Raw genomic sequence first — 72089 nt, forward strand, 5'->3', positions numbered from 1 at the left:
ATATTTAAATGAATGAATAAATAAATTGAATAAATAAGTTTTATTCCTGGAAAGCTACCAAGCCTGGCAAGCTATCCAGAGTATCTTGCCCTCACAGCAGAGCCTGGCAAGCTACCCGAGGCACATTCAATATGCCAAAAACAGTAATAGCAAGTCTCACAATGGAGACGTTACTGGTGCCCGCTTGAGCAAATTGATGAGCCGTGGGATGGCAGTGATACAGTGATACACTGAAATAAGTGAATGGATACATTAAATTAACAAACAACATTTAATATTTTTAAATTGACAATAATAAGAGGAATATCTCTGAATCAGGAACTTCTGAAGAGGAGAAAATAGAAAGTAACCTGGTAGAGATAGCTGAGAATTTTCTGAGCCTGAGGAGGGAGACTTGTGCACTGATCCATAAAGTAAAAAATTGCTAAGCAAAATAAACCTAAGCAGAAAAACACCAAAAATCATAATAACCAAAATGGCAAGAACCAGAGAGAAATAGATTCCTATAAGCAGCAAGAGTGAAACAATAACAAATACAAGTAAAACAACACAAATATTACATTAAATTTATAGAATAAACTCTATGACAATGAATGATATATTCAAAACACATGATGAAAAGGGCTAGTAAAAATAAGTACAAGGTATATATAAGGATAGCCAATTCTGTCTAATCCATGGTATTGCTCTGGTCCCTTGAGCAAATCAAAGAGTGATCCCTAAGTACAGAGCAAGTAGTAAGCCTTGAGCACTTCAAGGAATGGCAAAAATAACAAATATTTTTTTAAGGTAGCACTGTAGCACTGTCATCCCTATAATCATTAATTTACTCGAGCGGGCACCAGTAGCGTCTCCATTTCTCCCAGCCCTGAGATTTTAGCATCATAAACTTTATGCCCTCTCTCTGAGGATGCGGTATGCCAGCTGGATGTCCTTAGGCATAATGGTGACACCCTTGGCGTGGATGGTGCAAAAGTGGCATTCTTGAAGAGCCCCACTAGGTAAACCTTGCACGCCTCCTACAGCGCCATGACGGCCAAGCTCTGGAAGCACAGGTCAGTGGTCAAGTCCTGAGCCATCTCGGGCACCAGCTGCTGGAATGGTAACTTGCTGATAGGCAGCTCGGTGGACTTCAGATAGTTCCGGATCCTGCACAGCGCCATGGTGTCGGGGTGGTAGTGGTGTGGCTTCTTTCTGCTGCCCGTGACTGGCGCGCTCTTGCGGACTGCCTTGGTAGAACTGGAGACTACGCCAGAGTTAGGGAAATAAGAACCAATTTTTGCTACCGTTGTTGGCATATTTAGTTCGTCACGGGTAGCTTGCCACGCTTAAAACTTTTTTTAAGGTATAGGGTGGGAAAATATATCTAAAAGAAAAAGGGCAAAGCATTTTTATATCAATAATTTCTCTAAATGTCAGTTGACAAAACTCTCCTCCAAAGTTGGCACAAAGTGTAACAGAACATAAAATCCAATGCTTTTCTTCCTACGTTTTGCACACTTGGCATCCCACAATAAATTCCAGCTTGTGGTGAAAGTCTGGAAAACAATTATGTATGCGATTAACAAACAACAACAAAAAAGTGTGAATTATTATATTTGTATCAGACCAAATAACTTTCAATCTAGAAAAAAATAACAATAAATTAGAAGGGACAGTGTATTTGTCAAATAAGGAAGCAGAAAATATTGTAAATTAACTGCTAATAGGCCTGAGGAGTAAAATGTACAGAAGAAAAAAGTAGTGTGCAACTTGAACACCCAGCACTCATTACTGAGTAGAAAAACAAATAGAACATTAAAAAATTAGATGCATAATTGAGGATTTAGAGGAAGTTGAAGGCATTAACAAATACAGGACCATCCATTCCTGCAAAGCAGAATATACGTTCTATTTGAGAGAACCTGACAGTTTGTTTTTCAGGATAGATCACATGCTGGGAGATAAATCAAATATCCATGATGTCATGATTGTAGAAGCAATATCAAGTACTCTTTCTAAGCAACAATGACATGAATGAAGATAACCACTATAAAAATAAAATTGGAGAAAAAAATCAATATTTGGAAACTGAACAACATGCAATTAAATAGTTACTATATCAAAGGACAAATAAAATAATAAATGAAAATTTTCATTCAGACACTCAAGAATAAGGATAAAAATTATAAGAATATTTGGGAAGCATTAACACAACAAAATCAGTATTAAGGGGAAGAGCAATTCAGGATTTCATTAGAAAAAAAGGAAATGGCAAAAATCAATTACTGACTCTTGGAGCTTGAGAAACTATTAAAAAGCATAGCAAATGAATACCAAATTAAATCAAAGAAAAGAAATAATAAAACTACGACAGAAGTCAATGATGTAGACCAGTAGCTATTAAAAAAACTTGAACAAGATTTATAAACTCCTAAATTTATGGAAAAACAGAAGAGGAATTCCACAAAAATCAGACAGGGATAAAAGGGAACAGATTATGACAGATACCTCACAAATTTAAAATGTGCCCGCATACACACACACACACACACACACACACACACACACACACACAAAGAAAATATAAATTGGCAGCCTCGTGGTGTCTTCAGGCTTCCCGATACCCCAAAATGGCACTGTGTCTTTGGCTTGACATCAACAACTTGGGGCCAAATTTACCAAGAAATTAAACTGCTATAAGGTATAATATGGGAGTCATGCCCACATATCACCTCCAGCTCAGCTATACAAGCTCATTTATTGACCGTATTTCAGAGACCCATACATAAATATCGAAAATGATCAAAAGTTGGAGTTAATCTCAAACCCATGCATGGCTGAACAGACCAAAATGGGACATGTTAGTCTGGGACCCCTCCCAAACAGAACCCTCAGCAGCCACTTGCTTCCACAAGCCAAAATCGCCACCATGCCCCCAGCCTGTCTCTACCATCTCAGGATAGACCTCACCAAGTTATAATCTGCTGAAAATTCGGGTGTGCAGGTTTTGTGACTGAAAACTCCATACTTTCATAGAGTTGGGCTAGGCTAGCCCCCATCCCCACCACCTCTGTGTACTTCTGGAAACCTTGGCAGTTACATCCATACACAAAAGCGACAAACCAATCAAAAAGCTACTCCACCCTTACCATTCCTATAAAAATGTTTCAGATGAACTACTACTTGGCATCTACTTCCAAAACATAGCTTCATTTAGAAACATATACACACACCTATGTTACTGCAGTTTTTAATAGCTAGTGTTTTTAGTGTGTACTTCAGTATTTGATGGTGTTTAATAGACAGAATATGCAAGAAACCTAAATGATTGATGGTAGAAGAATGATTTTGAGAGTATGGTGTGCATATATAGTATAATATTATGCAGGTGGGGAAAAAAGAGATTACAGTATGTCAGAAAGAGAGCACAAGGTTACAGTGTTGGCCTTGCCAACAGTGAACACTAGTTCAATTCTCAGCACCATGTATGGTCTCCTGAGCAGTACCACCACAGGTCCCTAGCACAGAGCCAAGAGTAAGTAATGAGCACAGCCTCGTGTGGCCTCAATGCAAAAACACAAACAAGGAACAGAGAAAACCATAAAGTTCACCTCATTGCAGTTCAAATTATGAGTTTCATGGTAACTGAAATAAGTTGGGATAGGACAAATTATTTCACCAATTTATTTCACTAAATTTTTTGTCTGTAAAATATTGTGAGACAGATAGAAAAGAACCTAACATTATCCAACAGTGATTTTTTTTTTCTTTTTGGGTCACACCCGACAATGCACAGGGATTACTCCTGGCTCTGTACTCAGGAATTACTCCTGGCGGTGCTCAGGGGATCATATGCGGTGCTGGGAATCAAACCCGGGTCAGCTGGATGCAAGGCAAATGCCCTACCAGCTGTGCTATCACTCCAGCCCCAACAAGATCAACAAGTCTTGATTTTGGACTCTAAAACTTGTAAGAAAGGTTAGGGATTGGTGGTACAGGATTAGGGGGATTGGAAATCCAACCAGAGGTGATATAAAAATCTGCTCAAGAATTTTGAGCACTTTGCTGATGGTTGTATGAAATAGCTTTTTATATAATTATTGTAAACTTAAACATTAATGTAAGAGTATTACATTTCTAAGAAAATTCCAATGATTTTCTGGGTATGCACGTGTTGCTTTTGCAGACATATTGTTTACTAAGGTACTATAAATTGGGAAACAGTCCATTTTGTCTTAACACCCACATGCATTCCAGTCTCTATAGAAGTGTCACTGTTAATGTCCCTCACAGCTCAGGCTTATTTCTTGACCTCTATCTTTTCCTGTTAAGCATGTAACCAAATTACAGTAATACTAAACTCAAGAAATTGACTATATCTTTTTCAGACTTCCAACAGGAGAGTGGCACTTAAAAAAATCAAATATGCCTCTAGAGAGATGTTTAAATTATATATTCATTTTTTCACCTTATGCAATAGTGTTTTTTCAACCTTTTTATGTGTTTTCTCATCCAACTCTTTCCATTCCTCGCTGAGATAAAGATCCTGTACTCAGAAGTAACGAAAGATGCCAGATGGGAACCCCTTCAGCTTCCTACCAAGAGATCTGCCTCCACACTTCCCTTGTTTAGTCATCCATAAACTATTTATTACTTGACACGGGAAGCTCTTTGATGAGCTGAACAGACTCAATTCTCATTCTTAAATAACTTTACTGAGATAAAAAGGTAAGTTAACCAAATGAAAATATAATTTGATTATAAGTAAATTAGATGAGAAATGCAGGCCCTGTGGTAGAGTAGCATAGACAAACTTTTTTCAGATTAATTAATTTGACTCTGTAATGTTCTACAGGAGTGACATTTGAGTTTAGTCCTAAAGGCAGAATGAAAATAATCATGTGGCCAGTGGGAGGAAAAGCATATCCAGGATATAAAACAGCATGTGGGAAGGCCTAGAAAGGAAAAGATTATGGTTCACTGTAGAAACAGTAAAAGTACTAGCCTGGCAGAGCATTGTGAGTAAAAAGCAGAACTATGCTAGGTACCAAAAGAGAACTAAGCTAAATAACAATATGGGTAAACCATGCAGATTAACATCATCACTTTTGAAATTAGGCAGTCTGTGTTTAAATTCTTCCAATAGAAACTATTGATTCTATGAAACGTTAAATTACCTTCATGTGTTTATATTGTTCATTTATTAGAAATAATTTAGTACATGCAATTGTTAATGTCTTTAAGAAATATACATTATTTGGTATGTGCAGAGTCATAGAAAAAATTCTGGCTAACATCACTGTATCACTGTCATCTCGTTGTTCATCAATTTACTCGAGCAGGCGCCAGTAATGTATTCATTCATCCCAGCCCTGAGATTTTAGCAGCCTCTCCTTACTCGTTTTTCCAAACGTATTTCCCAGCTCTTTTCAGGGTCAGGGGAATGAGACCTTTTATTCTTACTGTATTTGGCATATCGAATACGCCACGGGGAGCTTGCTAGGCTCTTCCCTGCAGGCAGGATACTCTGAGAGCTTGCTGGGCTCTCTGAGATAATCTCTGGCTAAAATAAAAGTAATAAAATTCAGTTTTGCTTTTATTGTTGTTGTAGACTTAGATCACCTTAAAGAATTTTGTCTTCATTTTCAAAAACAGGAGAAGTTTGTCATTGATTTTAAAGTTGTAAGTGGCAGGATTCCTATTGTATTTTCAAACATCACTTTGACTGAATATAAAAATGGGCAGGACCAAGAAGAGAGAACAGAGAGTTGAGTAAGATACTTGCCTTCCATGCCAGCACTCCCCTGAACAAAAGAAAAGATTGGGGTGGAAAAGGAAGTAGGAAAGTTATTAAAACATGAATGTGATATTCTGGGATGCAAGTAAGAGTAGATATAATAAGTCAAAAGAAGGTTGGCTGAATGTATATAAAATGGAAGACAAATTAATTTGAAATATGTTTTGTGTCAATGGGTACAAAACCTAGTAAATAGGATATGCTGCATAGACACAGAATTTCAAAAAGTTACTGGTGACATTTAATTTAGATGAAAAGGATTAAGACAACGTCTAAGTTAATTTTACTGCAAAATTATCTTTTTGAGATTAAAACGGTTTACTTTGTATTCCCCATGTTCATTACCATTGTTAGCTCTTCTGTATTGGTTCTAATTATGATCTGTTCTGATATTGTCTCATTTTTTATTATTCAACTTATCTAACATTATTGGAATACAGTATGCTGTACAATTTCACAAATTATCCCTGTTAATTATATCACTGTTGTTCCAAAATATTAATTAAATATCAAAAAATAATATAAGTCAAAATACCTATCTAATTTTTTTTTTGCTTTTTGGGTCACACCCAGTGATGCACAGGGGTTACTCCTGGCTCTGCACTCAGGAATTACTCCTGGGGTGCTCAGGGGACCATATGGGATGCTGGGAATCAAACCCGGGTCGGCCGTGTCCAAGTCAAACGCCCTACCCGCTGTGATATTGCTCCAGCCCCCTCTAAATATATTTTTTAAAAAATATCTGTACCTTTTTTGTTTTGTATAATCATTTTAATTTTCATTGCCTCAACCCAGCTACCTCATTTTGTACAAGATAGAGAATAGAGGAAACTGAATAAGGGTGGAAAAGGAATAAACAAATGACATAATTTCGGATGTCTCTTGGAATCCCACTCTACCAGTGAATTGTCTTTCACCAACCTGTGTGTTATCAGTATATTTCAAAGGCTTAAGTATTTGAGTTTGATCAACTAATTATTTTTTTTAAAAAAAGGAACTTCTTGTTATCTTTTTTGTGTGTCATACCCAGCAATGCTCAGAGCTTCCTTCTAGCGCTGCATTAAGGATCATTTCTAATAGGGCTCGAGACCATAGGTGGAGCAAGGGATCAATCCTGATTAGATGCCTTACCTACTCTATCTCTCAGGCCCTGATCACCTCTATTCCTGAGCTGATGACTGGTCATTAAAATCTGTAGCAGTGGTTTGGAAGAGCATGCCTTAACTTCTGTTTTGAATCTTGTCTATAATCATTTCTTGCTGACTGTGGTATTGTGTGGAGAAATAGAATCTCCTGCATCTAAAACCCTGGTTATTACAGTGTTCTAACCTTGATAATGCTAAATAAATATCCCATTTTGAAACCTTTTAAGACTGTATGTCAAGATTCAGTAAAAACATTGACTTATCAAAACAAAACTTAGTAAAAGTTCAATGTACACACACCAAAAAAAAGACAGCTGCTGAAGCACTTTAATCAGAAAAGGCATGAGAATGAGCACTATATTGCTATAAAGAATGTTTTATAATATGAAGGAGTCATTTCCTATATTATGAGAAAAACAGTTTGAAATAACAGAAGAATTATTAGTGGTCATCTCATATCAGTGCTGAGAACACTGCAAACTTTGCTGATCATTTCCAGAAGTATTAGCAAGAATTTATCTAAGTAAATTTAATTAAAAAATAAGCCGAACTGGTTGATCTCCTTAATAATTTCTTCCTCCTTCTCTTTTATTCAAGTTTCTCTCCCTTCCTTCCTTCCTCCCTCCCTCCCTCCCTCCCTCCCTCCCTCCCTCCCTCCCTCCCTTCCTTCCTTCCTTCCTTCCTTCCTTCCTTCCTTCCTTCCTTCCTTCCTTCCTTCCTTCCTTCCTTCCTTCCTTCCTTCCTCCCTTCCTCCCGTCCTTCCTTCCTTCCTTCCTCCCTTCCTTCCTCCCGTCCTTCCTTCCTTTCATCCGTCCTTTGTTCTCATCCTGTCTCTCACAACCTCCCTTCTAGCCTCCCTCTCTCTCTTTCTCCCTACCTCTTTTCCTCTTTCTACCTCCTATTCTCCCTTTCTCTTTTTCTCTCTCCACTCTTTCTCTCTTTTATTCTCTTCCTCTCCCCCTTTCTCCCTCCCTCCCTATTTTCTTACTTTCTTTATCTTTTTCCTCTCTCTTTCTTCCCTATTACCTTTCTTTCTCTTTCCTTTATTCATTCCTTTCTTTCCACACCAAGTATTACTCAGGATCTATTCCTTACTGAGTTCAGGATTGTCACAGAGCTGGGGACCAAATGTGACATGACATAAATTTAAGGCATCAGCTTTATAATTCAACATTTTATAATCATGATCACAAACAAAAGTCTAGTTTCCATATGCCATGATGTATTTGACTACTTTAATTTTTATTCCAACTAACTTTCACCTAACCCATTTGATAATCACCATTCTATTGCCAAAATCTATTAAGTTATTTATATATTTATTGTTCACTTGGTTTGGTTTATTATTGAAAATATGTGGTTAATTAGGTTCTATCCCATGATAAATAAATTATCTGTTCCAGATTGGTCAAATCAAAAATTGTTTTCAGTTTTTCTAGGTATTCATAAATTGTAAACTTGCAATCCCTATATATATAATTCTATAGATGATCAGCGTTTCTCAAAATTTCAATGCAGATTTAAAGTTTCCAAAATTCTAACATGGAGGTGCTAGATAGCACTTGTAAGGTGCTTATTAGAAATGCAAAAAATTAAAGCAAGAAAATCTGACTCTGTGTTTTTAGAAGTTCCATAGCAGAACTGACATTTCTTTCATAGCATAATTGTAAAAACATTAACATTGGAAAAACATTTTGATTTATGTAAGTTTTAAGTGCTAGTTTTAATAGGAAACATCTAAGAATGCCTTTTTAGCTTAACAAGAATAATTAATTTTAAAGATACTTTATTTTTTTACCAGTGTATTTACTGTTCTAACACTTTACAATTGTCTTTAAGGACTACTAAAAGTACGATTATCTAATATCTGCTTTTAAAAGGAACATAAATATTTCCTACATCATTTACAGTATTACAAAACCATTTTGGTGTTAATAATCTAGAAAATTGGTAGATACACTGACCACAAATATATTTAACAATAGTATTGTATTTCCACAAATACAGGAAAAGGAAGAGAACCTCATGAGTTTAAGATATTTGTATTGTCTTTTTTAGGAACCGCCTCTGACTTCAGGTATCCCAGAGAATGAAATGATCATAACTATTGTAGGAGTGCTTATAGTCATATAATTTATTAAGCTCTCCTTTCTTTCCATAATGACATGTATTTAATTCTGTTAAAGGGAAACAATCTTCAGATGGAAATCTGCAATAATGCAATCAGAGATATCTAAAGAGTGCTATACAGTTTCTAGACTTTCTCCTGAATAAATGATTGCAGATTGCTTTGTGAGCAGAATATCTCAAAACTTGGTAGTGGCCACTAGAGCAACCACCATATAAGCCAAACCAATAAAGCAATTGCTAGGATGTCCTTTAAAAAAAAAAATCCAGTGTTTTCTTATTTTTATTTTGGGGGGAAAGGGCGAGGGAAGAAATATGGGGAAAGGGAGGGCTGGAGAAGGTAACCCTTTTGTAGTACTATCTTCGGGTCTCTAAAATGGTACACTGAAGGGAGACTGGGACTAGGGAACACAGGATGTGTTCTAAGACATTATCTTTTTCAGTAGGGAGGAACTATAGGGTTTAATTCCCCCCTTACATATCTTTAGGGGTTATTACTCAGTATTTAACTCACTGAACCAAGCCTTTATTATATAATATCACAATGATATCACTGATATAAAACTACAACTATATTTGTAGTTGTTTTATTTTAGTTTTGGTTAGATGGATATATGAGTACTGAAGTATATGGTATTTTGCACAATTATTGCAACCTATCATCACTAAAATGCCCACGACTCTTTACTTTTATCATTATGTCACCTGTGGACCAGTCATAATCCCACCCCAAACCCTACACTCCTCCTGCTCATGGTTTGGTAATCAGAATTATAAACCAAAATCAAGGGATTTCATTAACCAATATTGTATTTTCCTTTGTTTTGTCTCACTATATTTTGTAGATAATGATATATGTGTCTATGTAAGTATGTGCTCTTCTCCCCTTCACTTACTTCTCTGAACATGGTTTCTTCCAGTCCCATCCACATTATGGTAAGTTGCATAATACTTTTATCAATGTATATATATGACAACTTATTTATCCATTTTCCACTGTGGGGCTTTTAGCTTGCTTCCATGACTGGCGATTGTAATAAACACTACATTGAACATGGCTCCGCACATCTTTGAGAATGCAAATTTTGTGCTTTGGACATAGCTATCAAGAATAGTTTTAGGTAACTCTTAGTACACAGTATAGTAGTAATTGCTTGACTTTTTAATTCTAATAGCAACACAATCAATTGTATTTATAAGTAAGATAGATTATGATAGGTATTGTTCAAAGAGTAGAAAAATATGAACAAATCAACTTCTATCTATGTAATAAACTTGATTTTATACCTTGTTATGTTGACATATAAGCAATAGGTTTATAATGAGAATTTTACATAAGTTTAATCTACCTCCATTATTGGTGATTCAGAGATAAAACTCAAGGCTCACACATGCAAGGCAAACACTCTACACCTGAGCTCATACACAAACTTGGGGGAATTTTGTTATGTATTTCACTCTTAAATCATTTAACTTTGGTCTAGCAATAGTTTAAATACTTGGTAGCAATAATGGCTAATAGTTTCATACTCTGCAGTGCAGTTTTATAGGATGCTTCCAATTATTTTTCATAATTAGTTGTTTTCAGCAGGCTTTGAATGGACGTTGAGTATCAAGCTGGAATAACATTTTTTAAATCATTAATAAAAATATCTAAGTCAGAAATATAAAGAAAACTTATATATATATATATATATATATATATATATACTGGCTTATCAGACAAAACTATGGCATCAAAAAGTCTGCTTTCTTCTTTCAGGGGATGTTCAGTCAGTCATCTTTATCTCTGCTGTTTGTTAGTAAGTTCAAGATCTGTTCTGTAGACCCATCAACCCAAGTAGAAACAAAGATAGTCTATGAAGGAATCTGAAAACACATTTGAGAAAAGTTCTATTTATAAGGATGTACAATGGACAAAGGTCAATTTTATAAGTGTCATTTCACTTTACTCAATATGTCATGTCTGTATAGTCACATGGTATCAGGAGATGATAGGAGTATTGAGGCTAAATTCACATTTTGAAATTACTAAATAGGACTAAGGGAACATTTTCTCATTATATAAAATGTGACCTAATATTTGAAACATGTAAAAATTGTCATTGCCATAAATAAGAAATAATTACTATGTGTAAAGCAATGTACTAGATTATTCAAACAAATTATATGCATTTAAATTAGAGACTCACGACTGATATCAAATCACAAGGAAAGATTTTAAAGTACATTTAAATTTGGTTTTAGTGAACTTGAAAATAATTGGCTTATACTAAAATCTGTATTTAAGATACCTATCAATTCAAATCCACTTACAAAAACTCTCTAATCTTTCAAATTGTGAAAGTTCTTCAGTGTCTCATACTGAATAAAATTAGCTACATTTTTTGGAATATAAAACTGAAATTACTTTATAGAGCTTTATTTATCATTATAGACACGTTTCATATAGATAACTGCCATTGAAGTAGCTTGAAAAATTCACCACAATGTCCAGTTTATATCTAAAGCACTTCTGAAGAGCTAGATTATATTTTGACTCTTACAGAACCTCCAAGCTATAAAGTCCCTCATCAGCAACTTTCAAGTACAAGAATTTTGTAATAAACAGAAAGTTAACATGATTTTATTTGTTCTGTTACCTACAAATTTTCTGAAGATTTTCAAACTCATAATAATTATTATTGTTAGGCAGTAAAATAAGCTTTTATTATAACAGAAATAAAAAAAAACACCTTCAATAAATAGCACAGGGGGTAGGATTGCATGCCTTGCAAGAGGTTGACCGGGATTAGATCTGTAGTAAAACATAGGTCCCCTGAGGTCCATCAGGAGTGATCCCTGAACACTGCTGGATGTGGCCCCTAAACCAAGAATAAAATAAAATGAAATAAAATAAAACTTTTGGGTCCATATAATCAAGTCATTATTCACACATATTTTATTCATAAATCTGCTAGGAAATTAAAAATTTTCTAGACCAAATATTCTCATTAACTTATGGTTTTTGTATTAAGTTCCTCTAGCATATATAATTTCAGTAAAAATATTTTCACTGAAAATTAACAGCTTAGTATTCATAACATTTTGGTACACATAACTTATGAACTGCTAAATAATAAAATTATCCTTGATTCTACAGTTTTATATCTCTCATATTTTAAATCTTGCAGGTTCATTTCACAATATTTAAACCTATTTTCACACTCATGACCTTTAATTTCATGGGTCTTTATGTCTCTCATGTAAACTATCACCATTCTATTCTCAAATAATTAATTTTATTCTGTCCTTGTTGAATTATTCTAATTGAGCACTGTGATTGTTAGCGCTTAAGCATTAATATGTCACTATGATAGATAAAATCATCAATACTCAAAGGAATAATACAAATATTAAACATCCTTTAAAATTATCATTTACATATTGACAGTTTTGAAACCAAATTTTATTTGAAAATATATAATATTTTTGAAGATTTGAGGGTTCCAGTGGGAGAAATAATATTCAATAAGCAACCCAAAATATGAATTTGGGTTCACAAATTAAAGCAACTTGGGAGAGGGTAGGGCTTCAATCATAAAAATTCTGGATTAGGGCCCCAGACTGCAGCACTGGCTGGCAGCACGCTGTTCCCCAGCACCACAGGTGTTTTCTCTTCTGGTCCAGGTATGTGAAGTCCCCCAACCTGCCCTTCCCTTGTCACAGCCAGCATCTTGGACCCAGACCATCCCAGAACCCTCTCATCCCCTCGAATGCCACCAGACACTTCCCAGCACCAAAACTGTTTTCTCTTCTGACCCAGGTGTGTGACTTCTCCCAACCTGCCCTTCCTGCATCCCAGCCAGCGACTTGGACCCAGACCGTCCACAACACCCACCCCCACCCCCACTGCCACACTGGCAGGTGGCACACTGTTCCCCAGCACCGCAGCTGTTTTCTCTTCTGGCCCAGGAGTGTGAAGCTCCTGACCTGCACTTCTCAAGTCCCAGGCAGCCTCTCAGACTGAGCTACGGCAGGGGCTGTGGTCTAATCTTCAGGGGACGTGGCATCCGTCGAAGTGTTCGTGGCCTCTTTGGGGGCCAGCCGCAGTTATTTTCTTCAGACCCAGCAATCTGTTGTTACATCTCAGTTTTCATTACCTATGTCTGTGAGTAACATCCTAGCTATCACACCCTTCCTTTGTCCCAGCAAGCGTCTGGGACCCAGACCGTCCCAGGCTCCCCCCGCCCCCAGTAGGCCAATAGGCCACAATAGTCTATCCCAATTTCTTCAAAACACTAATGAATACAAGTACCTGTGCAAACCCAATGTAAAAGAGCACATTCTCCGAAAGCATCACTTGAGGCCTCAAGTAAGGATTAGAGGAGCATCTGAGAGGAAGGACATGTTCTAGAAGGGGAAAATAAAAAGGCAACCACCATTCACTGAGCCCATTCAGAATCCTGTTTTGTAACAAGAGGGAACAGGGATAGTGAACTTGAAGGTCCCTCTTCCATACCACAACAACAAGAAAAAACAGTGAAAATCCCCACCACAAGGAGAGGTCGATGAAAGGAGTCCAGAAGTCTCAGTAGGCGTTTCCTAAATACTTGAGCTCTCTGATAAAAAATTCAGAGATGAAATGCTGAAGATGTTCAATGAACTCAACGTAAAGATTGAATAGGTATCCATTAGGAACTGAAAGAAACAATAGAAGGAACAGCCAAGAAAATATGGGAAGAAATGAGAGCAGAAATAAAAAAGTTATAAAAAGAAGTGTCATGAATGAAGCGTTCAGTAGATGAAATTAAAAATTCAGTGGGTGTGTCCTCAACAATAGAATGGCTATATCAGAAGACAGAATCAGTAAGCTTGGAGATGAGCTGCAGGAAGCATACAGGCAACAACAAACAATGAGAAGAGAACTCAAAATAGCTCTAGGGCCAATAAGAGGCCTAGGGGATGATTTCAGAGGAACAGCATTAGAATCATTGGCGTACCAAAAGGACAGGGAAGCAACCCCAATGACAAAGTCACAGTCAAAGAAATCATTGCTGAAAAGTTCCCAGAGCTGGAGAATGCAGGCATCCAGATTCAAGGAGCCTGAAAGGTGCCAGCTAAAAGAGACCCTAACAAAAATCTCCAAGACATATCATAGTTAGAATGATGGACATCATGTAGAGAGACACAATACTGCAAGCAGCAAGGTCAAAGAAGAAAATCACATATAAAGGAGCACCCCTTAGATTCACAGCAGACCTATCAGAGGAAACCCTCCAAGCCCGAACTCAGTGGTGGGATATAATGAAAGACTTCAATGAAATGAACGCTTCACCAAGAATACTTTATCCAGCTAAACTCTCATTCAAACTCGAAGGAACAATGCACTATTTGTGGATAAACAACAAACTTCATAGTCTCAAAACCAAACCTAAAAGAAGAACTAAAGGGGTTATTGTAAGACAAGAGAAACCCTTACAAGCACAATAAGATTACAGAAAGATGGCACAAAATCTCTTAAGAATAATCTCTTTCAATGTCAATAATCTAAATTCACCAATTAAGAAACACAGAGTGGCAAAATGGATTCAGAGACTGAACCCAACATCCTGCTGCCTGCAAGAAATACAACTGAATAGCCAGAACAAACACAGACTCAAAGTCAAAGGATGAAAAACAATCCTGCAAGCAAACAACTCCCTCAAAAAAGCTGGAGTGGCCTTATTAGTATCGGAAAACATAGATTTCAGGTTGAAAAACTTTAGAAGGGGTAGGGAAGGCCATATTTTATTAATCAATGGATATGGACAACAGGAAGAAGTCACACTCCTAAACGTGTATGTACCCAATGAGAGATGAGATAAATACCTACAACAACTGCTAACAGACCTTAGGAAGGACATTGTGAGCACACAATAGTAGTTGGAGACTTCAACACTGCCCTATAACCTCTGGATAGATCAAGAAGATTAAAACTCACCAAAGAAATACTGACTTTGATGGAAGAAATAGAAGAGAGAGTGCTAATATATCTATATAGGGTTTTATATCCCCCCCCCCAAAAAAAGAATACACATTATTTTCCATTGCACATGGAAGATTCTCCAGAATAGACCATGTGCTGGGCCACACAACATACCTCAATAGAATCAGGGACATAGACATTGCATGACCTATCTTTTCAGACCATGATGCACTGAAGATAGAAGTTAATCATGTACAGATGCAGAAAATCAAATCAAACACCTGGAAATTAAACAACTTGATTTTGAATGAGTGGGGAAGGAAGGAAGTCAAGGAAGAAATCAAAAGGTACCTGGAAATATGAGAATGAAGACATGAGCTACCAGAACCTGTGGCATGCAGCTAAAACCATTTTCAGGGAAAAATTTATAGCTCTGCAAGCATTTCTCAGGAAGGAAGAAAGGGCCCACATAAATAACTTGACCTCACTGCCTAAAAATTTTAGAAAAGGACCAAAAAAAAAAAAAGCCCAACCAGACAGAAGGAAAGAGATAATAAAACTTAGAATGGAATTCAACCACATGGAAACCCAAAAGACAATCTAAATGATCAATGAAATCAAGAGCTGGTTCTTCGAGAAAATAAACAAGATGGATAAACCACTAGCAAAACTCACAGAGAAAGAGAGAGATAACCCTAATAAACCAAACCAGAAATGAACAGGGGGATATCACAACAGAAATCGAAGAAATTCAAAAGATCATCAGAGACTCTTTTGAAAATCTGTATGCCACGAAACAAGAGAACCTAGAAGAAATGGATAAATTCCTGGATTACTATAATTTTTCAAGGCTGAATCAAGAAGACCTGGGATACGTACATAGTCCTATTAATATCAAGAAAATTGAAACTGTAATCAAAATTCTTCCCAAAAACAAAAATTCGGATCCAGATGGATTCACTAGCGAATTCTTCCAAACATTTAAAGAGGCCTATTGCCAGTTTTTCTCAAGCTCTTCCAGGAAATTGAAGAAACAGAAACCCTCCAAAACAGTTTCTATAAGGCTCATATCTCTCTAAAACCAAAAGCAAATAAAGACACCACAAAAAAAGAAAATTACAGGCTGATGTACCTGATGAACATGGATGCAAATATTCTCAATAAAATATTAGCAAACAGAATTCAATAACTCCTCAAAAAGATCATACACCATAACTAAGTGGGATTAATCTGGGGGATGCAAGTATGGTTTAATATTTGGAAATCAATCAACATAATCCATCATATCATCAAAAGAAAAGATAAGAACCATATGATCATATCAATAGATGCAAAGAAAGCATTTGACAAGATCCAGCATCCATTTATGATGAAAATTCTGACCAAAATGGGTTGTAGATGGGGCTGGAGTGATAGCACAGCGGGTAGGGCGTTTGCCTTGCACCCGGCCGACCCGGGTTCGAATCCCAGCATCCCATATGGTCCCCTGAGCACCGCCAGGAGTAATTCCTGAGTGTAGAACCAGGAGTAACCCCTGTGCATCGCCGGTGTGACCCAAAAAGCAAAAAAAAAAAAAAAAAACACAAAATGGGTTGTAGATGGGACTTTCCTCAACATAATCAAAGCCGTCTACTACAAGCCTACAGCAAGCATCATCCTCAATGGGGAAAAAAATAAGAGCCTTCCCTCTACGATCAGGGATGAGATAAGGATGCCCACTCTCTTCACTTCTGTTTAGTATAGTACTGGAAGTACTTGCAATAGTGATTAGGCAACTAAAAGATATTAAGAGCATTCAGGTAGGAAAGGAAGAAATCAAGCTCTCACTATTTGCAAGTGATATGATACTATACCTATAGAAAGCTCTGTCAAGGAACTCCTAGAAACAATAGACTTGTATAGTAAAGTTGCAGGCTATAAAATCAATACCCAAAGCCCATTGCATTCCTATATGCAAATAACGAGAGAGAAGAAAATGACATGAAAAAAATCAACCCCATACACAATCATGTCTCAGAAAATCAAGTAAACTCAGAATCAGCTTGACTAAGGAGGTAAAGGACTTCTACAAAGAAAACTACAAAACAACACTTCAAGAAATAATAGAGGACACGAGGAAATGGAAAGATATCCCATGCTCATGGATTGGGAGAATTAACATTGTCAAAATGGCAATTGTCCCCAAAGCATTGTACACATTCATTGAGATCCCTATAATGATACCCAGAACATTTTTCAAATAAATGAATCAAACACTCCTGCAATTCATATGGAAAAAAAAAGCCCCCATGAATAGCTAAAGCAACTCTTGGTAGAAAGAATATGGGAGGAATCACCCTCCCCAACATCAATCTCTACTACAAAGCGGTAATAATTAAAACAGCATGGTACTGAAAAAAAGGCATAGCTGCAGACCAATGGAAAAGGGTTGAATATCCTGATACACACCCTCAAATAAATGATCATTTAATCTTTGATAATGGAGTAAAATTGTGAATTGGAGCAAGGAAAGACTCTTCAACAATGGTGCTGGCAAAACTGGACAGCTATATGCAAAAGAAAAAAGAGCTCAGATCTCTACCTAACACCAGGTACAAAAGTCAGGTCAAAGTGGATCAAAGATCTCAACATAAGACCAGAGTCTATAAGGTACATGGAAGACAAAGTTGGCAAAACCCTCCACTACTGGGAATATGTCCTGGAGAGGCAAAAAGGTATAGTAGAAATGACATCTACATTTGTATATCCATTGCAGCACTGGTTTCAATAGCCAAAATCTGGAAAAAATCAGAGTGCCCAAAACCAGATGACTGGTTAAAGAAACTTTGGTACATCTACACAATGGAATAATATGCAGCTGTTAGAAAAGATGAATTCATGAAATTTGCATATAATTGGATCAACATGGAAAGTATTAAGTTAAGTGAAATAAGTCAGAAAGTGAGAGACAGACATAGAAAGATAGCACTCATCTGTGGAATACCAAATAACAGAGTGGTAGACTAACACCCAAGAGCAGTAGAGATAGGAGATCTGCCCCACAGCTTGGAAACTAGCTTCACATTCTGGGGGAAAAAGCAGTTGAAATAAAGAAGGGAATATCAAGTAGAGGATGTTGGGAGGACCCATTATGGTTGGAAGATGTAAACTAAAAGTGGACTATAGACCGAACATGAAGTCCACTCAATACCTCTATTGCAAACTACAACACCCAAAAGGAGAGAGCACAAAAGGGAATGCCCTGCCACAGAGGCAGGGTGGGGTGGTGGGGTATGGGGTGGGGGTGGTGAGAGGGATACTGGGATCATTGGTGGAGGAGAATGGGCACTGGTGGAGGGATGGGTAAACGATCACTGTATGAATAAAATGCAAACGCAAAAATTCTTAAGTTTATAACTGTACATCACAGTGATTCTCTAATAAAAATTTAAAAATTCTGGATTAAATTTCTGAGATCTAGAAATGTCAGTTCAAGAAAAGCTTTCTGACATGTCTGAGTAGAAACGGTTGGTATGAGATAGGGAATGAGATACATATAATGAAATTACTTATGGTCACATTTATATCATGATATTCTACATGAAGAATATCATTTCTGGGCTTTGAGAGAAATTAATGATATGCTGCCCTTCATTGAAAACAAAAATTGGGGGCCAAAGCAATAATATAACGGATAAGTCACTTGTCTCACATGTGGCCAACTTAGTTTAATCCTCAAACTCCATTTGATCCCCCAGTCTTCATCAGGAGCTTTCCCTGAGATCTGAGCTTGGATGGTGCCCTAAGAACCACTAGGTGTGGCCCTCCAAACAAAAATAAATTAGTAAATTAATTTTAAAAAGCCACTTAAAAAGCCACTTACCTCTATATCTTAATAAATTAAAAATAAATATTTGATATGGAAAACAATGCCAATAATGTAATGAGCCAGTGTGGTAATCTACAGGTGTGGTAATCTATAGGAAATGTTTTATTAATTTTAGTGGATGAAAAGTAATTCAGTAATTACTTTTTACTGAATGTAATTAATCATTAATTAAATGTGATTATTCATACTGCAGCTTATATTAAACAGCAGGAATGACTTCTCTAATCTTACCATGATAGGGACCAAAGTGCCCAGACTAATTGAATGTAAGTAAAGAGACAATATGATTTGATTTATATTTTAAAAATACCCATGAACCTTGCCAGTAGTTGTTTCAACACATAAATATCTAAAAGAAAGGTTATAGATAAAATTGAGAAAGAGAAGATAGTAAAATGAGAATTGTGATATTAAAGGGCATCATTTAAATTATAGAAATTATTTCAATATAGAGGCATTAGTAAACTATTGAGTAATACTGGTTGTTGAGTAATGTCCATTTAATACATTTATATTTAGTTTGCTGATTTTTAGGAGCAACATAATTTCTTGAGATGTATTGAGTATATACAATATAATTTTTGTGTGTGTGTGTCTCTGTGTGTCTGTGTGTATGTATGTATTAAAACATTCTGTAAGTTAAGAATTGAGGAATGTTAAAAAAACTGAATAAAAGGTAGGAAATTATTTTAAAACATTGGATAGTAAGAAGAGAAAGTAACACTAGATTGATGAGGATGACTTTGTGTATGTTTGTTTCTGTTGCTGTTATTCATTAGCTTTTTCTGTTTGCTTGTTTTAAGATGAAAAAAAGTTTAAGAGTTTCCTCAAACAATTAGAAGAAACAAACCAGTAGAAAAGAAAAGATGCGAATGAGACAGGACATAATAACCAGAGAAAGTTTATTGTATTTGTGATAATTAAGCAATGTGATAATATTAGAAATTTTAAAAAGACAGTAAATCATAAAAGATAGATGGTAAAAACATTGAATGTTAACACGATGATTGTGTAAAGAGAGTTTATGATTAATTAATATAATAACTGAGCATTAAATATTATTTTATTCATATTTCAAAAAACAATAAATTAATTATTTTAGAAAAGCTAATATACACTGCACATTTAGGTTATTTATCATTCTGAATATATTTATGAATAAATATATTAAAATATAAAGAAAATTTAACAGTGTTTATGTGTTTATTTGTAGGTAACACTACTAAAGTGTTTAGAAAGCATCCTGTTAGTAAATTTTCTTTCAAAATATTTTTATTCCTCTATAATGCTAAAATGTTCTGGTTTTGGTTTTTGTGTAATATGTTTTACAATACACAAATAATCCTATATACTGCTTTAGAAAGAAATTTAATTGCTCTAAATACAAATGGTAAATCCATAATAGAACAAGAAAATAGCAAAGAGGCTGCTCTGTTAAGTAGAGAAAAAGAAAATTTACTTTAAAATCTCATAAAGACTGAATTGGAAAATTCATGCTAATTTAACAAATGTTTTAATTTATTATTTTATTTGGAGTATGGGTCAAATCTAGTGGTACTCAAAGTTCATTGCTAACTCTGGGTTGTGGAGTGATCCTGTATAGTGTTCAGTGATTATAAGTGGTCTGAAAGAATCTAACCCCCATTGACTGGATATAAAGCAAGCATCTCAACTAATGTACTAACTCTCCTTGAAGAGTCCTTGTAGATATTAGTCCTTAAAGTTAACTAGTACTTAAATAGTTACATTTTAAAAAATCTGCAAGATCCCAAATATTAAAATGAAGTTAAAAATAAAGAGAAATTTCAACATTCTATCAATTCCATCACATGAAAATGAAAGCAGTTCACTATCTATTTCCAAGTCTATAAATATGCAATTACAAATATTAAATATTAAAAATAAACTATATATAAAAGTATATACACAATTATTTAAATGACATAGAACTTTGGCATACAAAATTAATTCAAAATTATTATTAAAGACTTTGTAATACCAAGGTTTTTGATATTACATGTGAAACAAAATTCCTAGAGGATAAATGTATTTGATATCCTCATATAGGTTTATCAATTATATATATCAATTGCAGAGCTATCTTTACAGACACAACTCTAATGCGAAGAAAAACAAAAGCAAAAATAAACAAATGGAAGTACATCAAACTTAAAACATATGTTGGGGGGCCAGAGAGTTAGTATAGCAGATAGGGTACTTGCCTTATTCATGGCAACCCTGGGTTCGATCCTTGGCACCCTAGATGAATCCAAGTCACCAGGAGTGATCCATGAGTGCAGAGCCAGGATTGATCCCTGAGTTCTACTGGGTATGAGCCAAAAGCAAAACAAACAATTTAACAACAACATTTGTACAGTGAAAGAAATCACAATAACAATTAGGCAACTTACTAACTAGAAGATTATGCAAGATATATGGTATGTATGTGTGTATGTGTTGTATTCATATATGTGTGTGTGCAAAATACTCATATAATTTAGCAAATATTGTTACAAAATTCTAAATTCTATGAAAAATAAACATAGTTAAATAGACATTTTTCAAATGACACATACAGATAACCAATCAGCCTATTAGAAAAAAACATCCCGTCTACTTGTTAAGATAATGCAACGTAAAATACAATGAGCTATCACTCCTTACCAGGGAGAAAAATCTACATTAAAAAGACTAAAGATTATGACTTGGAGAGTATCGAGCTTGTGCAGCAGAGCCTGGCAAGCTACCCATGCGTATTTGATATGCCAAAAACAGTAACAATAAGTCTCTCAATGAGAGACGTTACTGGTGCACTCTCGAACAAAAAAATACATTAGTAGCAAATTTTTAAAAGTTTGTATGTTATTCTATGAATCACTTTTCATGTGTCACTTGTCTTCCCATTGATCTTCAATTTGCTAGCGCAGGCGCCAGTAACATCACCATTTGTCCCTGTCACATGCTAGTGTAGCCCAATGATATCTACTCGCTCCAGGAATAGGAAGAACCTCAAACCTTTCATTCAGAGTCTTAACAAAGAAGTTTGACCATCTCTTGGTGGGCTGCCACACGGTCATTTGACATCCTGTGGAATCCAGTCAGCAGCAGCTCTAGTCCAGGGGTCATCTCTGAATCGCATTACATGCCATGCCGGCTCATCTGATTTTTGACGTCTTGGAAAACAAGACAGCGTCCCTGATTCTTGATCATCAACGGAGGTCAGAATTCCAGATTCCTTTTCTCACTTGAGTGAGACGTGATACTCTGAGCAGAGCTCTTTTGATTCCTCTTTGGGATACCCAAATAGCATTCTCATCCTGTTTGCGTAGGGCCCAGATCTCTGAGGCATACCTTAGTGCAGAAAGAACAGTGAAATTGAAAAGATGTGCCCGGAGTCAGAGGTCCTTCGTGCTTTTAACCACTTCTTTGATGCTCGTGAAGGCTTTCCACGCTGCTCTCTTCCTCCTGCACAGTTCTGGCACCAAGTTATTCCTCATGTTGAGTTCTCAACCCAGGTACACATAGCTGCTGCATTTGGAGATGTTCTTTCCATTGAGAGTAAATGGAGCTTCAGGGACTGTTTGTTTTTCATGAGCATTGTCTTGTTGAGGCTCAGCTTCAATCCGACTTTTCCACACTTGTGGTCGAAGTAGGCCAGCATTTGTGCCACTTAGCTAATGTTTGGCATTATGAGAACGATGTCTACAGTGAAGTGGAGGTGGTGTAATTGCTGACCGTCTATCTTCACTCCCATTCCTTCCCATTCCAGTCGTCAAATGACATACTCGAGGGTGGCACTGAAGAGTTTCAGTGAAGTCGTATCGCCCTGCTGAACTTCTATCTTTACATAAATGATTACTTCCTTGTAGAATGGTTTGATCCTGGTGGTGAATTCGTAATACAGCTTGTGGAGGATCTTAATGTACTGAGTTTGAACACTCTGTTTGGCTAGGGCTTCGATGACCGCTTCAGTTTCAATAGAATCAAAGGTCTTCTTTAAGTCGATGAACATTAGACAGAGCAGCATCTTGAACTCTCGCGAAACTTCAATGAGTTTGGTGACGGTGTGGATATGGTTGATCATGTTGAATCCTTTTTGGAACCCGGCTTGCTCGCATGGTTGTCCTTCATCTAGTGTTCTGCCTATTCTATTCAGGATGACACGAGTGAACAACTTGTAGACGACGGATAACAGGCAGATTGGGTGGTAGTTGCCGATGTCATGGATGTCTCCCTTCTTGTACAACAGAACAGTCCTGCTGGTTTTCCACTGGGATGGAACCTTGCATTCAGCCAGGTAGCGTGTGAAGAGTTGAGCCAGTGTATTGATGAGTGCTGGTGGCAGATTCTTCAGATGTTCGGGTCTGACCTTGTCTGGACCGTGTGCTGTTCGAGTCTTTACCAGCGAAATGGCATGTCGGATTTCAGAAGGGAGAAAGTGGGGAACGACCTGTGGAATTTGGTATGTGGGCAGGTGGACATGGCTGTCAAAGAGATTAGAGTAGAAGTCATGAATAATCCTCTCAATTGCCTTTCTGGAAAATGTGATAGATCCATCAGAACATCAAAGGGCAGTCATCTTGGTCTTGTAGTTGGCGAAGGACAGGCGAGCATTGTGAATACTTTTCCCAGCTTCTGCTGCATCAGCCAACACTGCTGCTCTTCTCTATTTGAGGTCTTCCTTTATGGCTTCTCTGCACAGCTTTGCAAGCTCAGGCATTAGCTTGTGGTTGTCTAAGCCTCGTGCCAAACCACGTTGATGAATGAGCTCTAGAGTTTCCAAAGACAGGTGCTGTTTGTGAGTTTCTCACTCTCGGCATTCTTCGTGCAGTCATGGAGGTGCTGAACCAGTTGATCGTATTCCTTGTCGATGTTGTCAACGACAGCATCTTCCCATGTTGCCGTAATAGTGCCAAAGAGCTCCCAGTTTGTGGCCATTCTGGAAGCTCTTTTCTTAAAATTAAACTTTGAAGACCTTTCTCCTCGCTCTGTGAAGTAGAATTTTGCATGAAGGATATGGTGATCCTATCCTATTTGGAATTTTGGGACAACAGCAATATTGGTCAGGCAAAACCTTCGACTGAATATGATGTGGTCAATTTTGTTGTGGAACTGTCCACCGGGAGATTCTCATGTCCAGCATTTAGATTCAGCCTTCTGGAACTGTGAGTTATTATGGATGGTCTTGGTAGACATGATGAACTCAGACAATCTCTCACCCTGATCGTTTCATTCTAGGCCACGGGTCCCAATATCGAGTTCTTTGGGTGACTTCTCGGTCCTATCTTGGCATTAAAATCACCAACAATGATCTTGTAGAAAGTGTGGTCTTCTTTATAGAACCTCTCCAATTCCATATAGAACCTCTCAATCTCTTCTTCATCATAGTTGGATGTAGTTGCTTAGACAACGAAGATAGAAACTGATGGCAGTGAGACACATCTATTCAAGCATAATCGTCTGATTCGGGTTGTTAGGCATTGGAATGAATCAATGCTCATGGCCAAGTGTGTGTTGACAAGGACACCAACTCCACCAAACAGAACAGTTCACCTGACACTGTTCTATGAATATTCAATAAAATCATTACTATCAAGATGTAGTAGCACTGTAGCACTATTGTCCTATTGTTCATTGATTTGCTCCAGTGGGCACCAGTAACATCTCCATTGTGAGCCTTGTTTCTGTTTTTGGCATATTGAATATGCCACGGGTAGATTGCCAGGCTGACATGCGGGCATAATACTCTAGGTAGCTTGCTGGGCTCTCTGAGAGTGATGGAGGAATCGAACCAGAGTCAGCTGTATGCAAGGCAAACGTCCTATCCACTGAGCTATAGCTTCAGTCTTTTACTATCAAGATAAGTTACAAAATCTCAAGTATAAAGATGTATGTGGGCATCTAGGCAAAATGCCTTAAAATCACTAATTTTAGATGTGTAGAGTTGGTACAGTGGTAATATGCTTGCCTTGCTTGTGGGCAACCCAGACTCAATCTCTGGCATGCTACAGGATTCCTAGTGTACTGCCAGGAATTAGTCCTGAGTGCTCAGTCAGGATTAACCTGAGAGCATTGCTGGGTGTGGCACAAAGCTCTCCTTCCTGACAAAAAGGAATAACAAGAAATTTTATATTGACCTCAAACTTCTCATCAGTAAAATTAATATTAAAATTTTACAATTAATTTCAAAATGTTGATATTCAGTCTAGTTTAACAGTATTCAATTAACATTCTTTTAAATATATTCTAATGAAAACAAAATAATGTAATAAAATGGCTTCAATCTACTACTCCAAAACAAAACAATTGAACATATGAATTATGCCAATATTAAAATTAGTATGCCTTTTAATTAGTATCACATATGGGTTAGTGAATATATAAACCATAGATTTGAGACATTAACAAGTTCTAAAAGGTGTACACTGTTTTATTTTGACTACTGATTTTACTTTATGTAAATATTGCGCTAAATTTGATTACATGCTTTTAAAGGGAAGTGTAAACCAATTGCAAAAGACTAAAGTCATTAAAGAAAGAGAAGGTTTGTATAGAAAGTGCAATGCTAAATCCACGATTTTGAAACACCAGGGGGACTGTGGGTGAGAAAAAGAGAAATTTCTGTCGAAACCTGTAGTATGAAAGAAGCTGCAAGAGCTCCATTTGTCTACCAGCAGTTATTTTAATATGTTTTTCTAGTAATCACTAATCTGATCCAGTTGTCACAGTTAGATGGACCTAACTGTCTTCTTTGTCCTCCTGGCTTTAGGGTAATGGGTACGTGTGCTTTTCCTCTTTACTGTTTTACAATTTCACATAGGTACAGCTTCTAAGATCTTTCTCCTGGAAATAGAATGAACATCGGACTTTTTTAAATATGATGGTCTTACTAGAGCTATTTCTATGGGATGGATGATAAAATCACTTTAAGCAACTCAGTAATGATTTCCTTGACAAGTGACTACTTTATGGATGTACTTTTTGAATGCACTCTGATTGTACTTACCTGGCTAAACTCATTCTCTTGTGTCTATTTTTCTGCCATGATAAGCAGATTTCTTAAAGCTCTCTCATCCTAAATTCAAGACAAGACCACAGGGAGCAGATTCGACATGTGTATCCAAGCTTAACTGATTTCTGTCACCCTGAAGCACTACCGAAGGTAGTGCTCAGACTAGATTCAAAGCACACAAATGAATGCTTCTGGGACTGAAGAGATAGTACTGCAGCTTGAACTCGGCCAAAAGGGTTTAATCCCTGACATCTCATATGGTCCTTGAGCACCACCAGGAGAAATTCCTGAGTATGGATCCAGGAAAGTCCAGATTAGTACGGGCTGTGCCCCTGCCAAAAAAATAAACAAACAAAAGGAATACTTGCTTACTATGTCACTTAGTTACTAGAGATTTTTGCTCTATGGCAAAAGTTCATTGATTAGAAATGTTGTGCAAGAATAGATTAAGAGTTTACAGTTACTCTTGTATAAAGTTAAATCTAAAAAGGAAATAATGGCTTATAATTTTATGACCACAGTATTCAAGCACAAATATTGTTCTTACTCCTTGGAACAATAGTCAATGTACAAGGTATGTTCTTGTCGGCATACTAGCAATGTTTGAATCAGTGATAGAAGTATGACGGTCTAAAATAAGGTTTGAAATCGTAATAGAAAATTCCAGTCCAGAATCATTGAAGCCATATCTTTGCAAAAATTGTTAGAAACATCTCAATATTTTTTTGTAGAACTAAAATAAATTTTATTTTTAGGAAATTTTATGAGGGATGCATTCTGACCTTGGACATTGATGTAAAGAGCTGTATTCCTACTGAAAATATTCTGAACAATGGTGCTGACAGCATCGTTATTCATCTTAATGCTACTAACTAAATGGGAAGAAAACCTAGTACAAAAAAATAATACATTGAGAGAAGGGTCTCCCAAACAGTGCTTTGGGGAATAAGTACCACTCTGTAGTAGCTGGCCCTGATTTGCTGACTAGAAGATTTAATGTTTGGTATTAGGAATGCTGTGCTCCATAAGTTCTGTGATTCTTTGGCTTATCTGGGCTGGCCCCTGTAGGTACTGGGGGACCTTGTGGTGATGGGAATCAATTTCATGACCTCCACCTTTCCAAGTCTGCCCTTTGAGCAATCTTCAATCTGAATCTGAATTTCATAAGAAAGCAATTTGGTACCAGAGAGATAGTATTGTGGGTAGGGTGCTCACCTTGCATGTACCACGAGCTGAGTTTGAACCCCTCTATCTCATATGATACCTCAAACATCACTTGGAGTGCTTCCTGAGTCCAGAGCCAGGAGTAACCCATGAGTGTTACTGATTATGCCCAGAAAACAAACAGCAGAAATACCGTTTTAAGGGCTGGGGTGATAATAAAGTGGTTATAGAACAGCATGTGTTCAACTGGTTCAATCACCACTGCTTTGTGATCTCCTGAGCATCACTGGATATAGTCCTGGAGACCTCCTCAATATCACTGTGAGTGATACTGCATGGCCTTGAGTACCTCTAAAGTGACCTACTTGTCCCTGGCACTGCAGGACTCAAGCAGCATAGTAGCCTCTAACCCCTCACTCAGGTGACTGAGTATCACCAGGAGTGTTTCCTGGTCCTCTGGACACCATATTGAGATCTTCCCCTAAATAATGATAGTATTTGAAAATGTAATACTTAGGGATAAAATAACAAAAGTCAGTTTATTTAACAGATTTGGAAATTTTCAGTTAAAGAAAAAATGTTTAAGCCAAAACTGAATTATAATTCTATTTACCTTTTAAATATCTATGAGTTTGAGGTGCTTAAGATGTCCGATCCTCTGTAAAACTGGATAATTGGTTGACTCAATAGGAAAAGTCTATTTAAAATTAATAATTATTTTTAAATTTGTTTTGATATTTTATTGCCCCTGTGGATTCCATTTTCTTCCCCTAATTTTAGTTATAGAGGTGAGGAGGAAATGACATAGATTGTCTGAGTTCTTTTGTCATACTTCAGCAGAACAACTATCTTTTTAGACTTGTCCATTTCTCATCAAAACTGATTCATCTATTCATGTAGCAAACATTTCTCTCATAGTATCTAATTATCTTTCTTTTTTCTGTTAGATCCCAGGAACAAATCAAAACTGGTTCTTAATGTGTTTTTAGTTAAGCAAGGAAGTTAGATGTGCAGATGTAAATTGTAGCACCTGGAAGGGCATTGTAAATTGCAAGAATGAAAGTTTGAGCAGTATTCATAAATAGCACAAGGTAATAGCTGGTAAATTCTAAAGGAGATATTTGCGGATATTGGATGAGGAGTAATGAACAGTTTTGTGAAACATAATTCTTTATTGTTGTTATTTTGCTATTGCAGTGTTGGGGGCCACAGCTACACCCAGAATTGGTGTATCATTCTTTGTTTAGGTTCTAATGACAATTTCTTTCAAGGGTGATATGAGATGAAAGATTGAGATCCCAGCATGTGCCAATCCCCAGTTTTATAGTGGTCAGAACAAAAACTGAGTGTGTGTGTTTGCTTACTCTTTGGATTTAAAAAAAAAATGTAGTAGAACTGAATTATAAATTTAAAAAAAAGTTTGTAATTTCCATTTCTATTTTTCCCCCTAATTGTGGGTTGGGATATTAGGCCACGTGGTGTTGAGGCACTGTTTATGCCTTTGTGCTTAATAGTCACTTCCCACAGGGCTTTGGGGCTGTGTGCTACTAGGGATTGTACCAGAACATTCTTTATGCAGAGCTCATGTTCCAGACCATTCAACTGTAATTTTGGTCCCAGATTTATTTTCTTAATAGAAAATATAAAAATATTTTGAGGGGGCTGGAGCGATAGCATAGCGGGTAGGGCATTTGCCTTGCACGCAGCCAACCCAGGTTCGAATCCCAGCATCCCATATGGTCCCCTGAGCACTGCCAGGGGTAATTCCTGAGTGCAAAGCCAGGAGTAACCCCTGTGCATCACCGGGTGTGACCCAAAAACCAAAAAAAAAAAAATAAATAAAAATAAAAATATTTTGAGAAAAAATGTAGAAGATGGCATTCAGTGGTAGTCACTAAATTTTCATTATTGAAAAAAATGCAGTGCTTCTTTGTAAAAATGCTATATTGGGGCCGCAGTGATAGTACAGATGGGAAGCCATTTGCCTTGCATGCTGCCGACCTGGGTTTGATCGCTGTCATCCAATATTGTCACCCAGCACCTGTGCAGAGCCATTAGTAACCCCCGAGTGTCACAGGGTGTTACCCAAAAAGAGAAAAAAAGAAAAAAGAAAAAAGTGAGAGACACACGTTTTTTAAAAAAATGCTGTGTTTTCTACAGTAGATTCTCAAGACAAAATATGCAGAGTATATGAAATGTCAATAAAGTGTTTTGAATTCTGGAAATCAGTAAATAGACAGTTTATCCATTCATATAACATCATATTTTGAAAATTATTATAACATAATTTTTTTTTTTTTTTTTTGCTTTTTGGGTCACACCCGGCGATGCACAGGGGTTACTCCTGGCTCTGCACTCAGGAATTACTCCTGGCGGTGCTCAGGGAACCATATGGGATGCTGGGATTCGAACCTGGGTCGGCCGCGTGCAAGGCAAACACCCTACACACTGTGCTATCACTCCAGCCCCCATAAATTATTTTTAAAGGGAAACTAATACTATATTGGAATTCAGGGATAACACAGTGTGTAAAGCGATTGCCAATTAAAGTTTGACTCTCCGTATTCCTATTCTCCTTCAACGCAAATCCAGTAGTAAGTCCAGAGCAATACAGGGTGTAGGCACAAAAGAAAATGAAAAATAGAAAAGAAAAAAATGCATGATAAAAAGTGCCAAATGATGACAACCATAAAACACCATTTTATTTTAAAAGTGTACTGAGATATTAAAATGTAATAGGAAAATTAGGATCTAGTTTGTTTTAGTTCTCAAAGAAATGACAAATGTTTCTGTATAATTTATAAAGAACCTATCACCATATCACTGTCATCCCATTGTTCGTTGAGTTGCTCAAGCAGGCACCAGTAACGTCTCCATTGTGAGATTTCTTGCTACTGTTTTTGGCATATCGAATATGTCACTCAGCTTTTACTTTGTGATAGCTTGCGCTAAAAATCATCGTGATAAAGAACCTATAAAACATGATATCTTCATATTGATAATGTGCCTAATAACAATCGCTTAAGGATTTCTTAATTATTTTTATATTCAAGTATTCCAGTTGGTGTTTCAAAAGACTAGTTACTCTTACTTTGAAAAGTAAAAAACAGTGCTTTTTAGTTACTCCTGACTGGCAAAAGTCATTCCTGGCAAGCTAGGGATTGTCATGTGTGCCAGGGAACAAACCTCAGTCAGTTGCATGCAAGGAAAGCACCTTATACACTATGTTACTCTATAGTTAATGTTATATTATTTTTAAATGAGTCTGCTGTTATAGAAAATTTGAATATTTATATCAATTAATATGAAGTGTTTATTTAAATTAATAGAATACAATTTTAGAATATAAAAATTTTAAATATGAAGTACCATTATTTCATATTCTCCTTAAAGCTAAGTCTTTGACTTGTCATATATGTAAATAGATTGCTTATATCATTTTTTCTATCAAGACTTATATTGTTAAATATCAATTTAGTATAAAACTGCATTACAGCTTTGCTTGAATGTCTAAAAGTAACAAAAATCTCTTTTATTAACTCATGATTTCTTGATAACTATGCACAGATATATAAAAAAGAAATATATAAATTTACATATAGATATATACACACTCAGCAAACAGTAAATTTGTACAGTATTTCTTATGCAGGCAATTATGATGTACATTAAAAATGTATGATTGAATATATTATTACTGTAAAAAAGAAAACTGGACAATTCTAAGACTTTTATCTCACCAGCTATCCAAAAGGCAAATTATGATAGAATTTCCAGGGATTTTCTTTAGTACATTCTGTTTCAGACATTCTTTTTCAACCCTCACTGAATCATAGTGTTTTCTCAATTTTTGACTATAATATATTTTCAGGTATTTCTAGATATATTAGTTAAATGCTATTTAATTTTCCCTTTTAACATTTTTAATGCAATATATGTATATATATAACAATATATATGTATATATTTATATATATATATATATTCCTTAATGTGTATCATTGAAAAGAAAACTAACATACGCCTCAGAGACCTGGGCCATACACCAACAGGATGAGAACACCATTCGGGTATCCCAAAGAGGAATCAAAAAAACTATGCTAGGAGTATCACATCTCACTAAAGTGAGAGAAGGAATCCGGAGTTGTGACCTCTGTCGATGGTCAAGAATCAGGGACGCTGTCTCGTTTGCCAAGGCATCAAAAAATCATGTAATGCGATTCAGAGATGACTGCTGGACTAGAGCTGTTACTGTCTGGATTCCACGGGATGTCAGAAGAGGATGTGGCCGCCCTCCAACTATATGGTCAGATTTCTTCTTCAAATCCTTGAATGAACGATTTGAGACTCTTCCTGTTCCTGGATCAAGCAAATATAATTGGACTGCACTAGCATGCGACAGGGACAAATGAAGACATTACTGGCACCTGCTCGAGCAAATCAAAGATCAACGGGATGACAAGTGATACAAGTGAATGTGCATCATCACCTCTACCTATAATTTCATATTTAAGAAATATAGTTAAATCATTATAATCTCTATTTAATTGGAATACTTTTGAAAGTTGTTATACCATTATTATCATAATAGAAGGCACTATGTCATATGTTTTCCTCAGATGAATTAGAATAAGAGGGCTCATTTTCTAAGTAGATAAAGCCTGGACCTAAGGCTGCAGCAGCATATCATGAGCAATATCTTAGCTTTCACTTGCTTTTTTGTCCATTCACTTTTTGCTGGACATAACCTGTGCAATACAGGCTATTATACTATGACCCTAAGACTTCGGAAGTCATAAAAGTGAAGTTGATAAGATGCCAGCAATCACTGAATGTTTCTCTCCAAACATATCCCTCCTTCATCACCCTAACAAATTTAATTTAACTTCATTGCTAAAAAAAATTCCTCTGTATCATTTTCAATAGTGAGAACTTGAATACAGGTCATTAGGCACTTCAAAGTTAATGTGCTCTAGAAAAGTCAACTAATTCATGAAGCAAATGTCACTTCTTTTTTCAACCTTTGATCTTCTACCCACCATCAGGGACACTTGTGGTCTCTGAGGGGTTCATCTGAGCACGACTTAGAAGATTATTTTTGGGGGTCCTATTTTAAAGTATCTGTTAAGAAGTTGTTTGGTCACTACCCTTTATCTGTCATCTTTCCTCCCCAGCTTTCCATATTCTTGAAATGGATAAAATAGCACGACTAATAATATCTTTTATATATACCTTGATTTCTATTATCATTTTAATGCAGTTTTAGGAGGAGGAAGGTAAAGCATTTTCTTCTAACCAAGTTTTAAAGAAGATACCCACGAATATTTTGAAATGGAGTCATAAAAGCATTTACTCACATGCACCATTCCTAAATGTCTAAAGTACAACATTTCCATTTACTTATTTAAGAAACAGGACATAATTCTCTGCTTTATTTAAATGTTGAATTATTTATTTAGTTAAGACGGGTCAACTTTTGTAGACCCGTCTCATGTTTGTTAATTAGAATATCCCTAGAATTTTTAGTAGTTTGTATATTTCCCTAATTATTTTATTCCCAGGTTGTGTTTTTCTGCCATTTACTGTCTTTGTTTTTCTGATCCATGACTACAGCAAGGTACCTCATAATATATTGACAAAAACAGCAGTTATTTTTGCTCTTTCAAGCCCATGTTCTCCCTTGAACACACGTTTCTCTCTGCTTTTTCCATTCTAGAGAAACCTGTGTTCTCTCGTGAACTGCTATTCTATTTCTCCCACTCAAGTAAATTCTTTTTCTAAGTAAATTTCTCTATGTAAACCTCTTGTTTCTTTTCTTAAAAAGAAAAAAATATGATATTTATCATAATCTGTGGTTTGACAGGTCCTTTGATGAAGATTCTCTTAGAGTTATTTGAGATTTTCTATGATACTGCATTCACATCTGGTCACAGTTGGGGCATCGAAGTGATGAACTATCTGGCAGCAAAGTGATTTCATAGTTCATAGGCTAGAGCCCCTCCTCCTTCCTTCCCTCCCTCCCTCCTTCTGTCTCTGTCTCTATCTCTGTCTCTGTGTTTCTCTGTCTCTCTGTCATTGCCTCTAGTATATGGTGGGAGAGACTAGGTTACATATTGTTTAATTTGTTTTTTTACTTAGAAGCTAATTGTGTGTGTGGCGGGGTGGGGGGTTATTTTTTCAACTATTCATGTCTTTTTCCAGAGTTGATCATATGACACAACCAGAATTCATGTGGGTGGAAAATCAGCAAACTGAAAAAATAATTTGATCAGTTTGATCAGTACTACCAGTAGATGTAATTTTTCTAATTTGTCAGTACTCCAGTAGATGTAATTTTTCTAGGATCACTATAGAAAGTTTTCAAGCCAAGTAACCATCTTCAGTTTATCTGATTGTTATTAATCATCATCATCATCATCCCCTTGACCTTCGAATTTCTCGAGTGATCTCAGTAATGTCTCCATTCGTCCAAGTCCTGAGAATTTAGAAGCCTCTCTCTACTCATCCTTCCAATGATGCTGTACTGGAAGCACTTTCAGGGTCTGAGTGAGACCCAGCTTGATTTTGGCATATTAATACACCATGGGGACCTTGGGAGGCTCTCTCATGTGGGCAGGAAACTCCCAGTAGTTTGCCAGGTTCTCCCAGAGGGACAAGTAAGCTATAAGATATCACACTTCCCGGAGCTTGCTTTTAAGTCTCTGGATGCTGGCTGTTGACAGGATTACATGGCGCCGGGCAGGCGTGGGGTTGGGGAGGTGTGAACGCCTAGCTACTGAGAAATGGAAAATCTGGGCGGAGCAGGCCCAGTCCCTATCCGAGCAGCCTTGGAGGTCTCAGCCCCAGGTCCCACACACCTTTGTTCCTCTGCTGGTTTCTTCATGCATGAGGCTCGTCCGAAAGATTTATTATTGTTATTAAATGATATTTTATTTTTATCTTTATTTTATCTGAATGTTATATTTATTTTAATCTGAATGTTATTGAATCATATACATGTCATTGAAAAGCTTAAATTACAACATGATGCATGCTTGACAACACAAAGAAACATCTTAAAATCTAATAGATAAATGAAAATAAACAATGTATGCTTACTATGCTTCCCATCTCTGCTGCTTGTAGTTCAGAAAGAATAAAGTACAAGACAAGACTCTTCTACATTTCTGTATTTTTGCCTTGAGAGTATTAAACTACTGGGTGATAGAATTGACAAGTGTTACAGTATACAACCTCAGAGTCTCCTCCTATCTCCCTTTCACTTTTAAGCCACTTTCACTCACTTATATTCATGATTTGTCCAGATTCCATGTCTTTATCATTAATAAGAATACCGTACACTTTATTACTATAAGTTGATTCAAGCTTCTCAGTTTTTCTGTTTTTCTTTAGTCTGTATTTCTTGGAATAATCAAAGAAGTTATTACTATATATTTTCTTCTGTGACCTATTAAAATATTGATAACTACCACAGTTACACTCAGAGAGTCTCTTGCCCGCATGCCTGGTTGTCTTCGCCGGGGCCCTATGGAGGGGGTGGGCTCCAATTTCTCTCTCCACCCGAAGCAGAGCTCCCGTGGCCGAAGACCTCCGAAGCCTAGAGACAGCCATGCTCAAGGCTCCAAATGTGTGAACATTCGGACGAGCTTCATGCATGAAGGTACCAGCAGAGAAACCCAGTTGTGTGGGACCCAGGGATGAGACCTCCAAGCCTACTTTTCCAGTAGCTAGGCAGTCACACCCAGGGACTACCCCTGGTGCCGTGTAATCCCACCAACGGCTAATATCCAGAGACTTAAAACCAAGCTCCTTGAAGCATCTTATAGCCTCTGTCTCCCTCTGGGAGAACCTGGCAAGCTACTGGGAATTTTCTGCCCACATGGGAGAGTCTTGAACACTCCCCATGGTGTGTTCATATGCCAAAACCAGTAACAATACTGGGTCTCATTCCCCTGACCTGAAAGAGCCTGCAATGTGGCATCGTTGGAAGGATGAGTAAAGAGAGGTTTCTAAAATCTCAGGGCTAGGACAAATGGAGACATTACTGAGACTCCTTGAGAAATTCAATGATCAGCAAGATGATGATGACTAAGATGATGATATCTATGCAACAATTGGAATCAATGTGTAATGATTATATCTAATTTTTATTTGCATATGATCAATTATAAAGTATTGTACAAAACTCGACCCTACTTTTATTTTTGTCAAAAATGTAATGATCACTATAATTATTTAGTTTAGAGTGCTTGCTATTTAGGAAATTTTCTAAGATAATGTTTTAACTCAATTAACTTTTCCTGACTGTTCTCTCTCCTAAGCACAGATATATAAAGAGGAAGTGTGCTTTTAATTTTTATTCAATGTATTACTGAGTTTTAGAATATTTTTCAAAACTTTGCTGCATATAAGAAATAAAGCAGAATTCAATTTAGTTTATTAAAAATCAAAACTGATTATTTCAATTATTTTGCCCTGCTTAATCATTGGCTTTAGTTTCCCAAGGAAAGATATGTTTGATAAAGCTAAATTGATTTGTAGAATTATAGACATCTCTATGCAAAAAGGACATCAGAGTTCATTTTATGCTTGTTCCTTTATCTGAAAAAAGGTAAATTAATAGTTAGCATTAGAAAGATCTAATACTCTTGGCCCAATGATAAATAGCTTTTACATCTTATAATGCAGATTTATTACCAAAAAGGCTCATTCAGATAGCAATTATGAATGGTGAATATAGGAGAGAAAATTTTAAGAGAATTTGAACTAATATTTTGGAATAAGCTTAAAAACCCAGGTTTGGGAATCATTCAACACATATATTTTTCTGATACTTCTTACGCATCATTTAAGAAACAAAATTAAATTGCAGGAATTGGAATTCCAGAAACATAAACAAAACAATATATAATATAGTCAGACTAGAAGTCAACAATTTGCACAGATGTGTGACATATTTGGTTATTGTATAAATTAACCTGTTGTAAAAAACAACTGAAGATACTACATTTATATTATCTTGATAAATTTGTGAATAGAGTGCATAATTCATCGTTGGGGATTTATATGTTTTCTATCACTTAAATATACACAAGTATACATGCATATCCAATGTATATATGCATACATACACATAAATATGTAATGTGAGGATTTTTATATGAAAATGATAAGAGAAAAGTTGTGTGAATAACTCACTATATAACAAAATTAAGGAATGCACTACTGATAAAGATCAGTAGTGCATTCCTTTAATCTTTTAATCTTTTAATCTTTTACTTATTTTAAATTTTCAAGCAAAATACATTTTAACATAATTAGAAAACTTTTTAAAAACCATTATTAAAATTAAGAGGTAATTTGTAATAGCTTTAAATATCTCTGGGTATATTCTTTATTGTTTAGGGGGATGTATGCCACTTTCTCTACTAGAATTGCTTCCCAAATAAATCAGAGTAAGAATGTTCAAATGCTTTGCCGTTAAAAAGTCCAAAACAACATACTAATCAGAACTCCATGGAAAATGAGTGAATTTTATTTTTCATATACTTAACCTCTCCTTTTTCCACATAAAGGCTAATACTGAAAGGTCTCCTAAGGGTTTTAGAAATGACTTCTGGGAAATTTCAGCTGTTATAACTTCTATTTAGAACTTCAACATAAAACCATGACTATTTTGTTATTGTTGAGGAGTGTAATTGAAAGTCATTTATTATTCTACAAACATACAAAGTAAAACATAGTAAGATTGCCTTTATTTTAAGCGGATCATTTTTCTTCCTCTCAGCAACTTTAACGTTCAGAACATTGTGTAACAATACACTGTTCTAAACACATTATTTTTTTTAAACCAACTCTCATGATTTCTTTGTTTTAGCTTGTTTTTTAAATAGGATCACGTCAGTAAAATAGAGATCACTTCAGTTTTTCACAGAAACTAAATTTAAAGAGGGGAGAGGATAACAAAGAGATTTTTGGATCAAATGGGTTTTGAAAGAGCTAAAAAAACAAACATGAAACATACTCCAGAGAGTTGTAAGAGCAGGAAACTCCCCAGTTTCGTGGCAGTAAGAGACGAGGTGCTGTCACTAAGACAGAAAAGTTGGAGGCAGCAACAGGGAGCTGGAACCCTAGCAGGCTGATTCCACTTCGTAGCTCCAAGACTCCATGCCTGAGAGCTAAACTGTGAAAGTCAATAAAAGGAAGAGCAGGATGCCGTGAAGAAAATAAACTTCTGCCATGGCCATACCTAAGTCCCTGCTAAGATAGCCAAGACCTTAAATGCAACTCTAACCTTTCAAAGTTATCAATTTATTTATACAGTGGAAAGGAAGTGAATTTGCTTACATAGTGCAATGGGGATGTTTTGCTTTCACTTAACTCTCACTTGGGTTGGAGAGCAAGCAATAAATAATGATAATTTAGGCATCTGTTTTGTCAAAAGTATTTAAATGCAAACTTTAGATAGTTCTAGAATTATTCAAGACTATATGAAATAATTTGCCCTTGTTCAAGTGCATTTCCAAAAGAGGACAGAAATAGTGGTCTCAACTGATATTTTCTGTGATAGAAACAATTTGTCTACACTAATTGGAAAGTCGCATATGGCTATTGAGAAAAAGAAGTAGGGTTTGTGTGACTGAGGAACTAAATGCTTCATTTCATTTAATTTTACATAATTTAAATTTAAAGAGACATGCTTGTATCATGATTACCCCACACTTCACTGCAAAGATAGACTGCAGAAGTTTTCAAATTATTTGGCCTAGTTCCCCCTTTTGGGGAATTAAAGAAATACTCAGTGTCCCACTAAAAGTCTTTTTTATGTTAACAAAAGAAAAGATGCAGTGACAAATTTACAGTCTTCTTCTTCTAAATTTCTATGTATCTTCTACAACACAGTGAAGAAATGTAAATAAGTGTAACTTTCACCTTGAGGCTTGAAACTATAAAATTATATATTAAAACCAACCACAGTAAGTTTTGCGTTATATTCAGGGAAGTGAAATAATTCAGAATAATAGTAAAATAAAAATTACAAATAGTATTAAAAATTGTCCTAGTGAGTAGAATGAACCTGCTGTGTTGTTTTCTGTTTATTAATGTTTGGTTATATTTTGATCAGTGGCATTCTTAAAACTCTGTGTCCAGTTGCTTACAATTCATTTATTTATTTAACTTAACTGATGTTCCATTAAACCTAAAGAAGAAAATACTATTTCTTTTTGCTATTTAAAAAACTCCAGGGCAAACTTTAGGTGTTCGCTTTTGAACCAGATCTGTTGATACCTGTCACTGAATTTAAATTTTAATTATTTGATTACTGCATCTATCAGCTCTATTGCATTTTAGAAGACTATTTTGTATTTGTGCTGCAAAGTGGCAAAAGCACTTTGAGTTATGTCTTTTTAAGAATGTCTATGGAGGAGGCTGGAGTGATAGTATAGTGGGTAGGGCGTTTGCATTGCACGTGGCCCACCCGGGGTCAATTCCCAGCATCCCATATGAACACTGCCAGGAGTAATTCCTGAGTGCAAAGCCAGAAGTAATCCCTGTGCATTGCTGGGTGTGACCCAAAAAGGAAAAAAAAAAAAAGCATGTCTATGAACTGGAGAGATAGGACTGTGGAGAGTTCTGGAGTTCTCTCAATAGTAATTGAGAAGATATTACTAAGGGGTATTAGCACTGTAGCACTGCCATCCTGTTGTTCATTGATTTGCTCGAGCAGGCACTAGTTACATTGACATTGTGAGACTTGTTGTTTTTGTCATATCCAATACGCCACAGGCAGCTTGCTCTGCTGTGCGGTCGGGATACTCTTGGTCCGGATACTCTTGGTAGCTTGACAGGCTCTTCGAGAGTAGGAGGACTCAAACCCGGGTTGTCCGTGTGCAAGGCAAATGCCCTACCCACTCTGCTATCGCTCAGGAATAAAAAGCAAAACTGAGACTAGAGCAATTCTACAACAGGTAGGCCACTTGCCTTGTATAAGGCCAGAGCTTGTTCAATCTTCAGTGCCACATATAGTTCCCGGAGCCCAACGAGTTCTATTCCTGAGCACAGAGCTAGGGGTATGCCCTGAACACTAGCTGGATATGCCCAAGATATTTTTTAATGAATAAATAATAGATGGAAAAAACAAATCCCCTGCTTCCATTGCATGATGCATCAAATTTCCCTAAGTTTCAGGTGGCAAGTTTTACCAAATAATAGACCATCCCATTTCTTTATTTCTTTATTATTTTATGATTTCCATGTATGCTAAATGTAAGCTTTCATTTCTATTTTTTCTTTCTTTTTAGGTCACATTGAGCGGTGCACAGAGGTTACTCCTGGTTCATGCACTCAGGAATTACTCCTGGCAGTGCTTGGGGGACTATATGGGATGCTGGGAATTGAACCTGGGTTGGCTGCATGCAAGGCAAATGCCCTACCCATTATACAATCACTCCAGCCCCAAGCTTTCATTTCTTGACACAGTTAACTCATAAACTTGAAAGGACAACTGGATCTTGTATATAGTGCCTGGAATTGAATTCAGGTTGATTGGAATGCAAGACAAAGTGATTTTACCCACTATATTATCCTTACAGATCCAATAATCTTGAGACATTTAATCAATTCTCTGCCTTGTTTTATTGATTAAAGAAATTTTTCTGGTACTATCAAACATCACTTGTTTAGCATAGTGTGGATACTTCACATTCAGCAATAAAATTAGTGCTTCCTCAATAATTCATGGTTCTACAGATTTAGCAATCATTAATGTAACATAGGAAGTAGCATTTCTCAATAGGTTGTCATGGCCCAGGATAATCTAAATGGCCTTAAATGAAAAGTCACATAAATGGAAGGGTGGACATAACATAAGACTAGAGTGCCAGCTGATGTAACAGATGATTATAGAAAGAAAACAAGGTCAGAAGGGAATCATGGTTGGGAAAAAGTTGAGGAAGATTGCTAAGAGACACCCAATTCCCTTATCATCTATTCTGAATGCTATTGCTAATATTGAACTTCTCTCTCTCCCTCTTTCTCTTTCTCTCTTTCTCTTTCTCTTTCTCTGTCTCTTTCTCTGTCTCTTTCTCTGTCTCTCTCTCTCACTTGACTCTCTCCCTTCTCTGTCTCTCTGTGAAGTGCTTGAAGTAAAATAAATTTTTACATTCCTTTCAGCATGAACTTTTGTCAAATGTTCTTCTAGTCTGGATGGTTTTGTAGCTGCATTTGACAAAAGCTTATTAGCAAATAAGGCATATTGGCAGTACGTTGTACAAAGAAAACTGATTAAAATGTTATTCACTAGTATATCGTTTACACTTTTCCAAAGGTTTAGTCATGATTTTATATATATATAATTTTTAAATGTTATGCTTATTATAACAGTAGCACAGAGTTTTCAGGATATAACAAATGAAGAGTATAAATTCTCTCACCATGATCAAACATTGTTTGCAATCTTATGCTATTGGAATAGTGGTCACAACATCAAGTATAAACTGCTTTTTTGCCTGTTTATTTTGAAAATAAAATGATCACTATTGCATTAATCACATTATAACAATGTATTAAACATGTATAATTGATATTCAAAATTTTCCACTCTTCTATTTTCATGCTTTCATTGACCCCTTAATTATTTTCAATATCTCCCAATTGCATTACAGATTATTTTTACCACTTTGATAATTCCAGCAGCCCCAATGGGATCTTTTTGCCCACTTGGGAAGTATTAATCCAGAGATAGTAAAATAAGAAAATTGTTTCCACATAGCTATTTAGATTTCATTTAAATGTGTCTGATATATTAAAAAATAGAAATTGATTGATGAACATGCCAAACATTTCCAGGAAAAATATTTGTCAAATGAATGTTATGTAGCTAAAGTGAATTATTAAGTGTAATTACATCAGGGCTTGTTTACAACTCTCTTATTTTCCCACCTTAAAATAAAATAAACACAGAAATGAAACAAATAAACTTGTGATTATTGCTCAATATTTTTTATTTAGATAGTTTATTCAACTTACAATTCTTTTTTTCTGTATAGAACCACTTTTGTTACTAAATTATTTATCTGCTCCTACATTTATCACAAAAAAATAGGAAATTTCACATGTACCAAAAAACAAATTTTGTCTGAAATGTGCATATAAATATAGAAAAAAAGCAGAGGTGCATGGTTGTAAGCTTGCACAGGTAAGTGGGGTCTTATGATAGACAAGGGACCACTGTGACAATAATACTTGGAAAAATTGGAAATGATCACTCTGGACAAGAACTGAGTGCTAAAAGAAAGTAAAGTAGTAAGAAAGAAAGAGGATAATCTCTCAGTATCTGTATTAGAAACAATAATACTGAAAAGAAGAGAGAGAGAATGAGAGAGAAAGAGAGATATGCCTGCTATAGAGGCAGTTGGGGGAAGCTAGAAGTTTTAACTGTGAACAACTTCGTAACTATCTCACTGTGATCCAATTAAAAAAAAAACAATTGACTTATTTTATTTTTATTTTATTTTATTTTTTACTTTTTGGATCACACCCGGCAATACACAGGGGTTACTCCTGGCTCATGCACTCAGGAATTACTCCTGGGATGCTGGGAATCCAACCCGCCTTGGCTGCGTGCAAGGCAAATGCCCTACCCGCTGTGCTATGGCTCCAGCCCCAACAATTGACTTATTTTTAAAAAGGAAAGGAAAAAACTAAGTTTCCCAAAAAAAGTAAAAGAAAAGATAAGAAAAAGAAAGAAACTAAATGTTTAAAGGATCACAAAATAATTTTGGGACACTTGAGTTTCCTCTTTGGATATAAAATTTTGGCATTTTAGAGTCAGAAAGAGAGAGACAGACATAGAAAGATTGCACTCATCTATGGTATATAGAATAACAGAGTGGGAGACTAACACCCAAGAACTGTAGAAATAAGTACCAGGAGGTTGACTCCATGGCTTCGAGGCTGGCCTCACGTTCCGGGGAAAGGTCAACTCAGAGAAGCGATCACCAACTACATTGTAGTCGAAGGCCATGTGGGGGAAGGGAGTTGCGGGCTGAATGAGGGCTAGAGACTGAGCACAGCGGCCACTCAACACCTTTATTGCAAACCACAACAGCTAATTAGAGAGAGAAAACAGAAGGGAATGCCTTGCCACAGTGGCAGGGTGGGGTGGGGGGGGGGGATGGGATTGGGGAGGGTGGGAGGGACACTGGGTTTACGGGTGGTGGAGAATGGGCACTGGTGAAGGGATGGGTTCCCAAACTTTGTATGAGGGAAGTATAAGCACAAAAGTGTATAAATCTGTAACTGTACCCTCACGGTGAAGAAAAAAAAAATTTTGGCATTTTATCTACTTTAATTTGATTACTCATTTGTTCCTATTTATTTATAGGCGCTCTTAATATAAATAAATTATAAATAAACTACCTTCTCCAATTTACATTAAAATATTTTTTCTTTCCTTCATTATTTTAATTTTTTAAATTTGAAGCACGGTGACTTGCAATGACTTTGTGTGCATTTCATTGAAGATGACTTTGCATTCAAAACAATAGAGTTCTAGGTTTTCCCTCATATAATTTATAAATTCAGGTCCAATGTTGAAGATACTAATCCATTATGAATTATGTACATTGCCACTAATTGTACTCTATTTTCTCTTTTGATTTGTATGTACTTAATATAATTATGTCAACTCTTTTAACTGCTTTATTTTTTTTTGTTTTTTTTCTGTTTTCGCCTAGAAATAAATCTGATATCAAGTAGGCAAAGGGAAAACAAGGCACACCCCCTGACCTAAGATAAGAGGGAATAAGGATAAAGCTCAGAAGGAGGAATGGAGGAAAATGCCATTAAGGCACCAAACTATTCTCTCTAAAAAAGCTTTTAACTATCTCACTGTGATTCAATAAAAACATTTTTTAAAAAATTAAAAAAAAACTTCTTAGTTTCCATAGAAGGAGGCTTTCTATGAAACATCTCAGCAAAGATGCAGTCAACACAGCGCGTGTCCAATTGTGTTACATATGGAGACTGTGTTAGAACTTCCAGAGTGTAGTACCAGAGTGCAACAACCAGAAGCCTGCATGCCATCTGGTAGCGGTAGATTCTTGCCAGGCCAATGTTAGCCAGCATGATTGTTCCACCACATGTCACTAGAATGTTCTCTGGCTTTAGGTCTCAGAGAATGATGCAGTTGGCATGAAGAAAATCCAGACCTCTTAGAAAGGGACCATCATATCCTTAATGGTCTCCACCTGCAAACTTGGCAAGGGGCCTTATACAGATAAGTTCCCAAGTCTTCGTCCAATATGTTCAATTATCACCGTCACTTTGCTGTCCCTGTTCATCCTCTGGCATAGATATACATCAGACCGACAGCATTGAGATGCTCAAAAGCTTCCAACCGCCTCAGCAACATCACATCCCAATGGTGATGATGGGGAGTTTTCCTCCAGCATCTTCTTCATTGGAGACTCCCACACTTTAAACAGCCACAAAGTGGCCATGTGGGGATCTGGGATGTTGTACACCATCCCATAGATACCGACACTAATCTAATCTCAGCCCCTGGTTCTTATCTAGAAGCAGCGGTTCTCAGTTCAGAAGAAACCCTCATCCTGTATCAGCAGTTGCTGGGGAGTCCCACTATGGATGCCCAGGCACGGGTTCCTGCCTGACATAACTCAAGTTATGTACAGGGCAGCTGAACTTTGCACCACTGCCCATAGATACACAGGTCTCATGCTAAAGAAGTCCCCCTTATCCCCACCCTCATCATGTGACCAGCCCTAATTATTATATTTTTCAGCACCCGTATTGTAAACTCAGAAGGGGTGAGGGGAGAAGGGAAGAGAGAGAGAGAGAGAGAGAGAGAGAGAGAGAGAGAGAGAGAGAGAGAGAGAGAGAGAGAGAGAGAGAGAGAGAGAGAAGAAAAGTGCGTGCCATAGAGGCAGGGGCAGGCTGGGGGTGGGTGGGAAAAAATCTGGGAACATTGATGGGAAATGTAGGCAGGTGAAAGGGACATTGTATGACTGGAAATCATGGATAAGTTTGTAACTGTGTATCTCACAGTGATTCAATAATAAATAAATATATGATGTAACTACTTTAAATATAAGATATGCTATGTTTATTATGTAGAGTCAGTCAATAACTTGAACTCTGGAAATATATGGATATAATTGAATTATTGCATTATGTATAAAATAATAATTTTAGCAATACTAAATGCTGAATCAGTGATAAGAAACATTAGTTTAAGCTGTCTTTAGGTTAAATTCTTTGCAAATTTTTGTTTTGGTGGATATCATCCGGACTCCTTGCTTGAGATGAAAAATATTTGAAAGGACATCTAGAATTAATATCATTCTTTAGTTTGGACTACAGTTAACAGAAATTTTTTCATAACTTGAAAAAAAACTTAAATTTCATATATATTTTTGTTTGATAGAGGGCCACTATCAGTTATAGTAAGTTTTTATTCCTGTTTCTGCCCTCAAGGATAAGTCTTGAGGGGTTCTCAGGGAGACCATATAGGGTTATTGGTCTGCTGCTGCAAGGCAGTTACTGTATCCACCAAGCTCTCTGACCCCCAAAACTTTGACATCTGATTCAGCGTACTTAAAGCAAGTTCTGGCACAGTAATCATGAATCACACGAATCACGAAATCCCATTGATAGTCGATTTCTCGAGCGGTCTCAGTAACCTCTCCATCCTATCCTTGAGATTTTAGAAGCCTCTCTCCACTCGGCCTTCCCAGTGATGCCGCATTGGAGGCTCTTTCAGGGTCAGGGGAATGAGATCCAGCTTGTTACTGGCTTTAGCATATGAATAAACCACAGGAAGGTTGCTAGGCTGACCCATGTGGGCAGGAAACTCTCACATTAGTAGCTTGCTAGTTTCTTCCAGAGGGAGAAGTGGGTTATAAGATATCAGGAGATATCGCTTCTGGTAGCTTGCTTTTAAGTATCTGCATGTTGGTCGTTGATAGGATTACACACACCTGAGTTCCTCTGCCAGTATCTTCATGCATGAGGCTTGTCCGAATGTGTGGAGAGGGGCCTTGAGCATGGCTGTGGCTAGGTTCAGGTGGTCTTTGGCCACTGGGAGCTCTGCTCGGGGCGGGGAGGGAAGCTGGAGCCCATCCCCTCTGAGGGGCCCCGGGGAAGAAGCCAGGTGTGCCGGCAATGGACTCTCTGAATGGGCACAGTAATATGGTTTATAAATGCCACATTCTGGCACTTTTCCACTTCTACATTAATATTATTGTCATTCTTACTGACAGTGTTTTAGCCAGATTGCATAATTTTTGTCTTATCCTTCTTTATTTCTTTACATGAGTAACTCCTGATAATTCAAATTTTAAGTTATTTTTTCTGAAAAGGATTTTTAATATCAATTTATTTATGCTCTATGCATTTTATACTATCATTCATAACTTTCATCAGTACTTTAATAGTTCACTTGTAATCATCATATATATGTAATACATGTGCATATATATTGTTGATTCAAAAAAATTCAATTGAGTAGAAGGAACATATATTTTCTGAGTGGGCCACAGTTTATCACATTTATGAGGATTGAGAATTGAACTTGGGTTGATTATATTCAAAACCAGAATCTTACTTCCAGTTTTGAATATAACCAACCCAAGTTGGTTGGTTGGGTACTATCCAAAGTATTATTTGTCTGGTCTTATTTTATCATCTTTGAAGTTGTATTTCCCTTAAAACTGAGTAAACGTCTTGTATATAGGGAATTATTTAAGGATTTAGTTTTTGAAGAAAGTGTGATGGATTTAGGATTTTAGGCAACATATAAATGAAGAAAGACAATATGAAGATTTTGTAACAAATTAATTACAACAATTGATAATTGATGTTGGGATGGAGTAATAGCACAGTGGGTAGGGTGTTTGCCTTGCACATGGCCGACTCAGGTTTGATTCCTCCACCCCTCTCAGAGAGCCCAGCAAGCTACAAAGAGTATCTCTCCCATACTGCAGAGCCTGGCAAGCTACCGGTGGTGTATTTGACATGCCAAAAACAGTAATACCAAGTCTCATAGTGGAGATGTTACTGGTGCCCGCTTGAGCAAATCGGCAAATCGATGAACAATGGGAGGACAGTACTACAGTACGAGTGCCCTGTGAGTGGGATACTCCTGGCAGCCTGCTGAGCTGTCCGATAGGAACAGAGGAATCAAACCTGGATTGGCTGCGTGCAAGGCAAATGCCCTACCTGCTCTGTTATCGCTCCAGTCCTACTTCAGGATATGGAATACAGTATTAATGAGAAGATTGAAAACTTCAACTCAACTATCACAGTTTTACCAATGAGGGCTGGATAGATAGCCATCCAGAAAGCGAGTTCCATGTACTCCTCCACTTTATTAGCACTTCCAGTTCCCCATTCCATCCCTTCCATCAGTCCAATCCACCATCTCCATGTCTGTTTACCACATGGTGCTGAGGTGTTTTCTGATGTCGGGTGTGGGATCTCCATAATAGCTGACAAAAAATAATTTGTCTTGGGCAAATTATTCTGTAAGGATCTGAAGCTTTTCCTTTGATACATATACAATTCATTTGTGTAATTTTACTTGTCGTGATTTATTATTTTCATTTTTCATGAAATCAAAACTACTTTTGACCTCCCGATTTCTGCATTTTTCTCTAATCACTGGCAATCATCATTCTGTGTTCAATTTCTGTTATTTTTACTATCATAAATTCAACTTATAGGTGGGAGTCAACATTATTTATATTTCTCTTTGTAGATCATTTCACATAATTTAGAGTGTTCTAGGTCTATCCATTTTTTCAAAATACCAAGATTTCCTTCTTTTTAAAGATTGAGTGGTATTCCAGTTCATATGAATGTGAACGTATACAGCATATTTTCTTTTTCCATTTATCTTCCAGTAGACATTTTGGATACTTCACTACCTTTGTCATTATTGCTGTAGTGAACACAGGAAAATATTTAAGATTATGATTTAATTTATTGAATGCATTTAAATTTTGTGATCATTTCAGTAAATGAAAATAAAATGGACAAAATTTAGCATTTGCTCACAAATAAAACTCTCAAGAAATTATGTGTAAAAGCCTTGCTAGTGGTTTATCAATCTTATTTATTTTACCAAAGAACCAACTCTTAGTTTCATTGATCTTTCAGATTGTTTTTGGGTTTCCATGTTGTTAATTTCTGCTCTAGGTTTTATTATATCTTTCCTTCTGCCTGGTTTGAGCTCCTTTTGTTGTTCCTTTTCTAAAATATTGATCTGTGAAATCAAGTTATCTTGTAGGCCCTTTCTTCCCTCCTGAGGAATGCTTATAGAGCTATGAAATTTCCCCTTAATGCAGCTTTAGCTGCGTCCCATGGTTCTGGTAACTCGTGTCTTTATTCTAATTTGTTTCCAGGTATCTTTTGATTTCTTCCTTGATTTCCTTCATGACCCACTCATTGTTCAACATTGAGTTGTTTAATTTCCAGGTGTTTGATTTGGTTCCCTGTGTCTGTGCATTATTAACTTCTATCTTCAGTGCATCGTGGTCTAAAAAGATAGTTGATACAATATCTATCATCCTGATTCTATTGAGGTATGTTTTGTGACCCAGCACATGGTGTATTTTGGAAAATGTTCCGTACGCACTGAAAAAAAAATGTGTATTCTTTCTTTTTGGGATGCAAAGCCTTGTATAGGTCTATTAGCCCTCTTTCCTCTCTCTTCCTTCAAAGCCAGTGTTTCCTTGCCAAGTTTTAAGCTTGTTGAATTTTCTAGAGGTGACAGGGCAATGTTGAAGTCTCCAACTACTACTGTGTTGCTAGAAATGTTCTTGTTAAAATCCATTAGCAGTTGCTTAAAGTATTTAGTTGGTCCTTTGTTTGGTGCGTACACGTTTAGGAGTGTGATTTCTTCCTGCTGTACATATCCCTTGATCAGTAAAAAATGGCCTTTGCTGTCCCTTCTAATCTTTTTCAACCTGAAATCTATGTTATCGAATACTAGTACTGCCACCCCAGTATTTTTGAGGGATTTGGTTGCTTGCAGGATTGTTTTCCATCCTTTGACTTTGAGTCTGTGTTTGCTCTTACTATTCAGATGTGTTTCTTGTAGGCAGCAGAATGTTGAGCTTAGTTTCCAAATCCATTTTGCCACTCTGTGTCTCTTAATTGGTGCATTTAGACCACTGACATTGAGTGAGATTATTGTCATCGGGTTTTGTGCCATCTTTCTGCTGGTGTTTATTGTGCTTTTAAGAGTTTTTCTTGTCTTACAGTAGCCCCTCTAGTCTTCATGAGCTATCACAATGAGCCCATGTAAACTGTATAGCACATTGGGCAGGAACATAGGAACACATGAAAATGGGCGAGATTTCTCTTGTGTCCTGACTGGTTTGGATGAAGCTGGATATCTTTTTCCTTTAAGCTGCCTTCAGTAAATAATTTCATGAAATTCAGTAAAAAAATGGAAATTATGTGCAAGAAAAAAATACAATATAAGAGTTCACACATGTTAAGTCTGCAGCTAATATCATGTTCAATGAAATGAAAATGCAAACGTCTTCTCTATAATATGTGTGAGAAGATCTTAAGTACAACCATGGTAACTTGAGTTACTTCTATCCAACTAAATGCCGAGAAATATAACAAATGTATAATAAAATAAATAAGATGCCAGAATCAGAAAATCCTGTATGAAATCAAATCCCAAACAGTGTCTAAAGTAAAAAACTATGAAGTAATAAAATTAAGAAATAAAAAATAAAAGAAAACAAATTAGTAATGTGATTTATAATTCAACCTTTATTTATTCGTAACAGCAGAGCCTGGCAAGCTACCCATGCGTATTATATATGCCAAAAACAGTAACAAAAAGTCTCTCAATGAGAGACGTTACTGGTGCCCACTCGAACAAATCGATGAGCAACGGGATGACAGTGATTTATTCGTACAGAAGACAAGCCTTATAAACCTAGTTTGAATGAGTATGGTTACTCATGTAAAAATAAGATTCAGTTGTTTGTTTTATGATTTAGGGTAAAGATATTTCTAGTTTAAACCAAAGAAAATTGGTTAGGAGAGAGGGTGAATGCAGTTTTCCATATATTGTTTTCTTCAATTGCTACCTCACTGAGGCAGAAATATTATAAAATATTATTTAAAAATAAACATTATAAAATAACAGACTATTCACATGTATATACTATATATGCATGCATTTAACTTATATAGAAGAGTCAGCAATATCTTCCAAGTATAGTGCCCCAGCATTTTGTTTTCTTCATATTAAGTCCTTTATTTCCAGATTTAAAGAATAGTTGCCGGGGCCGGAGCGATAGCACAGCGGGTAGGGCGTTTGCCTTGCACGTGGCCGACCCGGGTTCGATCCCGGGCATCCCATATGGTCCCCCAAGCACCGCCAGGAGTAATTCCTGAGTGCAAAGCCAGGAGTAACCCCTGAGCATCGCTGGGTGTGACCCAAAAAGAAAAAAAAAAGGATAGTTGCCAAGGAAACTAGAAATTATGGTAAAACCAACATTGTAATTTATCTTAGGGGAAAAAATATGTAATGTTCATATACTGACCCTTTACCTTCACGCTCCATCACATATTTCTTTCTATTTAGAGAACAACTGCAATACTTTCCCCAAATCTTTTTATTTTCTACATGATATGTTTCTGTATAATTTCAAGTTTTGGATATGTTGAAAGAGTAGATATCTACAATACCTAAATCTTATTTATTTAATTGTCTGAATGTGATTATGTAAAGTAATTATTTATTTTCTGAGGACAAAGCCATTTTTAAGTTATGTTATCATGGGCAGGACATGCTAGATTTTCATTGTGAGATTCATATAAGGTTTCTTAGCCAAAAAGAGAGAATATATATTTAGGTACTTTTAATTGTTAAAAATTACTCAATTTATCTGCAATTGATCAACATTTGACATGAAATAGTTTTATTGTTGTTATTTTGTTTTTCTTTCTTTTTATCCCTTCTTTTTAAGTGGCATTTAACCCATAATTTGATATATTTTTCTTAGCTATCACCCCATCATAGATTATCTACATAAGTTTCTAGAATATTCTTAAGTGACTTTCAAGACCCAGTGTTGTTTTTATTTCCCTAATATTGACTGCCAATGTATTTAAGTCAGTAATTTCATTTTCCTAGGTATTTATCTTAGTTACTGCTACTCTATTTTTAACCATTCTATTAATTACAATAAACATGTTCAAATAAAACAAGTTATCCTGATTATTTAGCACATATATTCTAAATAAATTCTAAACTTTTCATAGTACTTTATGAACTGAGGAATAAGGAGAACAATTTTTCTACTGAGGTACTGTTAAAATAACATTAATTCTTCTGGTTTTCTTGTTTTATCATGCTTTCATGAGAATGCAATGTGAAACATTAAATATATACTAGAATCTGATGACATGTAAACATTTAATATATACTAGAATTTGATGACCTTTTAACACATTTTATGTAAATGTTGTATTTTGATATTTCATTTTATAATCTTCCTGTCTTATGTCTTCAAATTAATTTTTCACTATGAATTTCTCTTCAGTGTTTGTTTACATATTGTGTAAAGCACTCACTAAATTCTAAATTACATATTTGATAAACTATTTTTCCCCATATTTGATATTTTAGACTTTTATTTTATATGTTGAATTTATTGAAATAACTTTGGCTTATAGATTTGTAAATTTTATATGTTTTTAGAATACAGTGTTCCATTAACACTACCACCAGCAAAGTGCTTACATCTCTTTATCACCCTCCATGAGCCCTTTCTTGGCGAACATTCCCTCTTTAGGTATTCTAAGTTTGCTGTTTAGATTTTAAGGGTGTTATTTAATTGTGCATTGAGTATGCCCTGGTTTTGTTTTGTTATATAAAAATGACATACTTTGTCTTTTTGAGGTTTTTCAATTAGCATTATGTCCTTCATTTCTATTGATGTTCTAACAAAAAGAATAACAGGATTTCATCTCCTTATATTTTGGTAGCATTTCATTGTGTTTATATTTAATTTTTTAATCTACTTGTCTTTCATTAGTAACTTGGAATACTGCCAGATTTTACTATTGAAAGGAGCATGTCAATGACAGTAGGTATGCATGTATCTTTTCCAAATACAATTTCCTAACTATATTTATATTAACCATATTAGCATTTTTGAGTTAAAAAATTTGTAATATGACTTGCATTATATAAATTTTTAAACTCTTTCTGGTTTTGTTCCTAAGGTTTTAATTTATATTGTCTTCACTATATTATAACTAATGTGGGGGTGGATTGTTCAACACTGTATTTGAATATTTAGTATTTTGAAATTTTGGAGAAATATTATTTTACTGAACAAAGTATTTCTGCCATCATTTTGTCATATCAGCCATACCATTCTTTTAATTGAGATCCTGTGGTTTTCCAATGGTATTAATAATAGTTTTCAAATGCATAAATACAACAATATACCCATTACTAGTGTAAGCCTTTTTTCTCCAAAAGATTCCAGGACTCTTTCCTCCTAACTCCCCATCAACTCAATTATGTGGATCAATTATCACATTATGTTGCCTTTAAACATATGTTGCTACCTTGTTGTATATCGTAAGATGAAATATGTGAGAAATCATCTGACAGTGATGCCAAATCTTAAACAAATATATGACTACTATTATTTGATTCTAATTTTTAAATACCGTAGTGCTTTTTATATCTGTTGCAATTTTCTTAGGTTGTAATCTTTGAATTCTCAAAGTTTCTATTTGGTTGTTGTTGTTGCTTTTATTGACAATCTCTCTTTGCAGAATTTGAATTCCAAGTATTCTGAGCCTATTAAAAGCTATTGTGTTCTCAGATGGATTTTGAAACACAGTAGTCTTTTTTTTTTTTTTTGCTTTTTGGGTCACACCCAGCGATGCTCAGGAGTTACTCCTGGCTTTGCACTCAGGAATTACTCCTGGCAGTGCTTGGGGGACCATTTGGGATGCCGGGGATCAAACCCGGGTTGGCCGCATGCAAGGCGAATGCCCTACCCGCTGTGCTATTGCTCCGGCCCCATAGTAGTCTTTTATAAGAAAAAATAGCTAAAATAGATTAATTGAGCTTTTTCTTCTCTCTTTTATCTTGGTACCATAATTTCTTATCATTTATAAATCATTGGTGTCCTCAAATAAAGTGTGTTCCAATTATTTTATACAGCACTGAAAAAAGTTGATATCAAGAGTGTTGCTAAAATTCAATTAAGGTTGTCCTTGGGGAATATAAACATATATAGATGCAATTTTAACAGTAATTAATATTTTAAGTAATGCAAATCTTTTTTTAAAAATATAATATCTCTAAAATATTAGCATTTTCATCAGGTTATAGACACTACTGAATATATATGTAGTATAGACAGCATATTCACATTTTTACATTTATTTTGATTATTCATCCCTAGTCATTTTAATACAAGTTTTTCAAAGAAGTCAAAATCATGACTAATATGTAAATAATTTTATTAATAAATAATTAAGGGAAGAAGTGGGAGAGGTTAGCAATAATTCAAAGAAGTCAAGAACTATGTATCTGTATTCAGTGAGGGCACATTTCAGCATATGTAAATACTGATTCATAGATTGGAAAATAGTAATATAAATTATAATGAACATAGTGAATTTGTACCTTATTAACTATAATTATTTGCACTTTTTTAAGTTAATTTCTATTTCTACAGACTTATGAAACAGTCTAATCTAATGCAAATGTTCACAACACAGTGAAAATAGATAATCTACAAAGGCATCAGTAATAGACAGGGAGAACAGCAAGTAGTCTCTTTTACCATCTTTAAATGTTAATTTTTTCTCAACAACTGGCTATAAATAAAGAACAAAAAACATTTATTTTTAGCATTACAATATTAGGAACCATGCTAACATAAACAAAATACATGAATAAGATAAATGTTAAGTAAAATTTTTTAACCAGATTTTTACAATTGAATTTAAAAATTGAAATTTTCTTGTGCTTTGTTTTACTGTATATGAAATTCTATATTTCACATGTTTCCTGTACATAACTGTCTAGGTATCTATAGCACTCAGACCATGGCAAATCTATATTTCTCGTAATAAAAAAATAAGAATCTGGTAGATAAATATTATATCCCTATTGGGGAAAGAGATTAAAACATATTAGATATAACTTATTCAGTCAAGGCAATAAAAAACTAACAAAGTCAAAACATATTATATATAAAATAATAGCTAAAGTTTATTTATGAAGGTCAATAATAATTTTGTATGAATTATTATCATTTTTACATTTTTTCACTTTTGAATTAGTTGTTCAGGGAATATGTATATGAATCAGTGATACTAAATATAAATATATATGTATTTATTTATATTTAGTTTCTTATGTATAAAATTAATATTTCAGTTAGGTAACAAAATTTTTTTCTAACTTTTATAAAATAACATTTATATAACAAATATTAAGAGATACTGAGTTCATATTAAAATTTAAGAACTAAAAAGGAACTAGCAGATAGATGAAACAGGCATACAAACATTTTGACAGTTGTTGAAACAGTGGTTAGTAATGAGAGTTTATTATTTTCCATCTTTTTTAATAAAAGCCAAATAGAATATGCATAAATTAATAAAAGTGTTCTCTAGTGGAAAATAAACATGTTTTTACATTGTTTTTTCTTGTTCACAGTCTGAGTTTAGCAAAATCTTCTCATTCCTTAAATATTTAAGAACAAAATAATAGTATGCAATACCAAGACCATTGTTCTGTTTAATATTAGCACCACCTGGTTACTGTAGAAATGTAACAAGATCAACAAATTAGCAACATATGGCAAATCTATCCAGACACAGAGAAGGTTTTATCAACAGGGTTATTTTTGCAGTTATTCGCCATAATGTGAATTTGCGTCAAATATCAATGTACATTATGTGAGTTGAAATAAGAGCTAACTGAACTCTGAAAGATCATTGCCTCAAGGATCCATTAAGAAAATCACATGGAGGAAGGTTATTGTGCTTTTTTCAAAGGTACCAGAAATAAGAGACTAAAGGATCAAAGAACTTCATTAAAGATGCCATATTTTTTATCTCAGTAATTTCAAAGATTGTATTAGATCTCAATTCACCAGCAAATATAAAAACAAATTAATGATAATAGGACATATTCTTTGTACAACTAGTTTGGGAATTTATAGAAAACTCCTTATCCTAATAAAGTTTAAGATTTTAAACAACCAACCTAGAGCATCAGATTTATTCAACAAATATCTAGTAAATGAATAAATAGTAAAAACTAATGACTATTCTTTTTATGTTGACTATTGTTATCATAAAAAATAGGAAACCGTATGGAAAAGTATACAATTCGAACAAACAAGGTTTCACTTTTTAGTAAGTTTATCAAATAAGAGATAACGATTCAAAATATTTTGATGCTAAAGGCCAATGTTGTAATAGTTAAAACACCTTAAAATGCATACATAAACAGTCCGTAATAGCTCTAGTCCAGCAGTCATCTCTGAATCGCTTTACATGACCAGCCATCTGATTTTTGATGCCTTGGCAAACGAGACTACTGAGGTCAGAACTCCAGATTCTTTCTCTCACTTGTTTCTAGCATAGCTGGTTTAATTCCTCTTTTGGATACTCGAATAGCATTCTCATCCTGTTTGCGTAGGGCCCAGGTCTCTGAGGCATATGTTAGTGGAGGAAGAATGGTGGAATTGAAAATATGTGCCCTGAGTTGGAGGTTCTTCGTCCTCTAAACCACTTACTCAACGCTCCTGAACTGAATGCATTCCACACTGCTCTCTTCCTCCTGTGCAGTTCTGGCGCCATCGTTCTTCATGTTGATTTCTCGACCCAGGTATACATAGCTGCTGTATTAGGAGATGTTTGTTTCATTGAGAGCAAATGGAGCGTCAGGGACTAGTTTGTTTATCATGAGCATCATCTTGTTGCAATTCAGCTGCATTCCGACCTTTCCACACTCATGGTTGAAGTCAGCAAGCATCTGTGCCGCTTGGTTAATGTTTGGTGTTATGAGAATGATGTCATCAGCGAAGTGGAGGTGGTGTAATTGCCGACTGTTTATCTTCACTCCAATTCCTTCCCATTCCAGTCATTGCATGATGTTCTCGAGGGTGGCATTGAAGAGTTTCGGTGAAAGTGTATCAACCTGCCGCACCCCTCTCTTTACATCAATGATCACTTCTTTGTAGGATGGTAAGATCCTGGTAGTGAATCCACAATAGAGCTCGTGGAGGATTTTGATATACTGAGTTTGAACGCCCTGTTTGGCTAGGGCTTTGATTACCGCCTCAGTCTCAAAAGAATTAAGGGCCTTCTTTAAGTCGATGAATGTTAGGCAGAGTGGCATCTTGAACTCTCTCAAAAGTTCAATGAGTTTGGTCACTGTGTGGATATGGTCAATCATGCTGAATTCCCTTCAGAACCCTGCCTGCTCGCATGGTTGTCCTTTATCTAGTGTTCTGCCTATTCTATTTAGGATGACATGAGTGAACAACTTGCAGATGACAGACAGCAGGCAGATTGGGCGATAGTTGCCAATGTCGTGGATGTTTCCCTTCTTGTACAACAGAACGGTCCTACTGGTTTTCCAGAGATGGAGCCTTGCATTCAGACAGGTAGCGTGTGAAGAGCCAAGCCAGTGTATTGATGAGTACTGGTGGCAGATTCTTCAGGTGTTCAGGTCTGACCTTGTCCAGGACTAGGTGCTGTACTCGTCTATACCAGCGAAATGGCGTTTCAGATTTCCAAAGGGAGTATGTTGGGAACGACATATCCATCCTGCGGAATTTGGTATGTGGACAGGTAGACATGGTTGTCAAAGAGATCCAAGTAGAAGTCCTGAGTAATCTTCTCCATTGCCTTTCTGGAAGATCCATCGGCATGGCATGTTGGAGGGCAGTCATCTTGGTCTTGTAGTTGGCAAAGTACAGGAAAGTGTTGCGAATACTTTTTCCGGCTTCTGCTGCATAGGCCAACACTGCTGCTCTTCTCTCTTTGAGGTCTTCCTTCATTGCATCTCTGCACAGCTTTTCGAGTTCAGACATTAGCTTATGGTTGCCTGAGGCTCTCGCCAAACCATGTTGACAAATGAGGTTGAAAGTTTTCAAAGACGGGCATCTGTTTGTGGCTTTCTCACTCTCGGTATTCTTCGCACAGTCATGGAGGTGCTGAACCAGTACATTGTATTCCTCGTCGATGTCGTTGAGGATTGCATCTTCCCACGTTGCTGCAATAGTGCCAAAGAGCTCCCAGTTGGTGGTCATTCTGGGAATTGCCGTCTTAGACTTAAATTTTGCAGACCTTTCTCCCCGCTCTGTGAAGTAGAATTTTTCACGAAAGAGATGGTGGTTCGATCCTGTTTGGGATTTTGAGACAACAGCGACATCAGTCAGGCAAAACCTTTGATTGAATATGATGTGGTCAATTTCATTGTGGAACTGTCCACCGGGAGACTCCCATATCCAGCGTTTAGATTGGGCCTTCTGGAACTGTGAGTTACCATGTATGGTCTTGGTCGACATGATGAATTCAGATAGTCTCTCACCCTGATTGTTCCATTCTAGGTCATGGGTCCCAATGTGGAGTTCTTCATGTATAAGCAAAATAACAATAAACTGAAAGACAATGATGATAGAATAAAAGTTACTAGAAGATAAGAGTTTAAGGGCAGAGAAAAAAGTTTAAGAAAAATTTTAAAATATGTTAGTTAAATTAGCTTTTTTATTGTGACATCATTTTAGAAATAGAAATAAATATATCAGGTTTATAATTTACTTTACCATCTTGATTTACACTACTGGTAAGATAGAGTATCATATGTAAAATGTTCCAACACATTTTCCTTCACCAGAGTGACATTACCAACCTACCTGTAGGATGACATTACTTTGTCCTTTCCCTCCTTGCCACAAGTAGCTTGTCCCGGTTTTCCCCAGAGTTTAGGCTTACCGCAGTCTCACCCATCAAGGTGTTCCCAAATCTCTCCCATCACTTTGTTTAGCTATAATCACTTCTCTATGTTCTCTTCCCCAAAACAGTTAATCTGCGGCTTTCCCTTAATCTGACTCTGCTAATTTGTAAGGTCAGAACTTCCTAGGATACTGAATTTATATTATATAAGTTAATATAGCCTTTCTCTTCTTCTTGTGCCTTTGGAATAATTTACTTTAAAGTTATGTATTTTTTGTATAGACACAAGAAGACAATATTATATTTTTATAACTTGGGAATTAATTGGCCCTTGAATATTATTCCCTCCAGGGCATCTGCTTTCTCCACTTAAGCCTCAGTTGCCCTCAGTTCCTAGCACCCCAAAAGCAGGGTCTCGACAAGGGACGGGACGGATCCAGGGCAAGTGGTGAGTTATGTGCTACCCTGGCATCGAGATGGGCCTGGCCAAAGTGCCTAATTCTTAACTATAAGTTAAGAGCTTGATCATAGACAAATACTGTCATGATCCAAAAATAATGACGAGACTAGGACCCTGCTAGGGATAGGAAAGACTGATCTGGCCTGAGCACTGTAGTCTGAGATTGAGATGGCCCCAGGAGAGCAATTCCAAAAGCTTTAATGCATCTCTTATTGTGTCCATACAAAATGATTAATATTATGAATTCTTATATGTTTTCTGGCTGAGGAGAAGAGAAACACATTCATGGGACTCCGCCCTTGGGTGGATCCTCCTGCTGAAAGTGAATTAAGTCCTAGGAGAAGCATCCCCTAAGGGAAAGGAACCTTACCCTATTGATGGTGACCACATCTATGTGTACACCCCAAACCCCCGCATGCTGTGGAGATTTAACTAGGCTGTAAGAGTGGGTTGGGGGCCAGATCCACTGGGGCCAGATCCACAGATCCAGAGAGAGACTGAGAGCCGGGAGAGAAGCGGGGAGAGAGAATGAAATAAACTGATCGAGCAACCAGTTTGGCCTTCTTCCTTCCATCGCCTGCCCTTGACCAACAGCACACACAGAGGTTCTGGGGCACCGAACGCGGGTGGTGAGACAGAGCCGCCTGGAGAGCCCACAAGTGCTCGCGCCCCTCGGCGAGCCTTAGGTTTTTACACTACCTACGCCAAACACCAATCCCTTCCTACGTCAAAAACTCCACAATGGCACACTAGGTTTTATAGATCAGTTCTTTGTGTCCATTGCTTTTTGGCTTTGACTTACCCTCCTGTATTTCTTTATTTTGAACATATTCAGGCGTTCATTTTGTATTTGTCCCTTTCCTTCTGACTTGCTTTACTCATTGTAATACTCTACAGATACACCCACAAAGTAACTAATTGTATGCTCTTATGTTTTCTAATAGCCTAGAAACATTTCATTGTATACATTATGTCATAGTTTATATGTTTGTTTGATGAGATTTATATGGAGTGATAAACTCCCCAAAATTGACAAAAAATAAATCCTAGAAAAATAGATGTGAGGCTTGCCTTTCTACATCTTCAAATTACGATATAAAACCAAACTAATTTAAAAAAAGTGTGTAGCTAAGATAAAGATAGAACATCAAACCATAGGAATGGAATTAAAATCCAAGCAATAGATTCTCAGATATGTGAACAGCTAATTAAAAAAAAAATAGAAGCAATGAGTACAAAGTGGAGCAAAGAAAGTCTTTGCAGCAAATGTTTAAAAAATTATTTAAACCATGCACAGATGCCAATTCAAAATTGTTTACAGATCTTGGTAATAGATCTGAATCCATGGACACTTTGAGAAAAACACTGGAAGAGGCAGGAAGAGACCTCTATGGCATTGAAACTTCAGCAATTCAATGTCATTGACCAATAACTGGAAACAATAATTCGCAAATGGTACTACATCAAAAAAGGAAGTTTTTGTGAAATACAAGAAATGATAACCAGCATAAAATGATACCCCATATATTTGGGAGATATTGTCCCAAGACTTCCCAATACTTCTTTGAAACAGTTATTATTAAGATATATAAAGCACGTGTGAAACTTAAATTAACAATCAACCCCATCACAAAAAGTATAGTACATTACAAATATATGTGTGCAAATAGATGCTTATATATATGCATATATACATATACACAATTTAGTAAGAGTGATCATAATTGGAAATTTTAACAGTGCTCTAGCATCTCTGCATATTAACCAAACTAAATCTCAGACAGAAAATACTGGTTTTAATGAAAAAAATAAAAAAGAAAGTGTTGGCATATGTATAGAGAGAGCTTTTCACCTACAAAAGATAACAAATTCTTCTCCAATGCACATGAGACATTTTCTAGGATAGAAAACATTCTGGATCACAAAAATGTCCCCATAAAATCAAAAGGATAGAAATCATATTAACTCTCCTTTCACACTCTGATGTACAAAAATAGATGATAATAACAAAAGTAGATGGAAATATAACTCAAACACCTGGATATTATAAACCTCCCAATACTGATCAACTAGTGGGACAAAGAGGAAATCAAAAGATTACTAGAAAAAGAAAAAATGTGCAAATCAATGAAGAAAATTTGTGGGACACATCAAAAGCATTGTTAAGAGGAAAATTCATACCTACAGGTATTCCTCAGGAAGGAAAGAATTATCTAATCTGTATAACCTAACATAAATAGCCTAAGCACATGGCTTAAGAGGAAATGATATTATAGGTAATGCTTAAATATTTTCACTAATAAGTAAATAATTGTAATAAGCTTCTTTATAGATTCAAAATTAATCACCTGATTAGACAAAGCACTTTCAGTATAAATAAACCATAAATTCCTTTTTTTTCAATTTTTTGCTTTTTGGGTCACACCTGGCTATGCACAGGCATTAGTTCAGGCTCTGTACTCATGAATTACCCATGGCAATGCTCAGGGGACCATATGGGATGCTGGGAATCGAACCCGGGTTGGCTGCTTGCAAGGCAAATGCCCTACCCACTGTGCTATTGCTCCCGCCCCATAAATTTCTATTTTAAAAGTATAATATACCGTAGCAGGCTAGTAATAACAAAATAAACTTTCCTCAATCTAATAGAGCTCAGAAGTGCAATGAATAAATGCCACATTCAATGGAAAAATACTGAAAACTGGACCACTTGTACTATCCTCTCAGCAAACCAGCTCCATATTTGCAGACCATCTACTTGTTCTTCCAACACCTTGTTAGGCTAGTCTCTCAGCTGACTTTCCGGGGCCTTTTTATATCTGGAAGAGGATTTCCTATTCTTCTAGCTGAGTTTGCATAGTCTCCAAACCTGACCTTCTCCACCATCTTCTCAGCTGGCACTTCCACATCACCTGAAATTCTACAAGAGGGACTGCCTACAAATATGTCCCCTCAACAGATTAGAAATATAGTAAGCAGAAGGAGGAAGGTTCCTAAAATCATCCTGGTCAATGACTTCAAATATTAAAATGGAAGGCTCAACCAATCAATACCAATCAGCCCTATAAACTCTTAGAAAATTTTTATATGTTGAAAATATTTAATGAGTCCTAACTAAAGTAAGAATAGTACATATAGAAACGCATAAGTAAATATGATAGTGGAAATGAGATTACTACATTCAGAGGTTCCAGAAATGAAGACTATGATCAGTGATAGAAAAACACAGTAGAGGCTCTGAGCCTCAGAATAACGGCAGCTGAGAACACACCAACAAACTGCAGGATGAGATGCAGGAAATCCCTAGAAGACAATGATAGAAGGAAAATGTCTGAAAAATATGGACTGAAGTCAAAGGTAGCAATAAAAAAAAAATCATGTGAGTCTCTGATAAAAGGAAAGCAAATTCAACAGAGAAGCAGTCGTTTTTTTTAAAAAAAATTATTGAATCATAGTCAGATATTTACAAGCTTTTATGTTTGGGTTATAATTACACAATGCCATGGAGGGTTTTGCCTGTATTTACCTCATAGCATTATTGATTCAGGTCTGATGTTGAGGGTTTTAATTCATGTTGATCTGATTTTTGTGTATGGCTTTAGATAGAGTTCCAAATTCATTTTTTTTTTTTACATGTGGCTGCCCAGTTTTCCCAGCACCAGTTGTTGAAGAGGCTTTCCTGCTTCCATTTTATATTTCTTCCTCCTTTATCAAAGATTAAATGATCATATATTTGAAGACTGTGTCACTATGTTTAATTCTATTCCATTGACCTGCAGATCTGCCTTTAGTTTAATATTTAATACCACACTGTTTAGTTACTGCGAGTTAGTAGTAAAATTTGAAGTTGGGAAGGTGATGCATCCCTCACCCCCCCCCCAGCTGTTTTTTTTTTTTTGGTAAGGTTGCAATAGTTATTAGTGGAGCATTATTGTTCTTTATGAATTCCAATAGTGTATGGTCTATTTCTTTGAAAACCATCATGGATATTCTTATCAGGATAGCACTAAATCTGCATTGTGCTTTGGGAAATATTGCTATTTAGACAATGTTAATTAATTCCCAATCCATAAGCAGGAGATATATCTCCATTTCCTTGTATCTTCTTATTTCTTGAAGCAGTTTTTGTAGATTTTTGTCGTTGTTGTCTTTCTGTATTGGTCTTTTCCCTCTTTAGGTAAGCTGATTCTAAGGTACTTGATTTTCCGAGGGAGGATTGTGAACAAGATTTTTTTTTTTTAATGTCCCTTTCTTCTCTTTAACTTTTTCTATAGAGGAAAGTCATAGATTTGAGGTACTGATATTGTAAACTAACACTTTATTATATTAATCTATTGTTTCTAAAAGCTTTTGTAGTCTTTAGGATTTTTTAAAAATAGTATCATGTCATCTAAATAGTGAAAGTTTGATTTCTTCTTTTCCTATCTGGATGACCTTGATACTTTTTTCCTTGCATAACTGCCATGGCAAGTGTTTTCAGTATCATATTGGATACTGAAGTGTTGAGAATGGGTTACCTTGTAAGAAGTGTTGAGAATGGGTTACCTTGTCTTTTGCCTAATCTTAGAGTGAACACTTTCAGCTTTTTCCCACTGAGAATAATGCTTGCTGTAAGCTTGTGATAGATGGTTTCAATTATATTAAAGAAAGTTCCTTCAATTCTGATTTTCTTGGGTTTTTATTATGAATGGGAGCTGGATTTTAAATCATTTTTCTGCATCTATTGTCACTGTCATTGTCACAGTCATCCCATTGCTCATCGATTTGCTCAAGCAGGCACCAGTAATGTCTCCTTTGTGAGAGTTGTCACTGTTTTTGGCATACCGAATACGCCATGGGTAGTTTGCCAGGCTCTGGCATGTGGGCAAGATACTGTCATAGCTTGCCAGCCTCTCCTAGAGGGGCGGAGGAATCGAACCCGGGTCGGACATGTTCAAGGCGAATGCCCTACCTGCTGCATTATCGCTCAAGTAATATGATTTTATTGTTTCATATTTTGTTATTGATATGGTGTATTATGTGATTGGTTTAAGGATGTTGATCCCTGGGAAGCATTCTATTTGGTCATGCAGTATGATCTTTTTGATGAGTTTTTGGGATTCTATTTGCTAGTCTTTTATTGGGTTCTGGTGGCAAAACATGGTAGGACCCAGTCCCAGGGCTTCCCTTTTTTGTGGGTGCTGAGGAGATTGCAGGTCTGGCCCTTCTACAATTTTATATTTAGAAATTTTTCCTGCTGTTTTTGCAATCAGAAAACTCCCTTATTAATGACTGGGAACATAACCTGAAAACAACTGCAAGTAGATGAGGCAAAAAAAAATGGCAAATGTGGCAAAGTAAACAAAGTCTGGTTGCCTATAATACTTTAAGCCAGAGAGTTAATTAAAAGGAGATATATTATTTTTATGTCCACCTAAGTTAAAAATAATTATACTGCCATAAATTTACAATTCTCATTAAATACATTTGCAAACTTTAAGTCATTAAAATAAAAAAGAAATAAATTTACTATTTCTATCAACATCAAATGTGATAATGAAACTATTTAGTATAAAATATATACATTGTTGCCTGTATTAATATTTTAATGATCCTGACCTTTAGTGAAAGATGGAAGCAATCACAATGTGGTAAAGTGGATAAATTACCAATTAAAACTACCACTTATTTGCAAACATTCTGAACACACATACAAAAGTCAAAACAATTACCTGGCTGTAAAATTGCATATATTTCTTAAATTACGAAACTGTTCTGATAATACTCACCTGACATGAGATAAAATTTGTGTATTCAAATATGCAATTTATACACTTTCCTTATTTTACAGTTCTGAAGTTCTTGAAGTCTTTTTTATATTTTGACAAAAAGATACCAGGGGTTTTTGTTAGAAGATGCCTTTTTTCTCTTATAAATAGTGAGTTTAAGCTATCTGATCAAGTCCACTAGGAACAATCTTTAGCAAGTAGATGCTATAAGACATCAAGTGAGAGCCTCACTCATTGTCTTAGTGGTTTGAACACATTTCCCATTTTCAGCCAGCTGAGTTGTTTACTTATATAAGAAAGTGAATTCTCCCAATAAGTCACTCTCAATGATTATCATTAAAATATCTTCACACTGTTGGATGTTTGGGACTTTGAATTTCAATATTTGTACAATATTCAGATATAACTTATAAGCATTAAGTAATTTTCTGGTGATTAATATATTAGTGATATAAAATGTATAAATATATTTTTCATTCTTAATTTAGTTGACAAAAATTCACCAACAAATTTTTTTGAACATTTAGACTTAATAGTGAATTGATTTTTCTAGAGTTACAAAACAAACTTTCATAAAATATCCTAGACATCACATATCATATTAGTATTTAGAAATAAAGAGGACTAAGTAAATGATAGGACTAAGAAAAAAGAAAGTGCTGACCAAGTGGAATGTAATATTTTATATCCAAGGAGAATTCTGTTTAATATTAGAATCTGCAAAGCCTAAACAAAAGTTTTAATTATTATTTGAATAAAAGAAATATATTACTACAAGTATATCTATTAAATAAAGAAAGAAACTTAAAAGAAATTCTTTTTTTTTTGGTTTTTTTTTTTTTTTTTGCTTTTTGGGTCACACCCGGTGATGCACAGGGGTTACTCCTGGTTCTACACTCAGGAATTACCCCTGGCGGTGCTCAGGGGACCATATGGGATGCTGGGATTCGAACCCGGGTCGGCAGCGTGCAAGGCAAACGCCCTACCTGCTGTGCTATTGCTCCATCTCCCAAAAGAAATTCTTAAAATAAACTTTTTATGTGGTTCTTAAAAGTAATATCAATTACTTTATTGTTATAATATTACATAATAGTGCACATATAAATAAAAATGTGCCTGTCAGAGTAGCAAATTGGTGATGGGACATTGGAGGAAAACTGAGAACCACGATGGAGGGACGAAGACACTGGTGATGGGACTGGTGCTGGAACACAGTACATCTAAAATCTAAATATGAATAACTTATTAAATTATAATGCATTAAGAAAATTTAAAAGTTACACAAATTTTCAATTTTTTTCTAATTTCAAGTAGAAAGATCAACAAAATAACTTAATAGAAAATTGGTGCATTTTGAAAAGTATGAAATTTTGATTTGCATTGTAGCACTGTCGCACTGTTGTCTGTTGTTCATCAATTTGCTCCAGCGAGCACCAGTAACGTCTCCATTGTGAGACTTGTTGTTGCTGTTTTTGGCATATCAAATATGCCACAGTAGCTTGCCAGACTCTCTGAGAGGGACAGAGGAATCGAACCCGGTCAGCCTTGTGCAAGGCAAATGCCCTACCCAGAAGGAAGATTATATACAGATTCCCCCAGACAGCAATTATCCAGAGCACTGTTTAGTTTATATTTTTACTCTGTACTCACAACATAACTCCTGCAAATGTCCAAAATAACTCGGAGGGAACATATTCTTCAGGAAAAACAGGCGCTGATACAATAAAATATAACTCACCCCCAAACTTGATTCAGAAACATAAAGTCCTTTAAAAGATGTAGTCTCTGGTGATTGGATACCAGGCTGAGTAGAAATGTAGGGGCAAGGTTCTGCTTTTATTTCCACAGATAAGGAACACCTTTGGTGTCCAACCAAAATATTCAAGCTTCTCCACAAATCACAACAAAAGACGGTAAAGGAAAAGACTGCAGGTCGGGATAAAGAGACTCCAGATCAGCCATCAGACTCCGGACCAGAATGGACCTCCTGGATGCAGACGCCTTCTGGCAACCAGGCAAGTAGCAATTCCAACATGGGGGAATGTAAAAAACTAAAGCACGCTGAAGGGCATGAGCACTCGAGGGCTCTCCAGGCAGCTCTGTCTCACCGCCCTCGTTCGGTGCTCCGGAACCACTGTGTGCGCTGTTGGTCAAGGGCAGGCGACGAAAGGAAGAAGGCCAAACTGGTTGCTCGATCAGTTTATTTCGATCTCTCTCTCTGCTTCTTCTGAGTCTGGGATCCTCTCTGAATCTGTGGATCTGGCCCCCTCTGTCCCACAGTCTTAGTTTATATAGCAAATTACATAGGGTGGTAGCACAAAGGTGGGTTTAACATCAACAAATCAACAAAGAAGGGTAAGACCATTTTTTGAGGAGATTAACAAAATCTCATCTAAGGAAATCTCATCTAAGGAGATCCACTCAAGGGAGTGATTCCAAACAAGGGTGTGTCAGGGTGTGAGCTAGTAATCTGCTTTAATAGTTACAGTAAATCTACTTCTAATATTTCTAGCAATGTCATTCTGTATGAGCACAGTAAGAGATATAAAGTTTGGTTCTTCCTGAGGACATCTCACTATACAGTCCTCAGGCCAGGTTCATCTTCCTAACCCCAGCAGGGTCCTAGTCTTTTGGATCATGACAGCATTTGTCTATGATAAAGCTCTTAACTTATAGTTAAGAATTAGGCACTTTGGCCAGTCCCTGGATCCGTCCTGTCCCTCCTCGGGACCCTGCTTTTGGGGTGCTAGGAACTGAGGGCATCTGAGGCTTAAGTGGAGAAAGCAGATGCCCGGGAATGAATAATACTCGAAACCAATTAAGTCCCAAGTTACAAAAACAATATTAATCATCTTCCTGTGTCCATATAGAAAGGACATTGCTTTAAGGTAAACTATGTTCCCTAAGGCAAGGCTAAAAGGACAAACCCCATGTTATCCTACAGGGGAACATAACAGCCCTGACCAGCTGTGCTGAAGAGGTATTACATAATAATAACACACAGAAAACTCCTGAAACTCTCTTTTCAGCCATCATATCTCTCCTGACATTACAGGTAAGTGCTTCTTCTCAAAACCTAACCTACTGGGCTTACATTCCAAACTCCCTTTACTAAGAGGTGTGTCTTAGACAAAGTGATACCTATTTACAATAATGAAACCTCTTGGCTGCCCGGCCCATATGACAATCATGAACCCCTCAAGCCTGAGGCACAGGGGACAATTTTTCCTGAATATAAAATCAGGATAGAGGGAACGCCTATTTGCATTGGAGCAGGTGACCATTGCCTACAATTGACCAATCAGGTTTGATTTGCAAAATTTTATAATCTGATTAGTTTTATGTTCATCTGATTAATGGCTGAAAATTACTTTGTGGTAAATATATATTTAAATCTTGATTTACAGAGATAAAAGTAGATAAGTATGAGAGGCAGAGAGATAGCTCAATGGGAGGCTTTGTGTGCAGGAGGCTGAGGTTCAATTCCCAGTACCACATGATCTGAGCACATCCAGGAGTGCCTTCTACCCCAGCAACACTAGGTGTGTCCCAAAATTAAAAACATGAAACAAAAATGAAAGTAATTATATTTGTTGGTAAAAGCACATTCAGAAAACATTTTCTACTGCATCTCAAATAGCCAGAGTCTATAAATGACTTAACTTAAATCTTCAAATGAACTTGTTGTGGCTGGAGCAATAGTCCAGTGATTAGGGCGTTTGACTTGCACACGGCAGTCCAGCTTTGATCTCCAGCATCCATGTGTCATGTGAGTAATTCTAGGAGTAATTTCTGCATGGCTAATGATGACTAATTCCTGAGCATTACTAAGTGTGTTCCAAAACCAAATAAAACAGGAATAAACCAAACAAAGAATATCTTCAAACTAACTCCTAATTTTATAAATATAACTGATAATTTCCTTCTAGACTCAGGGACTGAGTATAACTATGCTTTTTCCTCAGTGATTAACTAATGAAGTTTAAGTACTAAATGATTTTTCTACTTAGAGAGAGCTCTCCTCTAGAATTCTTAATCTGTTTCTATTTATCCATCACCTTAAACAAACTCAAATCTCTCTTCACCTTCTTACCTCATTACTTAGAAAGAAAAATGGTGCAGGTTAAAAATATTTAGCTAAGTCAGTAAAACTAACAACTTTATCCCACATTGCCATAGGCACTAAAGGGGATTTTTTCACTGGTCTTTGCTCTTCTGGCAACACTCTTGTACTGTATACTCATCAATGTAGTTATGTAATATGTTAAACTTCATTCATAATGCACCAGCAAGCTGCATAAGCTAGAAACTAACACTACAGTAATGGCAGTTAATGTCCTTTATTCTCTTGGCTCTTATTTCCTATTTATTATCATTACTATTGTCTTGCTATATTTCCCTGAGATTAGAATGCATGCCTATTATATCCCATCTGGTAGTACAAGCTAGTAAAATAATAAGCAAATTAGACATGCATGAAATAAATAACTTATACTTTTGATTTAGATTTACAGGATGACTAATCAAAATACATATTTATTCTTTTGTTTATATTATTTGGGTTTTTTTTTGGGGGGGCACAACCAGTGGTGCTCAGATTTTGTGCCTGGCTCTCTGCTCTGGGGACCATGCCGAGTGGGGCTCTGGAAATTATATTTTATACTGGACATCAAACCACAGGCAAGACAAGTGCCATATCTGCTGTACTATTACCTGGCTTCCAAGATAAATATTCATTTGATTCTTTTTCACTGTCACTGTCACTGTCATCCCGTTGCTCATCAATTTGTTCGAGCGGGCACCAGTAATGTCTCTCATTGAGAGACTTATTGTTACTGTTTCTGGCATATCCAATATGCACGGGTGGCTTGCCAGGCTCTGCCGTGCGGGGTCCATACTCTCGGTAGCTTGCCGGGCTCTCTGAGAGGGGCGGAAGAATCGAACACGGGTCGGCTGCATGAAAGGCGAACACCCAACCACTATGCTATCGCTCCAGCCCTTTTTCACTAATTTTAGGAAATGATTCTCATAAGATTATCTATATATTTGAGTATTATTTAAATGTTGAGTTCTACACAGAAAATAAAATTACTTGGTTTCTTTGTGCTGTGTCATTTAGAAATATCCAGTTTTTCCAGTTTTGAGTACTATGCATTCCACAAAGCTTAACATAGTTTCAAAATGAAACAGACAAAAGAAGGCATAGAGGTTGTGACGTGAGATTTAAAAAATAAGAATTGTGAAACACTAATACCATAGCAATAATTAATGTATATGAAGGTGGATGCTTTGTGAAAGAAAATTAAGTCTTGAGTTTATAAATGAGATTAATTTAGTAGCAGTCAATTGATATTAAGAAGAATTGGGATATCAAGTGTGATAAAGCATACATGTCTTTGGCAAAATTTTTAGTAAAAGATTAAGGTACACCTGACATTCAGCTCCTATAAATCAGAAACTCAATTTTTTAAATAGTTTTCTTTCTCTCATTCAATATTCTGTGGTATTTGATATTTCTAGTAAGTATTCCTTGATATATTTGTTATAAACTTCAGTTTCCTTTCATATATTTCTGAATGAAATGGAATTTTAGTTTCCCATATAAGTCAACCACATTATAGTCACACTATAATGCGTGATTAAAGCCAAGTTTTAATCAAGGATTTATCAACAAACCATGTTACATGAAAGAACAGTATGAGTTTAGCTTGTAACATGCAGGTACAGGAGAGCAAAAGAAAGCAAAAAAAGAAAATATCTCTATTGGCTTAAAAATAGTTCACTTAAAATCAAAATATTGAATCAATATAAAAATGGGAATGGTTATATTCTTCTTATAGGTAAACAGCTGAAATTACATTAGAGTCCCCATTTTAACATTTAAAACATTTTACTTTTAATAATTGTGTGTGTTGGTTTACTCTACTCTATGAAAGGAGGACATTTTAATTTGGTTTGTTTTTATATATTCTTTGGGAGGGGGTAAAGGGTAATAAGGCTTTTTCATATAACAATGATAATAGCTTCCCTAGAACCTACGCCAGAAAGAAAAAATCTGGAAATATCACAAAATATAAAAATATTCTACTTTCAGATTGCATGGGAAACCTATATGCCATTTTCCCCTCACACAATCAGATGAATTTTATGGGTGAAAAAACTGAGACGAGTTATTTGTGAGTTTCCTAAGTTCATATGACTAATGAGTTTTACTAAAGACAAGATTACAACTCTAAGTTGATTTGTTCTAAAAATGTATATTCTTGGCTGGGAAGATAGCAAAAAAGAGCTATTACAGAGACCTAAATTCTGCTCCAGAATTGAAAAGTCCACCTATATGTTGTCTGGTGGTCTTTGAGAACCCTTTGGGTGACTCTAGTATCCTGAAGTACAGCTGCGTCCAAAGAGGTGCTACAACCACTCATCACCATATTGTAGGATGCACAGTACAGCTGATTAATGCTAAGAATGGCTCCTGTACACCTCAAGAACTGTCCTAGAGGTCACCAAAATGCACATAATAAGCCTCTATGGAAAATATGGCAATAACATCCCAAAATGTTGTACATACTGTTTGTAAAACACTTCCTAAGTGAGTTTCTCTGACACTTAGGGATAAAAATTGCCATTAAATTCCTGTGGAAATCCAGATATTTTGTTCATTTATCTATAATTTTATAGGCTATTTTGTGTAATTTATTGTGCAATACTTTGTCAATACAAATATGGGAAGAAATAGTGTTTCCTACAGTTATGTTATATATGTGGGAACTCAGGAATTTTAAGGATTATGTTTTTACAATTTTCTTTATATCACTATAACACTGTAACATTGTTGTCCCATTGTTCATCAATTTGCTCAAGCGGGCACCAGTAATATTTCCATTGTGAGATTTCTTGTTACTGTTTTTGGCATATCAAATAAGCCACGGGTAGCTTGCCAGGCTCTGCCATGTGGGCGAGATACTCTCGGTAGCTTGCAGGGCTCTCTGAGAGGGGCAGAGGAATTGAACCCGGGTCAGCTGCATGCAAGGCAAACGTCCTCCCCGATATGCTATCACTCCAGCCAGAAACAAAAAACAAAATGAATACTTCTGCTTAAAAATGACACTAATAGGGGTTGGAGCGATAGCACAGCGCGGAGGGCGTTTGCCTTGCATGCAGCCGACCCGGGTTCGATTCCCAGCATCCCATATGGTCCCCTGAGCACCACCAGGAGTAATTTCTGAGTGCATAGCCAGGAGTAACCCCTGCGCAACCCCAGGTGTGACCCAAAAATGCAAAGAAAAAAAATGACACTAGTGAGAGTTGTCGATGAATTTAATAAAATGCAACTTTGATAAATGTGTATTTCATAATAACTGAGTAAAATTACCAAGACAAGTTGCAAAATGTCTTCTTTTATCCAGTCCTGTGAACAATAAGGGAGGTCTGACCACTTGGAGAAGCAGGTCCAGAATCTTATCCAGAAATGGACATTTCCCTTAACCTGTTATCTCCAAACACAAACTTTTGATAGGGTTGAGGAAACACTCCAGGACCTGGAAAAAACAAAAATTGCCAGAGTTTTTATCTTAATACAGATATTTATGTGAGATATAATGCATACATGATTGGTTACATTAATCATAAATCATAACAGAATAAGTAGTTATTTAATAATTTTATACATACAAAGAGAAAGATATAAAGTACAATTTGTTCCATAAATCCTTACAAGGCAGGTGTTCCCTGGTGCTTATAAGCAAAGCATAGGAAACATGAGATCATGTTATTTGAAATGAAATTTGGTTTCACGTTTCTCATTCCTCTCATAATTATAGATAAAATCGTACTGTATGTTATTTATCTTGTTCCATCATATTCCCCCCCACAGGAAAATGCTATTTATTATAGTATCTATTCTGTTGGCTATCATATTGAACATCATCAAATGCATGCCTCAGAATCCTGAGAATGTTGTCAACTAGTGGTATTTACCTGATAGATAATTCTGAAAAAAGACAGATTATAAAATCTCAAAAACACAATTTTATAAAACATATTCAGTTTAAATTCTATCCCTACACTTACCAGTATCATTTCTCTATACGTATCAGCATCATTTTGCAAATGATATTCTAAAACTTTGAATTTATTTAGTATTATATGGAGTTTTAATAATAGAGGCTCTTTTGCAATTATTGTTGGTGAACAGAGACTTAGTAATGAGGGCATGGTGCTTGCTTTGCACAAGGTCAATAAGGGTTCAAAACCTGGATCTCCATATGGTCCCCTGAGCGCCAGGTCTGGTGGAACCTGAATGCATAGACAGAAATAAACCCTGAGTATCGGGGAATAGTACCCCAAATCAAAAAATCTCTGCTGTTTGGATTAAAGCCTATAAATTATAAAGAATGGAAGTAATTAGCACAATACCAGGTACTCAGCAGTCACATAAGTATAAAATTTCATATTTTTATTATATCCATGATGTATTATATACATTTCTGATGTATTTTTTCACCTGTGTACTATTTCATGTAGCTTAATATATCTGCAATAAAATAAATCAAAACATTTTGATTTATTTTTTGTTAGGACAGTTTTATATCATGAAAATAATACCATGAGTTACATCACAGGAAATATTTATAATAAGAGTGTTACATTTCTGTCTTCAGCATCCTCAATAGTAGTACTAGTATTTTCTGGGATAAAGCATTCAGAAGCATGGTATTTAAGTATTACAAGTAAAAGGATAATAATTAATTTTTAATTAAAATTTGATTTTTTTATAAGAGAACAGAAATATAAAGAGAAATGAAAATTTTCCATTG

At 36.0% G+C, this 72089-nt stretch overlaps 2 pseudogenes; both read right to left on the reverse strand.

The window, feature by feature from the left end:
- Window positions 1-891: 891 nt before the first annotated feature.
- Window positions 892-1298, reverse strand: LOC129398765 (uncharacterized; annotated as a pseudogene).
- A 117-nt stretch (window positions 1299-1415) lies between these two features.
- Window positions 1416-43654, reverse strand: LOC105942927 (cyclin-dependent kinase 4-like; annotated as a pseudogene).
- Window positions 43655-72089: the final 28435 nt, after the last annotated feature.

Source organism: Sorex araneus, chromosome 2 (genome assembly GCF_027595985.1).
Source record: "Sorex araneus isolate mSorAra2 chromosome 2, mSorAra2.pri, whole genome shotgun sequence".
NCBI classification, from domain to species: domain Eukaryota; kingdom Metazoa; phylum Chordata; class Mammalia; order Eulipotyphla; family Soricidae; genus Sorex; species Sorex araneus.